Source organism: Spinacia oleracea, chromosome 1 (assembly GCF_020520425.1).
Source record: "Spinacia oleracea cultivar Varoflay chromosome 1, BTI_SOV_V1, whole genome shotgun sequence".
Taxonomy (NCBI): domain Eukaryota; kingdom Viridiplantae; phylum Streptophyta; class Magnoliopsida; order Caryophyllales; family Amaranthaceae; genus Spinacia; species Spinacia oleracea.
This window is the reverse complement of record NC_079487.1, coordinates 59,627,816-59,699,904: the sequence shown is the minus strand read 5'-3', so window position 1 is coordinate 59,699,904 and position 72,089 is coordinate 59,627,816. Positions and strand designations below refer to the sequence as shown.

Genomic DNA, 72,089 nt, shown 5'->3' with positions numbered 1-72,089 from the left:
GTGTTGCGTGCGCGTCGTTCCGTCCAGCAGCCACGCTAGCTCGTGCCCGCTCGTTGCTGTGTTGCGCGCCCAGCGCCTGCCTGCCCCTCTCGCCCTCGTCGCGTGCTCGTGCGCACTGCTGTTGCGGTGCGTGCGTGTGTTGTGTTGTTGCGTTGATTGTTCGACGCACACGCACACAACACAATTAATTGTTGTGTGCGTGTGTGTTGTTGAATTGGGACAATCAAATTATGTTTTCAAAAATATTAATTTTCAGTTTTAAATTGATTTAATTATTGTGATTAAGTTTAATTATTGGATTGTTTAGATTAATTAAAACGGTTATGAACACCGTATTGGGTTAGTATTGTGTTTTAATTAAAGAGATTGGTTTTGATGATTTAAATTATGATTTTCAGATTTAATATGTTTATAAAGTGTTGATTTTTGAAGTCAAAACATGTTTTCGGATTAAACCATTGTTAGGGTTTCGGTTTCAAATCGATTGAGCGATTGATTCACATAATTTAATGACAATTTAAATTATGGAATCAACCTAAATTTTCAGATTGGTTATACGCTTTAAAAAGTTGGGTTTTAAAGCTAAAAAAAGTCAATGTTTTTATGCTAGGACTTGAGTTGACTATTTGAGACTATTAAATTACCAATTCATAAATGAATTTTAATTAAACTAAGGGTTTTAGTTTCTTAAATAGTTGCTGGAAATTTAGTAAACATGGATAATAATTTAGTTCTCTTATTTTGTTTTATAGGAGTTGATTTCTAGTGAGTCGTGATTCGCACAGTGGCCCCCGTACTTAGGTATTCCAGGTACGTACAAGACTAGGGTGACCACCCATCCCTTGAGGATTTTGTGAAGTGTATTGAATGCGAATCATGTGAACTTATATGCTATGAATTCATGTTGATGATTGAGAATGATTATGTTGTTATGAATTCATGTTTAATGTTGAGAACGAGCATGTTATTATTATTATTGAATCTATATGAACGAGCATGTTATGAATCGAATTATGCCTTATAGATTCTATTGAACTATCATGTTATGGACTTTTATAATCGTTGAATTATGTCAAGCATGTTGTTCAAGTTGGTTTGCATGTATGAGTATTGCGCATGCAAGTTATTATTATTATGCTATAGTACAGGATGTCTAGCATAATTATTGAGCCAGTCGAATATTGCTAGTGAGCAATATATATTCTACCAGAGGGGTAGAATATGTTAGAGAGTCTATGTGAATTGAATTAAGGACAATTCGTGCTAAGGGCATACCCCGCTTGTTAATAGGCAATGTCGGGTTATCTCAAACAGTGTTTTTGAGAAGGAACAATGGGAGTAATTTCACTTGAGTCTTGTTTGATCACAATACCTAAAGAAGTAAAATATTAAAGAGTCATTGTTGAGTTGTTTAATTGTTTAATTGTTGGTATGTTGTGTTTAGAGTAGAGTCTTGAGTCGCCTTGAACATAATATACTAATTAACGTAAAGTGTAACCCAAAGAGCTTCAAAACTCTTGGAACGTATATACCTTGAGTATGAACAATGGGGGGAGTCTTGCCGGAAAACTTGTACTCCTAGAATGATACAAGACGTTGTTTCATTCTCTTTTATTCCGTTGTGCATTGGAATTCCTGTCGGTATGGCCCGACTGTCGGTAGTAGCCCGACTTATTTTGGTGTATGGTTGGCTCCCATCACCCTTTCTTTCCTTTTGAGGATACTTTACTTTACCCGTTCGAAGCTACTTTTTATTAATCTGTGAGTCAAGAGTCGTGTCTCGTGTCGAGTCTTGTCTCCATGTTTACTCGTTTATTTTATGTCTTTTGCATGTGGATTCTTTAATTGTCGAGTGAAGCATATTAGGATAGAATGTTATTCTAGCTTGTCCGTACTCAGCTTTTGCTGACTTCGTGCTTCATGTCTTCTGGTCATGGCCTTCACCTTAATGACCCTATGATGATCCATCAATAGCATTTGCGTTGTTGGGGAGTAGATTTTCAATAAAGCAGGTTTGTAGAGATAACTTGCGGGAGAAGTTATCATGGGATTCGAGTTGAGAGTTTTATGCTTCCGTAATTTATAAACTCTATTTCTATTTATAGTCATGACTAATACTACTATTTTCAGTTAATGGATTTCAAACGGTTTGTTTTAGCTTGGGCCTCAACGGTTCCAACTTGTTTTAATGACCATTAACTATTTATTTAATGTGTTTTGAAAGTTAGTTATTTCCGCTGCGTAATTCTGGTAAATAGCCTTAGCCGTTATCACGGTGGCGGTAATATCTTGGTAATTCCTGTGTTTTAAGTTGGAAAATGTTTTATAAAAAGCAAGGAATTATTAGGGTGTTACAAAGTGGTTATCAGACGCTTTAGGTTATCACGCAAAAAGTGGTATACTAAGAGCCTAGTTCAGTCCTTCTTTGTAGTAAGTAATACTACAAAGTGGTATTTGCAGAGCTCTAGTTTGAGAGCTGCTTTGCATTAATTAATAGTACAAAGTGGTAACTCCTTAAACAACGATTGCGGAACTTTAGGATTTTCGAAAACTATTTTCCTAAAGTCAAAACGTTATTTATGAGTACACAAATTTTGAAAAGCCAAATACCAATTATTTCTAGTATTTGAAAATTATTTTAAATTTCGAATTATTTTTCGAATTTCCGGAATATTTTCGGACTTTTCAAAAAAAAAAAAAAAAAAAAAAAAAAATTCGGATTTTTCCGAATTTTCAAAAAAAAATAATAATAATAAATTCTTTCGAAAATTCCGAATTAATTATTTAATTATTTATTTAATTCTTTTAAATTGTTTTTTGAAAATAATCGAATTAATTAAATTATTCGAGTAATTATTTAAAAATTTCGATTAATTTCTAATAATTTCGCGTATATTTGAAGTTATTTATTTAAATTAATTTCGAAAATTTTAATTCTTTTCTAAGTGAGGAATGGGTAGAATAAGAAGGGTTAATTAGTCTAAGTATGTGTTGTCTAAGTATGCCTTTCTAATCAAGTGTTTATGTGATTATGCCTTGATGTTGTGATCTTTTAAAGTTTGACCATGTTTTGTTTGCTTTATGTGATTAATTGCATCACGAATCATGATTAAGCATGTACTTGTGCATTGAAAATTGTACGGCTCAACGAACTTACTTTGTTTTGGAACACTTTTAGTAAGAATTTGTAGTTGTTAACTTTCAGGATTAAGATGTTGATTTCAAAGTACGCAAATCTAGGAAACTAGAGAAGCTAGACTATGAGACCCCACACATTTATGTCAAGAAGATTGAGTTTGCCTGCAATTACTTTGCTTCAGTGAAGAACCTACCTGAATTGAGAAAGAAAGATGTTATGGCAGAGATGGTTATTCATTGCTTACCCATACATAGAGCTTAAGAACCAATTTCGGGATATGCATATGGAAAATGGTATTCCTAATTACTACAAGTATGGTACTCCAGATGGTAGATGGAGATATGATTTGGAGATTATGACTACGATCATAGAGCTCGCAGAGGAATGTTTTGATGATGGTAAGACGGTAGAGAACATCAACCTTACAGGATTAGATCATGATACAGAGACTCAGATGGATGAGGACAGTGATGATGACGTTGTTGAGATTGAGAACCCTAACCCTATCATTCCTGAACCCACTATTGAGATCTCCAGTGACACAGAAATTGAGCCTGAAGTCGACAATGATGAGGTAAACAGTGTGTTACAGCAAAACAATGAGGATATGGAGTATGAGTCTGATCCAGAGGAAGACTTTGATGATTTTGAAGACCATGAGCCCTCTTCACCTGTTTGTAAGGGTGGCTGGATAGTTGAGTAGCATTTTAAGCTTTTGTAATAGCTAGTGCCTAGATTTAGTGAAGCAATAAAGTAGTACACTACTATTTATGGTTTTAGTAGTTCAGTTTTGTGGTTTTCCGAATAAAGTACGATCCAAATGATGTAATATTTTTCCATTGAAGTAATAAAATCTAGAATTCCTTCTTATATCCTTAATTCTAAGTCTATATTATCTTTGAGCGATTATCGCAAAAGGAATTTTATGCATTTCTTCAATGAAATTGTACTTGCAAGGTGGTTCAATCTTTCACCACTTGAACTTTGTGATGCGAACTAAGGGGAAAAGCGGCCCATAAACAGGCGCCTATCCGGCCTAGGGTCCGAATTTTTTTGTGTATGTGCACCAATTGAATGACTAGCTAGTGCAATGTGTTAGTAAGGCAGTGTCCAACCTCAGTTGTTAAAGTTAGTCTTTTGTTTTATTCAGGAGAAGGGAAATGACTACCCAAGGAATTGCTGACGTGGTCAGGCAACTGGCTGAAGTAGTGCAGAACTTAGCACATAATAGGAATAACCAGGGAGTTGATCCAGCTGGTGAGATGTTTAAGAAGGTGGCCCAAAGTAAGCCTCCTTTGTACCAAGGGGAGATAGACCCGACTGTACTTGAGAACTGGCTAAGGGAATTCGATAAGCTTATCGTAGCTGTCAATTGCCCAGAGAACCTTAGGGTTAATAGTGCTGTTTATTACCTTAGGGGAGACGCCGATCTATGGTGGCAAAGATGTGAGAATGCTTTGAGAGCTACACCTGGATTTGGATGGGAATCATTAAAGGTAGCCTTAAGAAACAAGTTTTACCCACCATATCTGAAGAAGCAGAAAGCTCAAGAGTTCATCGAGTTGAAAATGGATGGTATGTCTGTGACAGAGTATTATTCGAAGTTCATCGAGTTGTCTAGGTTTGCACCGGAAGAGGTGGCAACGGAGGATCTTAGAGCCCAGAGATTTGAGAGTGGATTGACTATGGACTTGCAACTAATGCTTGCTGGAGAGACCTTTACATCTCTTGACACCCTATATGGAAAAGATGCCCATCTGTATGCCCTGCAGCAAAGAAAGAATGGGATTGGTGAAAAGAGGAAGGATGTTGGCAACCAAAACCAAGGTGGTGGTCAGCAGAATCAGGGGAATTTTAAGAAAAACAAGGGAAACAACCATTTCCAGTTCAAGGGAAACCATGGTGGAAATAGGAACAACTTCCACAATAAAAACGGAGATAAGAATCAGTCTGCAGGGAATGGAACGAGAGTGTATGAGTGTAGACGTTGCCATACTAATCACCCAGGTCGAGATTGTAATGGAAACCAAGTTGTCTGTAGGTTTTGTGAGAAGCTAGGCCATAGAGAATTTGAGTGTTGGGCCAAGAATGGGAAACCCAACCAAGGTAACCAAGGCAACCGCCAGAACAACAACCGGAATAACCAAAACCGGAATGGAGGAAATAATGGTGGAAACCAAAGGGGTAACCAGAGTGGAAACAATGACAATAGTGGCCAGGGTAATGGAAAGCCCGGAGGGAACTATCAACCAAATGGGAACCGAAATGCCAATGGAAGTGGATATAACAAGGGAGTTGCCCAAGGGAAGCTGAATGTGATCACTAGGTAGGAAGCCGAAAACTCGTCTGACGTCATAGCTGGTACTTTTTCTATTAACTCCGTTTTAGTTAAAGTACTATTTGATTCTGGTGCGACTTACTCGTTTATATCAAAGGGTATCTTAGAGAAGTTAGAAATGAAGGAACCCGAAGAAATAGAAGTACTCATAGTGATACCAACAGGTGAGATCGTGAAATGCACTAAGATCCATAGGAATGTACCTTTAACCATAGCCAAGACCATATTCTTGTCTAGCCTAATTGAGTTTGAGTTAGGAGATTTAGATGTGATTTTGGGAATGGACTGGTTGGCCATGTTTAAAGCTAAGATTGAATGTGAGAAGCATAAGATTCACTTGAAGTCTAGTCTAGGAAAGGTGGTATCGTATCGCCGTTTTGGGAAGCCTAGGAGTGTAGGAATCATCACGGCAATGGAGCTCGTGAAATTAATACACAAAGGGAACCCTGTCTTCTTATGCAATGTGAGAGACCTAGACCATGTAATGAAAGAGAAACCAGGGGATATTGCAGTGGTGAGTGAATTCTTAGACGTGTTTCCGGAGGAGATCCCGGGAATGCCGCCCAGTCGACCAATCGATTTTACCATAGATTTAGCACCCGGAACTGCACCTATTTCGAAAGCCCCATACCGAATGGCTCCAGCAGAAATAAGTGAGTTGAAAGGTCAACTTGAGAAATTGCTAGAGAAAGGTTATATTAGACCAAGTGCATCGCCTTGGGGAGCGCCAGTCTTGTTTGTGAAGAAGAAGGACGGTAGCATGAGACTCTGTATAGACTACAGGGAACTCAAAGGTCACAATCAAGAATAAGTATCCTTTGCCTAGGACAGATGATCTATTTGACCAGTTGAAAGGAGCAGGAATGTTTTTGAAGATTGACTTGAGGTCAGGTTATCATCAGTTGAGAATCGCAGATCACGATATACCAAAGACTGCATTTAGGACTAGATACGGTCATTATGAGTTCACTGTTATGCCTTTTGGGTTAACCAATGCACCTGCAATCTTTATGGACTTAATGAACCGAGTATTCCATGCATTCTTGGACAAGTTTGTAGTGGTTTTCGTAGATGATATTCTGGTATACTCTAAGAATGAGGAGGATCATGCGGAACACTTAAGGTCAGTGTTGAGTACCCTTAGAGACAATCAGTTGTATGCCAAATTCTCGAAGTGTGAATTTTGGCTAGAAAGAGTTGCGTTCTTAGGACATTTTGTATCTAAGGAAGGAGTTGCTGGACCCTGCAAAGATAAAAGCTGTCAGTGAGTGGCCTACACCTAAGAGTGTCACCGATATTCGAAGTTTTCTTGGTTTAGCGGGTTATTATAGACGCTTTGTGCAAGACTTTTCTAGAATCTCCAAACCAATGACAACCTTGATGAAGAAAGAAGCGAAGTTTGAATGGAATGACCAGTGTGAGGAAGCGTTCCGAGCCTTAAAGACGCGATTGACAACCGCGCCAGTGTTAACTTTGCCAGATGAGAGCGGTACTTATGATGTGTATAGTGATGCCTCTAAGAATGGTTTAGGGTGTGTGTTGATGCAGAACGGGAAAGTGATTGCGTATGCATCGAGGCAGTTGAAGCCATATGAATCCAATTACCCTACCCATGATTTAGAGTTAGTCGCCATAGTGTTTGCATTGAAGATATGGAGACACTATCTGTATGGTGTGAAATGTAGGATATTTACGGACCATAAGAGTTTAATTGAAGTACATTATCACACAGAAGGACTTAAATATGCGCCAACGAAGGTGGTTGGAATTGATCAAGGACTATGATCTGGATATTTAGTACCATGAGGGAAAAGCCAATGTAGTTGCAGATGCCTTGAGTAGGAAATCAAGTCATGGTGTGAATACGTTAGTAGTTGCTAACGAGCTGTGTAAGAACATGCAGCGATTGAATCTAGAAATAGTGAGTGGAGAATGCCTTGAGGGTATGATGAATGCCTTAACTGAAGGAAATAATGCCCTTGGTCCAAGTATGCATTTAATGTTAAGTCTAATAAATGCGGTTCAGTATTAATTAACAAGTTAATAATTCAGTGAGATCAAGTGAGCTGAATGCCTAGCTAGAGGCCGCTTCAGTTCAAGTGGAATTAATGATATTAATCCACAGCAACCCGTAGGGTCACACAAATAGTACGTGAACGGATCAAGTATTTAATGGAATTAAATACTCCATCTATGGATATTCGGAATCGACGGATCTTGGTTTCAGTGGGAGCTGCGATCGTCAAAGGCAAGACATGAATACTCCGGAAACGATGATATTGCCGGAAACGGAAATATGGATCGTATCGGAAATATAAATATTATCCAAGTCGTAGATGTTGCCGGAAACGGAAACATGGTACGTATCGGAAAATATTATTGGAAATGGAAATATTGCCGGAATCGGAAATATTGCCGGAAACGGAAATATTGTCAGAATCGGAAATATTATCGAAATCGGAAAATAATTCCGGAAACGGAAATATTAAATATTTGTTCGAAACGGAAATTAATTCCGGAATCGGAAATATTAAATATTGTTCGTATCGGAAATGAATTCCGGAATCGAGAATTTAATCGGAAGCGCGTCGTACGAATTAGCATCGGACGAGACTTGCTAGACGAAGGCCCAGCACGAAGCCAGGCCTACGCCCAGCAAGCCGAGCGCCCAAACACACGCTGCCAAGCCACGCCAGGCCCAGCGCAAGGCCAGGCACAGCAATGGCCTTGGCGCGCGCGCGCGGGCTGATGCCCGTGGGCTGCGAGCAGCGCCAGCTCGTGTGGGCCGCAAGGCCTGCGCGGGTTTGTGCGATGCTCATGCTCGTGCAACGTTTGTGTTTCAATACAAATCCTAAAGCTAATGGAATTTGTTCTATAATTAAATCCTAATCCTAATAAAGATAGAATTTGTTTAATAGAGTTTTAATAAGATTCTAATTAAGTAAATTAGTATCCTAATAGGATTCGAAGTCCTTTTCCATAACTCTATAAATAGATGCCTAGACATATTTACATAGAGAATTGAAGTATTCAAAGGTAAGATTTTCAAGCAAAAATCAGCCACAAACACTTGCCCTATTAACTGAAATTTGTAGTACCTTAAGGGCCATTCTAGTTGGTCAATCTTAAGGCGGATCCGGACGTGCTGTGGACTATCTACGAAGGGACGACACTTGGAGTCCTAAAGACTTGTTCTTGTTCAGTTCGGGCGCAGCTAGGGAGGGCACGCTACAAAGTGTATGCATCTGAATTATGCTAAATGATTATGTGTAAATAATATGTTTCCTGGCTTTATGGTTTTTCCGCATGATTTATTTTTATTCATATGTATCATAACCTCACAGTGTTATCACGAGCCTCTTATTATTTTCATAATCTAAATTGCATGAACATGGTTAAATTATACAAATTTGCAAGGAATTAAAGGGGTGATTAGTTTTCGTAATTAATTGCAAATTGCGTTTATTTAATTATATATACGCAGTTTTTCGGCAGGATATTCATTACTCAACCAAATCGAGTGATTTTTGTGTCAATTTCGCATGTAAAAGGCATTCTAAAATTTTGACAAAAATAGCTTTTTTCGGCCGAACCCAGAATTCCCAAATTCGAAGCCTAACTATGACTTTTCGGAGGTTTAAGTTTTTCGAACGCAAAAGTTTGTAAATTTAAGATGTTAAATTAAGTATTTGCGATTCTTGTTGATAAATCTTGAGTTTTTCATTGACCTACAATATATATGTTTAACAATTATGAATGCCTAGACTTGTTAATTATACAACCTAATTTGTAATTATGATTAATTTGTTGAAATTCGAATAATTTAGAATTGATTTGTTTTTCATAATTAATTAATAATTTAATTAGGTATCCATGATTAAAATCCACCATAAAAATTGTTAATTTATGTTAAATTTTAAATTTTTATGACCTAGATTTGAATCCATGTTAATCGGAAATTAATTGATTAATAAATTTTCGATATTTCGCCCTAAAATTATGAAATTAATATGATTTATTAATTTGTCGTTAATTTTAAATTAAAAATTTTAAATTTTTATGAAAACGCTCATAAATGTTGCACGCACAAAGCAAAGAAAGCTACGTGTTACCCTTAAAGGGGTGTTGTATAGTGCGGGCACGCGACGACGAGCAAGGGAGCTCGTCGCCCGTGCGGTACGAATGCAGCGAGCAACCTAGCGCATGGCGCGCGCACGAGGCAAGGGAGCCTGTGCGTGTGTGCTGTGTGCTATGGGCGATGAGCGAAGGGCAAAGGCATGGCACATGGAGAGGCGCGCGCGCGAGGGCGAGAGCTGGGTCGCCCAGCGATCGCTGCTCAGTGCACCAACATGCGATGCCTCGAGGGCTTGCTTGCGCGCGAGCGAGCGAGCGCTCCTGCGATGCATGCGGGCAAGCATGCTGCGCCCAAGCGTGCAGGCTTGGCTTGGCTTGCTGCGTTTGCGCGTGGCTGCTGCTGCGATGTGCTATGGGCCAGCGATTGGTCGTGCGCATGATGGGGCTTGGGCGCAAGCCCAAGTGCCTCGTCGTGTTACGATTGACGCGTTTTGAATTTTAATTTCAGATTTTTAGTTCGGAAATAATTTTAATTAATTTTAAAATTAATAATATAAATTGTTTTCTCGGATTTTAATTTTGAATATTATAATTATTATAAATTTTATTTATACTAATTATTTTACTAAAATTAAACCTTGAATTAATTTAAATTCATTTAATTCAACTGAAAAATAAAATAAATAAAATGGATTCAATTATAAATTTATATGAGCTTTAAATCTTAATTAAATTTGTATGTTTCCGGTTAGACTAGAAATAGATTTTTATGTTTAAAATTAGTAAAGCATATGAATTTATTGGTTTAAGTGGGAGCAATTTTAGTCATAAACTCTTGATTAGGTCTACAAATCCTTTAAGGTTAAACAACTTGATTAGAATTAATAAGGACTGAATAATTGGTAGATTATTGGTGCCCTTGATTAATTGCTGCAAATATTTATGTGATGCATACAATGTGTTTTTACTAACAAAGTCTATGTGGGCCATTCATGATAATGAATGGGTGAATGGTATATATTGTATATGTACTGTTTTGCAGGTTATGAAGTGACTAGTATGGCCCAAATAGGATAGAAAATATGGTCTGCGTACCATTAATTTGAATGTAATTGGTCTAATGCACCAAATTTGTTTTTCAATTCAAATATGGTCTGCGTACCATCAAATAGTTGTAATTAGTTTAATTATAGCTTATCCTATTTGAAGAAAATGGCGCCTTCCACGGTGAAATTCAAGACGGAGTTTCCAATCCATTTTCAAGACGGACTTTGAAGTTGAAGCTTCAAGATGAAGTCGGGCCATACTAGATCACAATTATCTTATGCATGCTTTAAGTTATTTATTGCTTTTAAATATGTCTTAAATATGCATGAGATCGATGCTTGATTATGTTGCATGATTAAGGATTTTAGTTCACTTAAAATCTAACCAACATAGTAAGAGCCTTAAGTTCCAAACTTAAAAATTGAGGTAAAAGGTGCCATGCCAAAATAACACTTACTTAGATAACCTTTACATCAATCTAGTAATAGATTACGCTCAGCGAGATGTTACATATTGATCCTAAAGGGGTAAGGTACACAAATAATTGTGAGTACATGTTAGTTTTGGTGAAACTCAACGATATAAGTAAGGAGTCCTTTTATGTCGTGGCAAAATCGATAGGTTTACCTAATAAGTTCTTAGACGTACCTATCAACCAAGAGTAGTTTCTAGACTATTAGCAAAAGGCTTTTGCTTACCTAAAAGATTTTAGAATTGAGTCTAAATACATAATGTGCTTAATTCTTCAATGGGTTTTAGGATCTTGGAATCATTTTATTCACACCTGCCGGAACACATAACTTGAATAAAATGCTTAATGAACATTAAATTATGCATGTATGCTAGAATTTAAGTTTATTAAGAGAAAATGTGAATGATTATTTATTTGTTTATTCTATTTCAATTGTAGTTTTAATTATGGCAAACAACAATTCATTCAACATTCGATCAATTCTCGAAAAGGAGAAGTTGAACGGGAAAAACTTCCTTGACTGGCAAAGGAACTTGCAAATAGTTCTTATGCAGGAAGAAAAGGAGTATGTCCTGGAAGAGGCGATGGCCGAAGCCGCAGGCGATGGCCGAAGCCGCAGGCGAAGGGGTCACTCAGGCAGCCCTCAATCGTTGGATTGATGCCAACAAGGATGTGAAATGTCTAATGCTTGCAACCATGAGTGCAGATATACAGAAAACGTTCATCAACTCAGATGCTTTCACGATCATCAGTGAGTTAAAGAACATGTTCCAAGATCTGGCTCGGGTCGAAAGATTTGAGACTCATAGGCAAATTCTTGAGACCAAACTTAAGAAAGGCGAGCCCGTAAGTCCACATGTTCTCAAAATGATTGGACTCATTGAGAATATGAGTCGGCTGGATCAGCAGTTCTCTCAGGAAATGGCTGTAGACACCGTCCTCCACTCTCTTCATAACGGGTATGATCAGTTCAAGCTGAACTACAATATGAATAGTCTGGACAAAACGCTCACTGAGCTTTACGGTATGCTGAAGACCGCTCAAAAGACGCTCAAAAGTGATAAGCAAGATGTGCTTATGGTGCGTGGGGGCAAGTTCAAGAAATCTGGAAAGAAGAGGAATGCTAAGAAAGGTGGCAAGAAGGCCAGCCCAACTAAGCAAACTGGCGCCAAGTCTGAAAAGAGGAAGGTCAGTCAACCCACTTCTGAATCCGAATGCTTCTATTGCAAGAAGAAGGGGCATTGGAAGAGAGATTGCTTGAAGCTAAAGGAAGATCAGAAGAACGGAACAGTCATTCCATCTTCAGGTATTTTTGTTATAGACTGTATACTTGCTAATTCAACTTCTTGGGTATTAGATACAGGTTGTGGCTCACACTTATGTTCCAATCCACATGGACTAAGAAGAAGTAGAAGGCTAAGCAAGGGTGAAGTCGACCTACGAGTGGGAAATGGAGCACGGATTGCTGCATTAGCTGTAGGAACTTATTATTTGTCGTTGCCCTCTGGGCTAGTATTGGAACTGGAAGAGTGTTTCCATGTTCCAAGTCTTACTAAAAACATCATTTCTGTTTCTTGCTTAGATGCTAAGGGATTTTCCTTTGTAATAAAAGACAATAGTTGTTCATTTTATTTTAAAGAGATGTTTTATGGATCTGCTAGATTAGTCAATGGACTTTATTTATTAGATCACGACAAACAAGTTTATAACATAAATACCAAAAAGGCCAAAAATGATGATTCAGATCTCACCTATCTGTGGCATTGTCGATTAGGCCATATTAACTTGAAACGCATGGAAAGACTTCAAAAGGAAGGAATTCTAGAACCATTTAACTTAGAGGATTATGGTAAGTGCGAATCATGTTTACTTGGAAAAATGACAAAGCAACCTTTCTTTAAAGTTAGAGAAAGAGCAACTGAACTATTAGGTTTAATCCATACAGATGTATGTGGACCAATGAGTACAAATGCTAGGGGTGGTTTCAGCTACTTTATCACTTTCACTGATGACTTCAGTAGATATGGTTATGTCTACCTAATTAAGCATAAGTCTGAATCCTTTGACAAATTCAAGGAATTTCAGAGTGAAGTAGAGAATCAATTAGGCAAGAAGATTAAGGCACTGCGGTCTGATAGAGGCGGTGAATATCTGAGCTATGAATTTGATGACCATCTGAAAGAATGTGTAATTCTATCAGAATTGACTCCTCCTAGAACACCACAATGGAACGGTGTGTCGGAACGGAGGAACAGAACCTTGCTAGACACGGTTAGATCAATGATGGGTCAGGCCGAACTTCCAATAGAATTTTGGGGACATGCACTAAATACAGCTGTACTCACTATTAATAGAGCTCCGTCTAAAGCTGTTGAAAAGACTCCATATGAGTTATGGTTTGGAAAGCCTCCAAATGTGTATTTTCTTAAGATTTGGGGATGTGAAGTATACGTCAAACGATTAATTTCAGACAAACTTCATCCAAAATCTGACAAATGTATCTTTGTGGGCTATCCAAAGGAAACAAAGGGGTATTACTTCTACAATACATCTGAGAACAAGGTGTTTGTTGCTCGAGATGGTATCTTTTTTGGAAAAGAATCACATTTCCAAAATGTTAAGTGGGAGAAAAGTAGACCTTGAAGAGATTCGAGTCGAACAACAAACTCTAGAGAATGCTCAAGATGACATTCAGGATGAAACTCAGAGATCCTTAGAAGTATCTGGTGAGAATCATGGACAATCTAGAGATGTAACCCCGCGTAGATCGCAGAGATATAGATCTCAACCGGAAAGGTACTTAGGTATTTTGACGAACGAGAGCTATGATGTTCTATTACTTGAAACTGATGAACCTACGACTTACAAACAAGCTATGATGAGCCCTAGCTCCAAGCAATGGCAAGAAGCCATGCAATATGAATTAGACTCCATGTCAGAAAACCAAGTATGGGATTTGGTCGATTTGCCAGATGGCTACCAAGCCATTGGAAACAAATTAAATGGGTTTTCAAACTGAAGGATGGAAAACTTGAAGTTTTTAAAGCTAGATTGGTTGCAAAAGGTTACAGGCAAGTCCACGGTGTGGATTACGATGAAACCTTTTCACCAGTTACAATGCTAAAGTCTATTCGGATAATGTTAGCAATCGCTGCATATTACGATTACGAAATATGGCACATGGATGTCAAAATCGCTTTCTTAAAACGGCGTTTTAACAGAAACTGTGTTTATGACACAGCCTGAGGGTTTTGAGGATCCAAAGAATGCTAAAAAGGTATGCAAGCTAAAGAAATCAATCTACGGATTGAAGCAGGCATCCAGGAGCTGGAATATACGTTTTGATGAAGCAGTCAGTGACTTTGGTTTCATCAAGAACGCAGACGAATCTTGTGTATACAAGAAGGTCAGTGGGAGCAAAATTGCTTTTCTAGTATTATATGTCGACGACATATTAATTATCGGAAATGACATTCCTATGTTGAACTCTGTCAAGATTTGGCTTGGGAAATGTTTTTCGATGAAGGATCTAGGAGAAGCACAGTACATATTGGGCATCAAGATTTACAGAGATAGATCTAAAAGGATGATTGGACTTAGTCAAAGCACTTATATCAATAAGGTGCTTGAGAGGTTCAAGATGGCAGACTCCAAGTGAGGCTACCTACCCATGTCTGATGGAATGACTCTAAGCAAGACTCAGTGCCCAAAAACACTTGATGAGCGTAGACGAATGAGTGGGATTCCATATGCATCATTAATTGGTTCAATAATGTATGCTATGATATGTACACGCTCGGATGTTGCGTACGCACTCAGTGCTACGAGCAGATACCAGTCAGACCTAGGAGAGGCACATTGGACTGCTGCCAAGAATATTCTGAAGTACCTGAAAAGGCACAAAGATGACTTCCTAGTCTATGGTGGAGATGATGAATTAATTGTTAAAGGATATACGGACGCAAGTTTCCAAACCGACAAAGATGATTTCAGATCACAGTCTGGGTTTGTCTTCTGCCTCAACGGAGGTGCAGTAAGCTGGAAAAGTGCTAAGCAAAGCACCATTGCGGATTCTACAACTAAAGCGGAGTGCATTGCTGCACATGAAGCAGCAAAGGAAGCTATATGGCTAAGGAAGTTCATAGGTGAACTTGGTGTAGTCCCCTCCATTAAAGGACCAATAGCCCTATATTGTGATAATAACGGAGCTATTGCACAGGCAAAGGAGCCTAGACACCACCAAAGAGTCAAGCATGTACTTCGTAGATTTCACCTTCTACGAGAGTTCGTTGAAAGAAAAGAAGTCGAGATAAGCACGATTGGAACTGATGACAACATATCAGATCCATTGACTAAACCTCTGCCGCAGGCGAAGCACAACTTGCACACTGCAGCTATGGGAATCAAGCATATTGGAGAATGGCTTTGATGTCCTTGTTTAATGTTTTAAAGTTTTAGAGTTTAATACTTTGTAAAACATTATTGGTTAATCATTCACAATAAATTAATAGAATTCATTTTTCCATTTAGTTTGTGGTTTATTAAATGATGAGTCCCTTCAATTTGACAATATATTCAAGATAGACTGTCAGGACCAGTCCTGTGACTAAGAAATGTCTATCAAGTGAACTTGAATGTCAAAAGTTGAAAATGTTCCCTGGTCGGAGTTTTCTATAAAGATGGACGCATAGAAAACATTAGACGACTAGAATGCAAGATGACTATTAGTTCTGTTTCTTGAACTATGTGGACATGGCAATGTCGTAATCATTTTCATAGATACTTACTTTGGGAAGACTAGTATCGGACAGACCTATGAAACTTTACTGTAAGAGATGAAAATATGTCATAAGTAAATTTCATTAAAATTATTAGACACTAAATCCTCAATACCTGAGTGATTTGAGATTACTTGTTTGAGAACTGGTTACTTTGACGTTGACCAACCGTCGCACCGTAAAAGGAGGCTATAAAGGCAACGCTTAGGTAATCACCTATCAAACGAAGTCTAATCTCAAGATCACAAGATTGGGATTGTCCTCCCATAAATCGGGATGAGATGCTTAAAAGTTGTACAAGGCCACTCGGAGAGCTAGAAACTATAAAATGCATGGCCGTGCTCAGATGAATCATAGGTTATGATTATCTGTTTATTTGATCAGTTGAACTCTGAAACCGAGAAACACCTCTGGACGTAATAAGGATGACAACTCTTACCTTATGTTCAAGAGCAAGCATCGAGCGACAAAGGAATTAGGAAATGCACACTTGTCCCTAAGGACAAGTGGGAGACTGAAGGAAATAATGCCCTTGGTCCAAGTATGCATTTAATGTTAAGTCTAATAAATGCGGTTCAGTATAAATTAACAAGTTAATAATTCAGTGAGATCAAGTGAGCTGAATGCCTAGCTAGAGGCCGCTTCAGTTCAAGTGGAATTAATAATATTAATCCACAACTTACTCTTGGCTGAACCCGTAGGGTCACACAAATAGTACGTAAACGGATAAAGTATTTAATGGAATTAAATACTCCATCTATGGATATTCGGAATCGACGGATCTTGGTTTCAGTGAGAGCTGCGATCGTCAAAGGCAAGAAATGAATACTCCGGAAACGATGATATTGCCGGAAACGGAAATATGAATCGTATCGGAAATATAAATATTATCCAAGTCGTAGATGTTGCCGGAAACGGAAACATGGTACGTATCGGAAAATATTATTGGAAATGGAAATATTGCCTGAATCGGAAATATTGCCGGAAACGGAAATATTGTCAGAATCGGAAATATTATCGTAATCGAAAAATAATTCCGGAAACGGAAATATTAAATATTTGATCGAAACGGAAATTAATTTCGGAATCGGAAATATTAAATATTGTTCGTATCGGAAATGAATTCCGGAATCGGGAATTTAATCGGAAGCGCGTCGTACGAATTAGCATCGGACGAGACTTGCTAGACGAAGGCCCAACATGAAGCCAGGCCTACGCCCAGCAAGCCGAGCGCCCAAACACACGCTGCCAAGCCACGCCAGGCCCAACGCAAGGCCAGGCCCAGCAATGGCCTTGGCGCGCGCCCGCGGGCTGATGCTCGTGGGCTGCGAGCAGCGCCAGCTCGTGTGGGCCTCAAGGCCTGCGCGGGTTTGTGCGATGCTCGTGCTCGTGCAACGTTTGTGTTTCAATACAAATCCTAAAGCTAATGGAATTTGTTCTATGATTAAATCCTAATCCTAATAAAGATAGAATTTGTTTAATAGAGTTTTAATAAGATTCTAATTAAATAAATCAGTATCCTAATAGGATTCCAAGTCCTTTTCCATAACTCTATAAATAGGTGCCTAGGGTCACATATTTGCATAGAGAATTGAAGTATTCAAAGGTAAGATTTTCAAGCAAAAATCAGCCACAAACACTTGCCCTATTAACCGAAATTTGTAGTACCTTAAGGGCGATTCTAGTTGGTCAATCTTAAGGCGGATCCGGACGTGCTGTGGACTATCTACGGAGGGACGACACTTGGAGTCCTAAAGACTTGTTCTTGTTCGGTTCGGGCGCAGCTAGGGAGGGCACGCTACAAAGTGTATGCATCTGAATTATGCTAAATGATTATGTGTAAATAATATGTTTCCTGGCTTTATGGTTTTTCCGCATGATTTATGTTTATTCATATGTATCATAACCTAACATTAACCATCCAGTCGTCAGTATTTGATGAAATCAGGGGGAATCAGGCTGGTGATGTTAAGCTAGAGCGGATCAAGGAGAAGATTTCGCAAGGAAAGGAGGTTGATTTTAAGATCCACGAGGATGGAAGTTTGAGGTATAAAGGACGATGGTGTGTACCTCAAAAGTGTGATGAACTAAAGGAGAAGTTGATGAGAGAAGGTCACAATACGCCATATTTTGTTCACCCGGGAGGTGACAAGCTGTATAAGGATCTGAAAAAGGTCTATTGGTGGCCAAGGATGAAGAACGAAGTGGCTGAATTCGTGGCAAGGTGTTTGACTTTTCAGAAGGTTAAAATTGAGCATAGGAGACCTCAGGGAAAGGTCAAACCTTTAGAAATTCCGAGTTGGAAGTGGGACTGTATCTCAATGGACTTTGTCACTTGTTTACCCAAGTCGAACAGTGGAAATGACACCATTTGGGTAGTGGTCGATAGGTTGACTAAGTCAGCAGTGTTCATACCAATGAAAGAAACCTGGAAAATGGAACAACTTGCCAAAGCTTACATCAAACATGTAGTGAGATTACATGGAGTTCCTAAGGACATCGTATCAGATAGAGATTCTAGGTTCCTTTCGAATTTCTGGAAAAGTGTGCAGAAGAACTTTGGTACCACATTGAAAATGAGTACAACATTCCACCCAGCCACGGATGGACAAACCGAAAGGACTATTCAAACCCTAGAAGATATGCTAAAAGCTTGTGTGATTGATTTCCAAGGAGGATGGGAAGATAGCCTAGATTTAATTGAGTTTTCATACAACAATAGCTATCATGCCAGTATTGGAATGGCACCATTCGAAGCCCTGTATGGACGAAAATGTAGAAGTCCACTATGTTGGAATGACATTAGTGAAACCGTTGTACTAGGTCCCCAATTGATAGCGGATACTATGAATCACGTTAGGACTATTCAATCCAAAATCCAAGCCGCGCAAGATCGCCAAAAGAGCTACGCAGATTTAAAGCGTAGGGATGAAGAATTCCAAGTAGGTGACAAAGTGTTGTTAAAGGTTTCACCAATGAAAGGAGTGATGAGATTTGGGAAGAAGGGAAAGCTTAGCCCAAAATATATAGGCCCATATGAGATCTTAGAACGGATAGGGAAGGTAGCGTATAGACTAGCCTTGCCCATGGATTTGCATAGAGTGCATAATGTGTTTCATATGTCCCAATTGAGGAAGTATGTCCCGGATAAGTCTCATGTACTGCAACCGGAGACCATAGAGTTAGACCACAGTTTGACCTTCGAGGAAAGACTGTCAAGATACTTGATAGCAAAGTGCGTAGCACTCGAACTAAGGATGTTAAGATCGTAAAAGTGTTGTGGTCTAACCAAGAGTCTGAGGAAGCTACCTGGGAAGCGGAGGAGGAAATGAGAAAGAAATATCCCGAGCTTTTTCCCGAGGTTAGTTGAGTTACGGGGCCGTAACTCGTTTTCTTTAAGGGGGGTAGAGTGCGGTAGAATTTCGCGCTTTTTACCTTATTTACCCAATTTACCCTTAAGGATATGCTTGAATCGTTTATCCAGTGAAGTTTCACTGTTTATTGTCATGTTGAATTACTTAAAGAGTACAACAACTAAAACTTTTTGCAAAGAAAACGCACTAAAGTCTCAAAATAGTCTCAAGTTTAGTTTTAAAAGTGTGATTTCCGTGCCCAAGTTTCGGGACGAAACTTCTTTTAAGGAGGGTAGACTGTAATACCTCGTATTTTTCTATTATTATAAATATATTTTATTATATTTATAAAGCATTTCGTTGTATTTTTACAAATTAATTTCATTTAATGAGAATTAAATGCGCTTTTATTTTTAATTAATTTAAATATTAATTATTTCGAAAACCGTATTTTTATTAAATAAATTCAAGGAATTTATTTAGTCGGGAATTGTTGGGTCGTATTTCAAAAACGAATTTAATAAACTTAAAGCCCGGTCGTTTTGTTTTAATTAAACCCAACCAAGCCTGCAAGGAGTAAACTTAAATGAGCCCGGTAAGGAGCCCAACTCAAAATTACCCTAACCTAGCCCACAAGGAGAGAAAACCTATAAATAGACCCTCTCATTAAACCCTCACAAAATTTCAGCACTCCCTCTCTCTCCTCACTTTCTCTCTCCTTGCGGCACCCTTCCCTCTCCTCTCGTCCGACCCCTTTGCTTGCAGCGCAAGGCACGCTGCCGTGCCGTGTGTGCTCGCCCAGCCTCACGCGTCGTGCCTCGTCCCGCAGCCCGCAGCGCCCCGTGTTGCTGCTGCCTTGTCCCTCGCCCAGCACTTCGCGTGCCCCTCTCTCTCTCGTCGCCTCGCCCCGCAGCGCAACGCCCTCGCTGCTGCTGTGTGTTGCGTGCGCGTCGTCCCGCCCAGCAGCCACGCGAGCTCGTGCCCGCTCGTCGCCGTGTTGCGTGCCCAGCGCCTGCCTGCCCCTCTCGCCCTCGTTGCGTGCTTGTGCGCAATGCTGTTGCGGTGCGTGCATATGTTGTGTTGTTGCGTTCATTGTTCGACGCACACGCACACAACACAATTAATTGTTGTGTGCGTGTGTGTTGTTGAATTGGGACAATCAAATTTTGTTTTCAAAAATATTAATTTTCAGTTTTAAATTGATTTAATTATTGTGATTAAGTTTAATTATTGGATTGTTTAGATTAATTAAAACGGTTATGAACACCGTATTGGGTTAGTATTGTGTTTTAATTAAAGAGATTGGTTTTGATGATTTAACTTATGATTTTCAGATTTAATAAGTTTATAAAGTGTTGATTTTTGAAGTCAAAACATGTTTTCGAATTAAACCATTGTTAGGGTTTCGGTTTCAAATCGATTGAGCGATTGATTCACATAATTTAATGACAATTTAAATTATGGGAATCAACCTAAATTTTCAGATTGGTTATAAGCTTTAAAAAGTTGGTTTTGAAGGGTTTTAAAGCTAAAAAAAAGTCAATGTTTTTATGCTAGGACTTGAGTTGACTATTTGAGACTATTAAATTACCAATTAATGAATGAATTTTAATTAAACTAAGGGTTTTAGTTTCTTAAATAGTTGCTGGAAATTTAGTAAACATGGATAATAATTTAGTTCTCTTATTTTATTTTATAGGAGTTGATTTCTAGTGAGTCGTGATTCGCACTGTGGCCCCCGTACTTAGGTATTCCAGGTACGTATAAGACTAGGGTGACCACCCATCCATTGAGGACTTTGTGAAGTGTATTGAATGCGAATCATGTGAACTTATATGCTATGAATTCATGTTGATGATTGGGAATGATTATGTTGTTATGAATTCATGTTTAATGTTGAGAACGAGCATGTTATTATTATTATTGAATCTATATGAACGAGCATGTTATGAATCGAATTATGCCTTATAGATTCTATTGAACTATCATGTTATGGACTTTTATAATCGTTGAGTTATGTCAAGCATGTTGTTCAAGTTGGTTCGCATGTATGAGTATTGCGCATGCAAGTTGTTATTATTATTATGCTATAGTACAGGATGTCTAGCATAATTATTGAGCCAGTCGAATATTGCCAGTGAGCAATATATATTCTACCAGAGTGGTAGAATATGTTAGAGAGTCTATGTGAATTGAATTAAGGATAATTCGTGCTAAGGGCACACCCCACTTGTTAATAGGCAATGTCGGGTTATCTCAAACAGTGTTTTTGAGAAGGAACAATGGGAGTAATTTCACTTGAGTCTTGTTTGATCACAAGTCCTAAAGAAGTAAAATATTAAAGAGTCATTGTTGAGTTGTTTAATTGTTTAATTGTTGGTATGTTGTGTTTTGAGTAGAGTCTTGAGTCTCCTTGAACATAATATACTAATTAACGTAAAGTGTAACCCAAAGAGCTTCAAAACTCTTGGAACGTATATACCTTGGGTATGAACAATTGGGGGAGTCTTGCCGGAAAACTTGTACTCCTAGAATGATACAAGACGTTGTTTCATTCTCTTTTATGCCGTTGTGCATTGGAATTCCTGTCGGTATGGCCCGACTGTCGGTAGTAGCCCGACTTATTTTGGTGTATGGTTGGCTCCCATCACCCTTTCTTTCCTTTTGAGGATACTTTACTTTACCCGCTCGAAGCTACTTTTTATTAATCTGTGAGTCAAGAGTCGTGTCTCGTGTCGAGTCTTGTCTCCATGTTTACTCGTTTATTTTATGGCTTTTGCATGTGGATTATTTAATTGTCGAGTGAAGCATGTTAGGATAGAATGTTATTCTAGCTTGTCCGTACTCAGCTTTTGCTGACTTCATGCTTCATGCCTTCTGGTCATGGCCTTCGCCTTAATGACCCTATGATGATCCATCAATTGCATTTGCGTTGTTGGGGAGTAGATTTTCAATAAAGCAGGTTTGTAGAGATAACTTGCGGGAGAAGTTATCATGGGATTCGAGTTGAGAGTTTTATGCTTCCGTAATTTATAAACTCTATTTCTATTTATAGTCATGACTAATACTACTATTTTCAGTTAATGGATTTCAAACGTTTTGTTTTAGCTTGGGCCTCAACGGTTCCAACTTGCTTTAATGACCATTAACTATTTATTTAATGTGTTTTGAAAGTTAGTTATTTCCGCTGCGTAATTCTGGTAAATAGCCTTAGCCGTTATCACGGTGGCGGTAATATCTTGGTAATTCCTGTGTTTTAAGTTGGAAAATGTTTTATAAAAAGCAAGGAATTATGAGGGTGTTACAGCGCACTGTGGTTTATTAAACAAAGGTGGCTTCTCCGCAAATTGAAAGACTCGTCACAGACCAACACAACAAGGACACATTGAAAGACTCATCACAAACCAACATGGATAGATTGTGACACCATATTTAGGAAAGAGGGTCATAACACAGGGACTGTAATGCATTGACTACACCACAGATGGATCGTACAATAAAGGGACATAAGATCACTTAATATAGGGACATATGATCACAACTAGGGGATATAGGATCACCTAACACGGGGACATAAGATCACCGACCTAAAATTCCTCAGTTGAGTTGACATGTGTAGACACCTACTTTTGTCCCCATTCCCGCAAGGGAAAGGTTCGATGATGAAAGCGTAAATCTCCACTTGACAACGCATCTCCTGTAAAATAAACGAATCTCGATTCCCCATTTCATTTCACCCGAAACCTGCTATTTATGGAAACCTGCTAAAAATAGTAACTGCCGTGAAAGGTAGCTTCTAAAAGTGGCAAATCATAAAGGATAGAAACCTGTCAGAATTAGGTGTTGCACTCCAACATAAATCCTAAATGAGATAGAAAACCGCGAGAATCCTATTCCTAATAGGATTCGGAAATAAGAGTTACGTATTAATTAAATCCCTGACGAGCCTAGAGTTCGTAACGGGCCCAGACGCATTCCGTCACAAAATTGATACGCGCTAAAAGACTCAAATTAATCTCAAACTCTACGGATTTCAGGAATCCGAATCTGACTAAAGAAAACAGCCCAGACCCTATTTTCAACGCCTGGCTCTGGGCGCTGAAAATACCTGGGTACGTGTTTTTTCCTAATTCTTTGTGGATTAGAACTCTGCAATTCTATCTTTCCACGAACTCTTCCCTATAAATAGGCCCCTAGTTTCGACGTGAAACAACACACGACAACACATAATTATATTCTGAGTATTGACTCCAACCCTTAGCCTAAGCCTCTCGCTGCGAAATTGTTCACGCGTTCTGTCGCAATCGATCCATAAATCGAACAGAACGTATCCTGTCCCATAATTGAGATTCGTTAAATAAAAAGGAGAAATAGCAAAGTCAAAGTGGTTAGTTTTCTGAGAACCGTGACGCACCTCTCAAGGGTGCGTCGTAATGTGCCCCTTCTCGATGATTTAATTGCTTTCCTCGCCCTTTTTATGAACTGTTAAACTAACTAAATCTGATTGTTCTATCACGCCTAACAAATATAATATTTTGGGTAGTTGGATTATCATGCTAGGTCCCTTAATGCAATCTAAATCAGATAATCGTGATCGATCTAGTATTATATGTTGCATATTGCTAAAATCAACTCAGATTAGTTTAATAGTTAACGCATGTCCCTTCAATTATTTATGCTGAGCTAGTAAGGATATCCTGCCTCTGGAGTTATCGACGAGCGAAGTACTCCTCTCGGTAGTTACAGTCCCCCGAACCCTCAATCTCTACCTTGCGGGTGTATGTTGAGAGATCCCCACACCAGGGATCACAAGGGAACCTACGGCCGTCGTGGTCAAACATAATTGCACTCCCTTTATGTCACGATAACCGAGTTTTGTAAGTTTTTCACATTATCGTTAAAAACTGAATGGCGACTCCTATATTACTAGTCAATTGGGTGTATACTCACAGGAAATCCAATTACACTTGATTGAATAAAAAGAATCGTCACACCCACGAGGGACGAGGTCACGCATTAGCCTCGCGCTTTTTCGACCCCCTCACAGTGGCGACTCCACTGGGGATAGTGAAGGAAATACTCGTGCTTGTAGGTAATCAAAATAGCCGAAGGGTGAAACGATCCTACCCCGCGTTTATTTCCCCATCAAGTTGGGACGACCTGAAAATCAGCATATTAATGTGAACGGGCAGAACCGCATAACGAATCTCGGCTCCCTCGGGAGTTGGGACTAAGGATATCTTTTTCCGCCAATAGGGGGGTGCATACGCCGCGCATGTTGCCCACTCGGTACTTGTGCAGGTAGTACACCTATCCCGAACCCAATCGCTCGCTCATTAGGTCCCTCTCGCCTGCATGCCCCCTTGGCTTGCACTTGCGGGTTGGCCTTTTGAGCGAAATTCGTCTGTTGAAGACACTACCTCCGCCGGGGCATGTGTTGGATCTACGATAGAAGCGGTACCAAGCCAGGCGCAAATACTACCCATAGAAGCCTATCATAAACTACGTGACATATTTAATTTTCAAATCCATGTTTGTAATGTAGTTATGTGTAGCGAACTATGTGACTATGTTATGATTGTGCGTACGAATAACGCTAGACAAATAATGCTAGAAAACCAACGACCTTAAAAATTGCCCAAACATTCATGAACCAATTGTCCAAAGAGTTATACCAAAATACGTGTTCCGCAAGCCCGAACGATCGCCACTAAAATAAGCGACGCTTGGGATGGCCGTAACGAATCCCACAAACGCTGCACAACGCGTAAAGGATGTTATTAGGCAAGCACGCAAAATTGAAGCCGCATAAACAAAAGTAGACGCAAACAGAAAACGAGAACCAGCCAGGGACGCATTTTCAACGCCCCTGGCTGGGCGCTTAAATTTCTCACGCCCACTGCTGGGCGCTGAAGTTGCTGCCTGGCCTTTTGGTCAGGCACAGCAGCCTCGGTGCCCGCGCATAAGAAAAACATACGTAGCAAAAAAAAACTTTTCGGAAAAAATTGGTGCGAGGGCGTATGAAAAGGCACTCGATTCTAAAAGCGACTTGTAAAAAATAAATAACTCCTTGTGTCGTTGTTAGGCCTCCTACGACGACAATGCTCGGCACCAAAACCGAGCATGCTAATTAAACGACCTTGAGTGTCACATGGGCAAAGTATTCAAAAAATAATGTTCGAATAAAGTCTTCAAGAAAAAAGTAAATGTTCAAATGAAAAATAAGTAAATCCGAGTCTAGACTAGGCTATGACAAAGTACAATCTAAATCCTAAGTCTTAGTTGTCTTATCCATAGAATCGGTCCTAATGCTTGGTGTCGTTCTGCAAGTTAAAAGGTTAAACCATATTGAGTCTCCCTTCCTAACATTTAAATCAATGAGCACCCATATGTAATTGCCATCCCTTGCTAAGAACCCACGGCCTCAATATTCTCTCTCACCAATAAAAGAATATACTATAGTATTTGCAAAATGGAAACAGTCACATTCTGAAAATCATTCCTCCATAGTCGCACAACCCCCAAAGTGAACCTAAGGTATCAATACCATTGGCAAAAAATTAATGGCCTCAAGGCTTATAATCACATTGGGTCACGACTATCATAGTCCTCTCGAGTCACTCGCTCCTTGAAATACTACTAAGTACGGACTAAAAGATTTTCCATGAATGCAACATGACCAACCATGAAAATACCCAAATCGGCATACCATAAGGCTACCATTGGGGTAAAGCAATACACACTAAGAGAGAAGCCGCACTAATGATTCTAGCCTTGCAAAAATAAAATTCGATCTCCCCAATTAACTACCTTGCCAACATTAAGCAAAATGGCGCATGACAAATGAACACCCAAGGGTTAAAATCTAAAGTGACAACCAACGAAAGTTATGGTCCAATTAGCCTAAGTCTGAGAGTCGCTTGGTCAAGTATTATAGGCTTACGCCACGTCATTATTTTGAGTCTAGGCCACCTCCTTGTATTCATACACGGGTTATAATCAGAAAGATTAATTAAAGTTCGAGTCTAAATCACAACTTCCAATTAAATCTCAGAAACTGGGGTCTGAAAAGAAACGAAAAAAAATTATTTTCGATGTAATTCTTTCGTTAAATTTCAATAAGGTAAAAACAACATTTTGAATCTACGCTATTTGCACATTTTAAGAAACGACTAAATACGCTTGCAAAGTAAGACAAAATTAAAGGTCCACCCTAGGCCTACTAAAATTAAAGGTCCACCCTAGGCCCACTAAAGTTAAAGGTCCACCATAGGCCTACCAAACGAGGCTCACTCGGTCTCGCCTCGTGACTCAAAGACCACAACCATCCACCTTTTAGCCCAAACAAAAAAATTGATTGAAGGATTTATGTTGGGGAGAAATCCCGAGCAAAAAGAAAAAAAGAAAAAGAGAAAAGGGAGAGCGAAAAGAGCCATGAAATACTTAGCCCGTACCTCCCAAAGTGCAAAATCTACCCAAGTAAACGAAGGAAAAGAATTGAGTCAACCAATCCAAATCATAAAATTCTACGATGCCTACCCTTTCCAATCCTTATGCTCTTAGACGCCTTCGCTCTGGGGTCCCTGTTCAGCTCATTTAACCCATCCATGTTCTCATTGCCATAACCCAAGAAACCGTTACCTCAACTCTTGTTTTTGAACTTGTTATCAACCGCAAACCATGCACGACCATTGACACGTGCGTCATGCCCATCATTTCCAAAGTCCAAACCTGCTCTTACACCACCATTAGCATAATGACCATATAACTTGTTTGGATACGTCCTTTGATATACCCTTGAGCCGTCCCCATGCTACTCATTGGCCTCGGTTGATGTAAGCTCATGACCCTAGCTTGATGCTGCAAATTGTGAGCCCTAGCAGGTGTAATCCTCATGCTCGACTAATACCTATACAACTTATCCTATCTCATTCAACCCGTCTTTTAAACCGTCTTGAGTCACGAATAAAAAAAGAAGACAAATGAAAAGTACAAAAAAGTAATAAATAATAAAGAAGGAACTTTGCAAAGCGCCTCTAAAGTTAGTCTAAAAGAAAAAGGAGCATTTAGCGCACCAAAAAAGATCCTCCCATAAGTCATTTTCAGCGCCCATAGCTGGGCGCCGAAATCTTTAGCGCCCCAGCCTGGGCGCTGAATCTCTCTGCTCGCCAAATTTTGTCCAGGAGTGCTCGTCATTTTATCCGCACATGCACGGAAAAATAACGAACACTTGGAGGGGTACAGCACGTATTCAGATATACGTACCACCAAAAAATATATGTACTCAAAAAATATATAAAACAAATTTTTGGCTTACGACAAAGCAGTAGATTAAAATAATAATAAACTTCACTTATTCTACCGTTTCAAATAATATGTTTCCACCTCAGAACATACCTATCGAATTCGGCATTCTAAGAAACCATTTTCTAGGATAAGAACTACGCAAGACCTGATTCCAAATTAAATTTATTTAAGGCGGATACGTAGGCAATCCATAATTCGGTCCAACCAATTTGCAACCAATATTAAAGCCTATGGAAATAACAAGAATAAGAAATAGAGTCCCTTATTGAAATTTAATTACTTGCAACCCAAGTCGAAAGAAAGATTTAAGTCAAAAGAAGAATCCAAGTCATCAAGATGCCAAAATTAATGAGCACACATCGAAAAATAATAAGGGCACGTGCCCTTGCCAGAAGGAGCACTCACACTCCTAGGCACTTAGCCAAGACTCAAAAGACCACTTTGCCTCAATTGAATGGGGGCTAGCACAAGCGTCCATGACCTCTAAAGTACCCGACTTGACCCTCCCTAAAGCGAACTAACTCACTTAAAGACTTTCTTTCACCACTAGACATAGTCGTTCGCTTAAAGGCCTTCTTTCACCACTAAGACACAGTCATAATCGCCAACAAGTAATAAGGGCAGTAAGCTTGCAATAAAGAGGATTGTTCTACGGCGTCGCCCCATCGTTCCTTCGAGCTCAGGGCACCCGTTCATGGTAACTCAAATGCTCGCGAATCCCCTTTGAAAAAAAAATCAGACATTGTCAATAGGACTTGTGATATGTGCGTTTTATATAATATTTTCACCCCCATCCCTTAGTACTTTCATGCGTCAAATGAGCTCCTAGGAGCCATTTTAGTACTAATCTGTGTATTTTAGTGTGCCGTGAGTTTCAGGAATACTTAGTGAGAAATTGGTCTTGTTAGGCCCGTTTCTTGATGATTTAGGCCACTACAGGATCCCGAGGGAGTTCGGAACGACTTTTGTCGACTTACGGGAGCCCTGGATGTTCATGATCGAGCCACAGAAGTTAGACTAGGTGTTGTGGACGAAGGGCGGATCACTTAGCCCTCCGCCCGGTGGATTGCCCCTCGCCCATCGGGCGAGCAAGCAGAGGAACAGTTCGTCAGAGGGCGCCCGACGGGCGGAGTTTCGCCCGGTGCCCACCGGGCGCCCATCAGAAGCAGCAGCAGAAGAAATCGCTCTCCGCCCGACGGGCGAGAGCCGCCCGACCGGGCGCGCGGAGAAGGTTTCCAGAAAGTCGCCCTACGCCCGTCGGGCAGCCCTGCGCCCGTCGGGCGGTCTTCGAGCTTTTCGCCCGTCGGGCGGAGAGCCGCCCGACCGGGCAACGACAACCCAAGGCGCTGTGCGCGCGCGTCCTTCTTTATTTTTTTCCGGTTTTTCTTATGTTTTTAGGCTAAACTATAAATATAGCCTTTGTTAATTTAGTTGAGGACTTCATTATCTCAGATCCTAGTGTTAAAATACTTAGTTTTATTTCTCTAAGCTAGATTTTTCTCTCTAATTTGTTCTAAACATTTAGTTTATTTTCAATCAAAAATCGAAGCTTTCATTTGCCATTGTTCTTCAATTAGGTATTATTCCTTATTTCAATTCATTGTTTAAGCTTTAATTATATTTTCAATCATGCCAATTGCTTTGCTTATTGTTAATATGCTTGAGTAGTCTAATTTCTAGGGTTTGGGAATCCATGAACGAATGTGAAAGGATGATTAATTGTTGTTGATTGTTGGTTTAGCTATTAATTCCTATTGATTGCCCTTATCTACTTTGCAATTAGATTTGCGCAGGTTTGATTGTATTAGTTTCGCAATATCAAATTAAGATTCGAGAGATGCAATTTGATGTTTAGGCTTGTTTCAATAGGTAGAATTGGGATTAATACGTAGCGAGAGACCGTTAATTCTAAGTTTGATATGTGCGTTTTATATAATATTTTCACCCCCGTCCCTTAGTACTTTCATGCGTCAAATGAGCTCCTAGGAGCCATTTTAGTACTAATCTGTGTATTTTAGTGTGCCGTGAGTTTCAGGAATACTTAGTGAGAAATTGGTCTTGTTAGGCCCGTTTCTTGATGATTTAGGCCACTACAGGATCCCGAGGGAGTTCGGAACGACTTTTGTCGACTTACGGGAGCCTTGGATGTTCATGATCGAGCCCCGGAAGTTAGACTAGGTGTTGTGGACGAAGGGCGGATCACTTAGCCCTCCGCCCGGTGGATTGCCCCTCGCCCATCGGGCGAGCAAGCAGAGGAACAGTTCGTCAGAGGGCGCCCGACGGGCGGAGTTTCGCCCGGTGCCCACCGGGCGCCCATCAGAAGCAGCAGCAGAAGAAATCGCAAACCGCCCGACGGGCGATAGCTGCCCGACCGGGCGCGCGGAGAAAGAATCAGAAAGTCTCTGTTCGCCCGACGGGCAGACAAGCGCCCGACGGGCGGCTCACTACGGAGCTGCTGAAAGTGTCGCCATACGCCCGACGGGCGAGGAGCGCCCGACCGGGCGCGTGTGCAGAGTTTTGGAAGTGTCGTTATACGCCCGACGGGCGATAGCTGCCCGACCGGGCGCGCGGAGAAAAAAATTCAGGTATCACCCTCCGCCCGACGGGCGGACCTGTGCCCGTCGGGCGGCTTACGAGCTGTTCGCCCGTCGGGCGGGCGTTGGCCCGTCGGGCGTAGGGAGAAGTTGCGAATTAAAACGCACGAGTCTCCTCTATTCTTTCTCACTTCACATCTCAATCATCTTCTTCATTCTCTCTCAAACTCCATTAAACCCCAAACCCTAAGAACTTCAACTCTCCATATCTCCCTCATCTCTCACTCAAATTCATCAAGCTACACACCAAAATCATCCTCATCACATCCTCTTCAACCTCCACCAACCAATTTTCCTTCTTCTTCACTCTCTACAAAAAACCCAATTTCACCAAAATAAATTTTGAGAACTCAAAATCACCTTCAACAATGGGTTCAAGGCCGAAAAGAACTTGCATGGGAGCAACAAGGAGACAAGAGGAGGCTTCCACAAGCCGTCCACCACCACCACCTCAATTTGCACCGGATTCGGCTTTCCCGAACATGATTCTCGCTAGTGAGGAGCAACAAACCCGCATTGCACACCTCAAGCTACGGAAGGTAGTCCCTACTCGATTTATTTGTCAGAAAACTTTAAATGATATGGGTATTGAGAGGGATGTTAGGAGATTATTTCATGGGGTGGGCATGAAACATATGTTTTCCATGACTAGGTTGACATTTAGGGATCTTACTCTTGAATTCCTTAGCTCGTTTAATGTCCGAAAGAATGGTTACAAAGATGTCACTAGAGTTTCTTTTAGATTGTTCAATAATGATTATGATTTGTCTATCAAGGATTTTGGTGCTATTTTTGGTTTGAATGTGGAGTATAACAGGTTCCCCGGGGAGGGGCATAACAATAGTGAGGTATGGGGGAAATTGACCGGGGATTTTAATCCCGGTAGCATGCAACATTTGCACGCCTCTAGTGTGCAACACCCCGTCCCCTTTGTTTGGTTCAGATTTATGGCTTTCACAATCTTTGGGAGAGACCAAAAGGAGAATGTAAGGAGCACGGAGTTGGAGGTGCTCGGGGGGTATTTGTTAGATGGTGATGACAGTTACAGGATGAATTTGGCTCATCACTTGGCCATGCAACTGCTTACTACCGCCACCCACCGCTACTCGACCGATATTGCTTTGGGTGGTCTGATCACCCACATTGCCGTAGCAGTGGCAAACTTTGTTGAGAGGGACCATGCTGCGGTCCGGGGAAACAACCTATTGGATATTGAGTATTTTGGGAGCCTTTACAGGGTGCACTCTGAGTACGGGGGACTTCTCCCCGGTCAGATGTCATGGATGTTCCAAAGGAACGCTCTCTTTACTCTCCCGGACACCACCGGGCTCACCAGTTTTACTAGGGGTCATCCCCATTACATATATGTAGGTGAGCAGGCAGCACCCTTAGCCCAGCCCCAGCCACATCCCGAGGCCGCGCCTCGCACCCACCACAGGAGGGGAGGGCGTAGAGAGAGGGGGTCGGGACAGAGAGGTAGCCCGGCTCCACAGGAGGAGCATGGGTCTTCAGAGGAGTTAGGGGCCATTCATGAGAGGCTAGGCAGATTTGAGCTCGGTTTCCACGAGTTTGCCGCGGATCACCAGAGGACTATGTTCCCCTTCTATGATCAGTACGCCAGGCAGGGCTACATTGCCCCAGATCATCAGCACCCTTCCTGCTTCACTTACCCCACAGAGGGGTACGGAGCGCCCGGTTCCATGGGCACCTTCACGCCCACCCACTACGGGGGGTTTGGAGCAGGCAGCAGCGGCCACGGTGGCCATGGTAATGATGGTGATGATGGCCAAGATCACCAGTGATGTTGTTGATGATGATGATGGTTCGGTACCCTTGAGCCAATGAGGACACTGTCTGATTTGGTTTGGGGGGGTTCACATTACCTGTATATACTAGGTATGTTTTTCTTTTCATTTCGTATTTTCTTATTTTTGTGTGTTTCTTTGGTGTGTTTAATGCTTTCTAGATTAGTTTATCGCTTCGAAAAAAAATATATATATATATATACAAAAATACAAAAATACGTTCCGATGAATACAATATCATGCTTCCCTGTGCCCCTTGAGCGGAAATCGTTTTGATTCTTGGTATTTAATGATGGGCAATGTAGATGTGTTAGCCATGATTTGATATTCGATTGCTTTGATGCCTAAACATGAGTCAACTCCGACTAACTGCTTGTGGACTTGGTGCTTGACTAGTTGACTTGGTTAGGATGTGTGTTAGCTTACTGGTGTGTCGTCGATTATGAGTTTTGGTTTGCAACTATTAGTAATGTTTTATGACTCATATACATGCACATCGTGAAGGACGAAGGCATTTTTCTATTTAGGTAGCCTTCAGATGAGATTAGATACGTTTGTTCCCTCTTTTTCTACCCATGTTGTGCTTGTGCCATTTATTCGGTGACTAACCACATTACAAGCCCGTAAATTCCCCATTGGTTACTAGTCCCAAGCCTAGCTTGGGGGAGCTAATAGTAGTGAGGTGAGGGAGTTGTAGTGTGATACATTTTGTACATTTTGGGCATATTGAGTATCGAAAAGGGAAGTTCTTCTTATCATGATTGTTGTTGAAAAAAAAAATGAAATGAAAAATGAATGAGATGAGGAGAATATAAAAAAAAAAATGTGTGAAGGTTCCAAAAGAAGGAAAAAAAAAAAAAAAAAAAAAAAAAAAAAAAAGGGAAAGAAAAAAAAAAAATCGTTATTGAATCAAGCTTTTGTCACTCCGGTATTACAATTTCTTATCTTCATGAGTGATTGGTTACAATTGTGAAATCAAGGCAAGAAAGTATAGTGTGGTTTGTTTGTTGTTTCATCATGTGTTGAGTGGGAAGTTGTGGGTGTGGTCATCATTTGTGGTTGACCATGGTTTTGCTAGGATTTAAGCTCCCCAAAGCTAAGGCTTTAAGCTCACGTTTTACCCAAATTTACCGCACCTTCACCTAAGCCTATCATTACAAGCTTGAAAGACCTTCTGACCTTTGTGCATAGAGTTGTATTAATGTGAAAGTAGTTGTTTATCAATGCAAGTTATTACGTGACACATTTCGAGTCGACTACTAGGTTGAGTGTATGTTTTTCTAAACACACGAGTGTGTAAGTTTGGGAGGGCATTGTTCACTTATATGTTGGGAGGAGAGCGAACGGGTACATCTTTTATCCGCCACATAAATGAGTGACGAGTGTGTGAGCACTAGTCTTGAATTCCATTGTGCATTTGTGGTTCGCTTTGCGTGACGATTGTTAAGGAGTATTAGCAATTGAATGGACCGGATTGGTTGACATTGATGCATACTTGTTAGATTTTACCTTGGATCATGTGTTCATTTTGAAATATGTTGGGGGTGAAGTTGATTTTGTGTTCATCGATGATTCCTTTGCTTAGGGACAAGCAAAGATCTAGCTTGGAGGAGTTTGATATGTGCGTTTTATATAATATTTTCACCCCCGTCCCTTAGTACTTTCATGCGTCAAATGAGCTCCTAGGAGCCATTTTAGTACTAATCTGTGTATTTTAGTGTGCCGTGAGTTTCAGGAATACTTAGTGAGAAATTGGTCTTGTTAGGCCCGTTTCTTGATGATTTAGGCCACTACAGGATCCCGAGGGAGTTCGGAACGACTTTTGTCGACTTACGGGAGCCCTGGATGTTCATGATCGAGCCCCGGAAGTTAGACTAGGTGTTGTGGACGAAGGGCGGATCACTTAGCCCTCCGCCCGGTGGATTGCCCCTCGCCCATCGGGCGAGCAAGCAGAGGAACAGTTCGTCAGAGGGCGCCCGACGGGTGGAGTTTCGCCCGGTGCCCACCGGGCGCCCATCAGAAGCAGCAGCAGAAGAAATCGCTCTCCGCCCGACGGGCGAGAGCCGCCCGACCGGGCGCGCGGAGAAGGTTTCCAGAAAGTCGCCCTACGCACGTCAGGCAGCCCTGCGCCCGTCGGGCGGTCTTCGAGCTTTTCGCCCGTCGGGCGGAGAGCCGCCCGACCGGGCGATGACAACCCAAGGCGCTGTGCGCGCGCGTCCTTCTTTATTTTTTTCCGGTTTTTCTTATGTTTTTAGGCTAAACTATAAATATAGCCTTTGTTAATTTAGTTGAGGACTTCATTATCTCATATCCTAGTGTTAAAATACTTAGTTTTATTTCTCTAAGCTAGATTTTTCTCTCTAATTTGTTCTAAACATTTAGTTTATTTTCAATCAAAAATCGAAGCTTTCATTTGCCATTGTTCTTCAATTAGGTATTATTCCTTATTTCAATTCATTGTTTAAGCTTTAATTATATTTTCAATCATGCCAATTGCTTTGCTTATTGTTAATATGCTTGAGTAGTCTAATTTCTAGGGTTTGGGAATCCATGAACGAATGTGAAAGGATGATTAATTGTTGTTGATTGTTGGTTTAGCTGTTAATTCCTATTGATTGCCCTTATCTACTTTGCAATTAGATTTGCGCAGGTTTGATTGTATTAGTTTCGCAATATCAAATTAAGATTCGAGATATGCAATTTGATGTTTAGGCTTGTTTCAATAGGTAGAATTGGGATTAATACGTAGCGAGAGCCCGTTAATTCTAAGTCTATGATTAGTATCGATTCGAGAGAGCATGCTAGTCTAATAAACTGTTTTATTGATTATTATCGATTGTTGTCATCCTGGAATGTTGTTCATCGGTGAACCTATGCCCTAGACCTTTTAATATCTGATTTTTCCCTACTTTATTATCGTCCTAGTTTCATTATACAAATCAACCTATATTCTTGTTTCCCAATAGTCTAGAATTGCCGATTAATAGTAGAAAGAACATTGTTTCCCTGTGGATACGATCCTTGCTTCCCTTGCTATATTTTTAGTTGGTGAACGTTAGGTTTATCTTTGATAGGAGTGCGATTTAGCCTGTCAACTTGGCACTTAACCAAGGCTCACCCTACTTAGACATATGACACGGGCATCTAAAATCGAAATCTGAAAACATTATTAATGGGAAGACATAACAGTAACTGGGGGCTAAAAATTGAAATGAAAGAGATAGGGAAGGAACTAAGTATACCTCGACCTTTTATACAGACATACACCAAGTAAATCTAAGTCAATTTGAAAACGGTTTATATTCCCGCAATTTTGGAAAAGATGGCCCTAAAAGCCTAAAGCATATGCCAAACGGGCACAAGTATGTCTTGACGCCTGCACCCTGGCTTCCACCAAATCCTTAGACAGCATTCCGAAAATCATAACAGTATTTTGATTCACTCATGTAATCTTGTACGAACCCTTCTATAAGTCAAACTTACTTAGGACACCTCGGATTGTACATAGTAGGACTCGGATTTCAAATAATTTTCAAAGACTTCTTCGAACATAATAAAGTGTCATTGGTTTAATCTAAGTATGCATTTATCTCGATGTTGCAAGTGAGTCAAAAAGATCTAAAAATATGATTATGGGTAAAGAAAGGCACCTAGCTTTTGGTCAAGGCACACTTCAACGTATGATTACCTTGACCATGGCAATGTCGCACAATACGACATTTACAAGAAAAGTAGCAAATTACTACCCGAACGTACCTCGCACTAAACGAGTCTGGTTCAAACTATTCATGATCCATGTCACCATGAATGCATAAAGACGTATGCAAAGCATTATAGCACCAAGCAAATCCCGTAGCTACAATTGGGGGTTTGAGAAAAACACTCTAAAAATGCTCGAAATGACGATTTTATCGCAAATTCTCGACGCTAATGCTATACATACATCATAGGGGCACAATCCTAAGCTTTAATCATGTAAAACGAACCTTAGAATGGCTGCAACCCCTCCCAAATTCTAAGCATTACTTAGAGTATATAAAGCCGCCCCACTAACAAGGGTAACTGAAAATCGCGAGTCACCAAAACTCCGATCAAACCACTGCACATAACGCTCGCCCTATAAAGCGCCCGTTACACAGTCTACATCGTTCCAAAGCAAAAGCGAAAGAAAAAAAAATAAAAAAAAACTGTCAAAATTCTGCCCATGAATCATTTTCAACGCCCAGAGCTGGGCGCCGATATCTTTAACGCCCCAGCCTGGGCGCTGAATCTTTCTGCTAGCCAAGTTTTGCCCAGATACAAAAATAAGAAAGAAACACCTATGAATCATCGTATCGAACGAAGTAATAAGCCGTGCAAACCCACGCAGAAGGTGCTACACTTGTTCGAGCACCTGAACGATTCAGCACGATGAAGTACTCCAAATAATGATATCCCAACACTTGGAGGAATGTTCTAAGACACGCCGTTAGGCCACACAAGCCTGCGTTGCACCATAATCCCATAGTACAAGTCTAAAAAAAAAAGGTAAGGCACATTGCACTAATGCAAGCACGACCAAGAGTAAGAGGCAAATACTACTTATTGCCCAAATGCAAGCCACACGACTCCTACATTAAGGATTAAAGGTAGCAAAACATTACCTACCACGGAAGGGATAGCTCGCACCTACACGAGTGAAACCCCAAGGCATCTTTCTCGAAAGAACCTACAAAATCGTACGCCAAAAGGAAGCATCCCAACATGCATACTTGGGGGCTCCAAGCTACGAAACAACCATAACAAAATAAAAAATCTCGAAGCAAATGTTTGAACAATCGAAAGGGCACGATGTTTGAGCCCACTTCATGAATGGACCTGACCCTTATCAAGCTTCTAAGCAAACTATTCAAAATCAGTCATTGCTCCAAAAAAAAATGATTCGAGCAAACTGATTAATGGACCGCACACAACGGCCATTCTATGAACACTCGTTCGCACATACATGTCATCATTCACGAACGCATTCAAAAGAAAAAAAAAATATACAAGAGCGATCAAAGTCTTACGCCTCAAGGTATGTTCCTCGGGCCATATAGACTCGCCCAACTGTTGCAATAACTGTACGCCTTAAAGAGCAACAGTTCCTTAAAATAATCGCCCCAAAGCGACAAGCACCGTAGTCCACCAATCGGCTACGACTTCTCAAGAAAATCATCACGTTCTAAAAATAAAGAAAAAAAACAAAAGAGAAGAGAATACATAGAACTCCCAAGTGAAATAGACGAATGAACAAGAGGCCGACTGTGTCATCAAAAGACCAGCCCAAACAACACTTTCAACGCCCCACCTGGGCGCGAATTATTTCAACGCCCAGGCCTGGGCGCCGAAAATGTACCCAGGCTCAAAAAAGGCCCTAACTTCTAGTGGGCCCTGCCATACTCATTCGACTTGAAAATTGCCGAAAGTCGCACCTCACGACTTTGTCAAAGTAGCACACCACTACAAAGATCGCTCGCACTTACGAGCACGATCCCAAACACGATCAAAGACATTACAAAATGTGTAGGAACCTCTTTGACAAAAAATGACCGTCAAGCACGAGTGCTTGGGGGCTCGAAAGAAAACATATATTTCAAAAGAAAGTGTGCAAAGTTAAAACGGCATTCCCAGACTACACTGTACGAAGTCCCGTGTTTGGATAACCTCAAAAGATAAAACCGGATTACGACCTCAAGACAAAGGTCGCCGTTGATACTTATACATAGTCCCCTAATCAAGGACCCAGGTAATGGCAAAATTGAGCCATAAAGACTAGCTCAAAACCATGAAAGAAGATGACCACAAGATAATGGTCCGTCTAAGCACGTTGTCAACCCACATTCATGTTGCAACTAAATCCGAGAATCCCTCGAAAGAATTCGCTCCTGCAAGAATGAATGAAAAGAAATTCTCAAAAAAAATCACAAGAAAAAAAATGAAATAGGGACTTGCCCACCTCAATCAGGCAAGATCGAACCACGCGAGTTCCAAATTAAAAAACGAATTCAGGGACGTCCACCCTCAGCGGACAGGGCTCGCCCACCTTCAGCGGGTGGGGTCTGCGTCACTAGCCGCGCAGGTCCTCAGTTTTCGAAAGAAATAAAATCTTCAAATAGGCTCGCCATCTTCAGCCGGCGGGGTCTACGGCGCAAACCACGTAGGTCCTTATTTTCAAAAAAGCAAAATAAATTTCAAAACAGATTCGTCCACTTCTATCGGACGGGGCGTCCACCCTCAGCGGACAGGTTCGCCATCTTCAGCCGGCGGGGTCTACGTCACAAACCGCGTAGGTCCTTATTTTCAAAAACATCAAAACAGATTCGTCCACTTCTATCGGACGGGGAGTCCACCCTCAGCGGACAGGCTCGCCCACCTTCAGCGGGCGGTGTCTGCGTCACTAACAGCGCAGGTCCTTAGTCGCTGCAGCGATAACTTTTTTCGGTTTTCCCTTTTTCCAAAAATTAAAGGATTGGTTTTCCCTTTTTCCAAAAATTAAAGGATTGGTTTTCCCTTTTTCCAAAAATTAAAGGATTGGTTTTCCCTTTTTCCAAAATTAAAGGATTGGTTTTCCCTTTTTCCAAAAATTAAAGGATTGGTTTTCCCTTTTTTCCAAAAATTAAAGGATTGGTTTTCCGTTTTTCCAAAAAAGAACAATGTGCTGGATTTTCCTTCGTTTTACGTCCTATAAAAACAAGGGGGTTTTCTCGTTTAGCTAGCCCTGAAAATGAGAATCTTTAAAAACGTTTTACCTCGTGATTGGGCTTGGCCAGGCCCAATTACACTTTACAGCTTTGATTTCGAAAACATCTGTAGCTACTCCCAATGACAAAAGTGAGGGAGTTTCTACGCACCTTTAGATCCTTCCAATGACAAAGTAAGGAAGTTTCTGTACTATCAGTTGGCAAATCCCAATGACACGTGAGGGATATGTCGACACTTCAAGTGATGACCCTTAAGTCAAATGTTATCACTCGGGGGCTCGTGAGACCCTCGCAAAACAGGTCACATACACCATGGCTTGTGTGACGCACTCCGTCTAATACTTTGACCATCGTCTTACTCCAAGACTCAGTCAAAGTGGGGGCTAACTGTAGACACCTACTTTTGTCCCCATTCCCGCAAGGGAAAGGTTCGATGATGAAAGCGTAAATCTCCACTTGACAACGCATCTCCTGTAAAATAAACGAATCTCGATTCCCCATTTCATTTCACCCGAAACCTGCTATTTATGGAAACCTGCTAAAAATAGTAACTGCCGTGAAAGGTAGCTTCTAAAAGTGGCAAATCATAAAGGATAGAAACCTGTCAGAATTAGGTGTTGCACTCCAACATAAATCCTAAATGAGATAAAAAACCGCGAGAATCCTATTCCTAATAGGATTCGGAAATAAGAGTTACGTATTAATTAAAATCCTGACGAGCTTAGAGTTCGTAACGGGCCCAGACGCATTCCGTCACAAAATTGATACGCGCTAAAAGACTCAAATTAATCTCAAACTCTACGGATTTCAGGAATCCAAATCTGACTAAAGAAAACAGCCCAGACCCTATTTTCAACGCCTGGCTCTGGGCGCCGAAATCTTCGGCGCCTAGGCCTGGGCGCTGAAAATACCTGGGTACGTGTTTTTTCCTAATTCTTTGTGGATTAGAACTCTGCAATTCTATCTTTCCACGAACTCTTCCCTATAAATAGGCCCCTAGTTTCGACGTGAAACAACACACGACATCACATAATTATATTCTGAGTATTGACTCCAACCCTTAGCCTAAGCCTCTCGCTGCGAAATTGTTCACGCGTTCTGTCGCAATCGACCCATAAATCGAACAGAACGTATCCTGTCCCATAATTGAGATTCGTTAAATAAAAAGGAGAAATAGCAAAGTCAAAGTGGTTAGTTTTCTAAGAACCGTGACGCACCTCTCAAGGGTGCGTCGTAATGTGCCCCTTCTCGATGATTTAATTGCTTTCATCGCCCTTTTTATGAACTGTTAAACTAACTAAATCTGATTGTTCTATCACGCCTAAGAAATATAATATTTTGGGAAATTGGATTATCATGCTAGGTCCTTTAATGCAATCTAAATCAGATAATCGCGATCGATCTAGTATTATATGTTGCATATTGCTAAAATCAACTCAGATTAGTTTAATAGTTAACGCATGTCCCTTCAATTATTTATGCTGAGCTAGTGAGGATATCCTGCCTCTGGAGTTATCGACGAGCGAAGTACTCCTCTCGGTAGTTACAGTCCCCCGAACCCTCAATCTCTACCTTGCGGGTGTATGTTGAGAGATCCCCACACCAGGGATCACAAGGGAACCTACGGCCGTCGTGGTCAAACATAATTGCACTCCCTTTATGTCACGATAACCGGGTTTTGTCAGTTTTTCTCATTGTCGTTAAAAACTGAATGGCGACTCCTATATTACTAGTCAATTGGGTGTATACTCACAGGAAATCTAATTACACTTGATTGAATAAAAAGAATCGTCACACCCACGAGGGACGAGGTCACGCATTAGCCTCGCGCTTTTTCGACCCCCTCACAACATGCAAAGGTTATTTTTTTTTATACCAAACATGGAAATTTCATCAAGTAAAATCAAATGATCAACAAAACAAAACAGAGGCATATCATCATTTGCAAATGGAACATGTAAGGGACATATCATCATGAACCAAAACAGAGGCATATCATCATGAATCAAAACATGGGCATATTCTAAGTTTAAACCCTCCAAACTTCACATGCAACAACAAATCCTCCTTCAACAACAACAAATCCAACCCTTGCCAGCAAGAGATTACACTTGTTGCCCTACAATTTCAACAGCTGACCCTAATTAAATTGCTAATTAAAATGAAAAGAGGGACATACTTATCTAATCATGATCATCTGCACCAGTCGTGTCTTTATTCTTTGAATAAGGAAACGCATATGATTCTTGCCCAGAAGACACAGCAGCATCGCCATCCTCATTCTCACACTGACCAACATAAAACAGTTTGAACTAATCAGATCGAGTGGGCTCCTTGCATGCAACAGGGGACATAAGAAACAAGGTCATTAGTATCATCATAAAAGCAGGGTCATGATTTAAACCCACAAACTTGAAAAAACACGATTTAACCATAACAATTTAACAACAAGGACATGATTTAAACCCACAAACTTGAATAAACACGATTTAACCAAATACATTTAACAACACATACATTATTTAGTCCAAAAACTTTAAAAAACATGATTTAACCAAATTTTTTACCAACAGAGACATGATTTAACCCACACAATTAATAACCAAAAGTCACTTCAAAAAATCATAAACAAATAAAAAAGTTCCTCAAAAATACTAGAAATATTCATAAAATTCCAAAAATAATCGTGCAAGTTCAGATCGTCGATTGAACTACATGCAAATGAATAAAAACCCTAGGTTCTCATTTTCATCCACAAATTCAACTGAAAACCATTATAAATAAAAAAAAACCAGGAAACATAAAAACAATCCCAAATAAATCATGCAAATTTAGATCGTCGATTCAACTACATGCAAATCAATAAAAACCCTAATTTTTCATTTTATCCACATATTAAAATAACTAACTTAGGAAATACGAATTAGACAAGAAATTTTAAAAATAACCAAGAAAACTCAAAGATTTATACCTCATCATTTTCATCGTCTCCAAAAACCGCAGATTTGAGGCTGTGGGCAAGCGATCATCGTATTTTGATACGACCTCTTCACCAGGCTCTACCTCCCACTTCTCGAACCACGCCTTTAGATAATTGCGAGTACTCGTATTCTCTTTCTGGGCCATCATTCTATTATGCAAAAACTCGGCCGAATATGAGTGCTCTGTTAGGTTATGAATAATACAACAATATAATTCATGCGAAAAAACCATAAAGCACTAGTGGAAAAACAGTCATTTGCGTCGGTCATTTAAGCTCATTTGCGTCGCACATTGGTGCGACGCAACTGGCTGCGACGCAAATGAAAAAAGTCATTTGCGTCGCACATTTGGGCGACGCAAATAAGAGTCATTTGCGTCGCAGATTAGCTAATCTGCGACGCAAATGACATTTTTTTTAACATATTGAAAAGTCATTTGCGTCGCAGTTTAACTAAACTGCGACGCAAATGACTTTTCAATATGTTAAAAAAAATGTCATTTGCGTCGCAGTTTAGCTAAAGTGCGACGCAAATGATGTTTCATCATCTTAAAAAAAAGTCATTTGCGTCGCAGTTTTAGTTAATCTGCGACACAAATGACTTTTGGATATTCTAAAAAAAATGAGCTGCTGATTTTATTTAATCCATATATTAAATAAAATAAGCAGCTTTCAGTACTAGTATATTCAGAGCATAAAAATAAAAGTAAACTAGGTGAAAATTTTGACAATATTTCCTTTGTAATTTGACCCTCCCCAATACCGGGAATGTTATAATACATTAATATATACCTGTCAAAACAGTTTACAACCCAATAAAAGGCAAATTCACCATAGATCAACCAACATGTTGATAACCTAACTACACTTTAAACATAAAAGTTTAAGTAAATATTACAATAAACTAGCTAAATATCGACATTGCTCATAATGTAATCAGCCCAAAGAAAACAAACAAAAATAGCAGAACAATCACATTTCACAAATATGAAATACTAACAGTCAAGCAGTGAAAGGTTGAAAGCATCTGCAATAATGACTTTGGAGTTTAGTCACTAAGACAGAGTTGCATCTTAGCATTAGCATTATAGGAACCATTTGACTATGTCACTTTTTCCTGATCAACAACATATGCAAGTAGCTAGGTAAGTAATAAACCCAAGTTGGAATGCCAAATGTACATGGTAAAACTAGCAGAGTACCTCATACTAAGTAATAGACTAATAGGTATACAGAAATTTAGATTCAGGCCGAATAGGTTCTTAAACAAACTTTTTTAAGCATCTGAAAATATATCCTATAAAACTCACAACCTGACAACCATATATTCTTTAATCCATACTATCATAGTCACATCATTCTCATATTACAAACAAAAGAACAACACGATAAAATCCCTATTTTCAGAAAAAGTCAATAATAAATAAAACCCAGAAAAATGAGAGACTTTGCTTACATGGGTTTTCCTCTTCAACAGTCTGAAAAAACGAAGATTTTCAGAAGGAAGTGCGGAAATTTTGTGTGGAAAAATTGCTGGAGACACAAGATCCAAAGGAATTAAGAACAAAGAACTGGCATCAAAAATCAAAATCCTCAATTAAAAGTTCAAAAAATCAAAAAATATCACGAACTAACATAAACAAACTTGGTATTAGAAAGAAATATGAGCTGATTTAGAAAATAAAAGACTCACCATCATCAAGCTTCTTTACAAACTCCACACCTAACTGTTCAAATCTCTCGCATGCCTTGTAAGTGTCATCAACATACCTATGTGTCATGTGAGCAGATTCAAACCACATCAATGCTAAGAAACTTAAAAAACACAAAGTAGATAGCACCAGACATCACTACAAAAAAGGAAAAATAAATCACTTGTATTGCAGCAACAAGTGTCTCTGGAATATTGAGCACAACATCATGTTAAATTAGCAATAACAAAAACTAAAGTTTGATCAATAAGACTATAGCTGGCAAATGACTCGTCTGATACAGCTTCACTTCTTTTATAAGAGCAACATAACTTCGATCAATTAATTTCTTAAGATTTCATCATCTAAGATATTACAACTTACAGTCTCTGCAGCTAGACAAGGACACAATTTCTTCAGGCAATGGACCTGTCAAATTTATACCTGATAATAAGTTGCAATATAAAGTTAAAAGCTCTGTTAGCAAAATTAAAACTATCAAGAAATCGAATGAGATAAGTCATATATACACTTGATTAGCTTAGTATAAAATGCAAAATTTCAGCGTCAAATAAGAATGGTATGGAGAAACCAGGCTTGTATATGTTGCATCCCTTTGGAGCTTGGAAAGCTGCAGCCACTATATAGTAGGTTTCCTCTGGTTTCCTTTTAACGCAATCATAATTAGCATACTCTTTTTTCAGTTACCTCCTTTAAAGGAATCCTAGACCTAAACTAATATATCGTCATCTTCATAAAAAAATCTCTCGAAAAAGGAAAATTATGCATGAATATGAACTGTGTCAACTGAAGTTTGATCCATACGAAGGTAAGTTGCACCTATACTATCAGTTAAAGCATCATTATCGCCAAAACTGTAGGACGGTCTAAGAGGTGTTGGCCCCTAATAGTTGCATAACTGAAATCAGATCACATCTTATCAGCGTTATTAACCCATACAAAGAGAATAAGTACATGAAAACTTAGCAAAGGGATACTTAAGTTATTAAAGCATCTTCACAGATAAAATTCCAACCATCCCAACTGTCCAGTTAAATCAAATTGTCAAAAAAATCAGCATATCATCATAAAATGTACTTTTTAAGCGTCTTTTAAACTTTAAACTTATAAAATGTACTCATATCAACATATGCATAGCAATATGAGCTTGATTTTATAAGTAGATGCACTGCCTAGCTGATGACATTATTGTTTAGATGGATAGTTAATATAAGTTATAACTCAGGAGTCAGGAGTTTTAATTTCACCAACTCTTTGCATTTGAAAATATGACAAGGTATGAATTACATACACTCAATGATGCCAATTCATCAAAAACATTAACTTGGACATAAAAAGCTCTAAATTTTGTCTACACCGTAACTTAATTAACTGACCCTAAATTGAATATGAAATGGCAAGCAAAAACTACAAAAAACATAAAAAGTAAAAGCAGCTACAAGAAAATGACTTCAACTGATGTATTTAGCAAGAAAAGGGACCAATTCAGGCCTATAATCGATCTGATGAATTTGTGATACAGGGGAAATAATACTTCAATTGAAAATGATGTAAAGAAATAAAATGACAAGAGAGATTAGAGAAATACCAACGAATTTGCTTGGGAGGCTGCAAAATTTCATTGTTGCCAGATCTTAAGTGACGAAACTTTTACTTCTTCATCAATTTTTTTTTCATTGCAAGCCTTTACTGCGCTTTTGCTGCATCATCATCCTCATCAATGTTCTTAGATGCTGGTTTTTTTCTTTGATTTTTCAAAGAATCGTCGAACTTTAGCCTGGCACAGACATCAAATTTGAGTTAGCTAGATTACTTATGTAACATCCTCACGATTAGATAAACACTTAAATTAAGCATTCTATCTACATAATCTACATAATTTCTGCGACTATGGACAAAAATCAAAGCGACATTTAACAAATTTGACGGAAAAAATTAAGAAATACCTCGAGAAATTAGAAAATCGAACAAACGAAAGGAAGAGCGAGAAGAGGAGATAGAATAACCTCCCCAAATTGTGCTATTCTTCGTCACGCCGCTGGAACCTAGGGTTTTGCCTCAGAATACCAAATTCGCATAGCTTGAGTTTTCAAAGAAAATGGAGAGATTGGGATGGTATGGTGAGAGGAGACTTTGAAGGGAAACCTTAATACTGATATCTTTAAGGAGAGACAGAGGTTTTGGAGTTTCAACAATGAAGATCTGGGAGAGAAGAATATGCGGGAGAAAGGGTGGTAGAGGAGGCGGAAAAGGGTTTAGCCTTTGGGTCATGACTGCGTCGCACCAAAAGAAAAAGAAAAAGAAAAAGAAAAAGAAAAAGAAAAGAAAAAAAAGTATTACTGCGTCGCGTGTTTGTATGTATGTGACGCAAATAACAGGTCAACTGCGTCGCGTAATAAGCAATCTGTGACGCAAATGACTAAATTAACCTACACAGGGTACATTTGTGTCACATATTAGTTAAATAGCGACGCACATGATAATTTTTACCCAAATTAGTTGATTTTGCGTCACTCATTACAATGTGCGATGCAAATGTACCGACGCAAATTAGCATTTTTGTACTAGTGAAGCCAGAATCCAAATTAATTGCCACATAGTCAATTAGCATATTTAGGTGACATACAATGTGATGTGTGCCTTCCCTAGCTGCTCCCGAACCGAACAAGAACCAATCTTTAGATCCACAAACGTTGCCCCTCCGTAGAAAGTCCACAGCACGTTCGGATCCGCCTTAGGTTTAACCAACTAGGATTTTACTTAAGGTTTTATGTATTCGGTTAGGCTTGTATTATGTTCTCCCTTGAACACAATAGGAATAAAGAATATGATTTCAATTCAATTGATGTATTTAATCATGAGGGACTAGCCTCATATTTATAGTGTAGGAAATAAGGAATTTGAGTCTTACTAGGAATAGAATTACCAACCCTACTAGGATTGAAATTCTTATTCAATAAGAATTGCAACATTAATTAAACTCTTAATTATTTGAATTCCAGTAAGACTAGGAATACTTAATCCAAGTTTACTTGGGAATTAAGAAATTGGATATTTCTTGGAGTCCAAGACGAAACAACCCAACGCAGCCACAACAGGCCACGTTGGTGTGCGTGCTGGCTTGTCGCCTTGGCAGGCCTGCAGTCGTGCTTGCTGGCTGGGAGCGGCCCATGAGATGCTGCCTTGCCGCAGGCTTGGCGCGACCCATGGATGCTGCTGCCTTGCTCACAGCTTAGCGTGGCCCATGAGCTGATGCCTTGCTTGCAGCTTGGCGCGACCCATGGATGCTGCTGCCTTGCTCACAGCTTGGCGTGGCCCATGAGCTGATGCCTTGCTTGCAGCTTGGCGCAGCCCATGGCGCTGCTGCCTTGCTCGCAGCTTGGCGTGGCCCATGAGCTGCTGCCTTGCTTGCAGCTTGGCGTAGCCTATGGTGCTGCTGCCTTGCTCGCAAGGCGTGGCCCATAGTGCTGCCTTGCTTGCAGCTTGGCGTTGCCTTTGCTTGTCGAGCGATGGGCCGGCTCGCTTGCCGGCTTGTCGCTCGTCGAGCTTCCGTTTCGTTTTTCAATTCCGGAATTCATTTACGTTTCGAACAAATATTTACGTTTCCGTTATTATTTCCGATTCCAGAAATAATTTCCTTTTCCTAAATATTTCTGATTCCGGTAATATTTCCGTTTCCGGCAATATTTCTGCTTTCGATAATATTTTCCGATACGAACCATGTTTCCGTTTCCGGAAACATCTACGAATTGGATAATATTTATATTTCCGTCATGAACCATATTTTCGTTTCCGGCAATATCATCATTTTCGGAGTATTCTTTATTTTGCCTTTTGACGATTTCAGCTCCCACTGGAACCGAGATCCATCGTTTAAGAATGTTCGTAAATGGAGTACTTAATGAATTATATATTAACTTAAATACTTGATCCGTTCAAGTCCTATTTGTGTGACCCTACGGGTTCAGTCAAGAGTAAGTTGTGGATTAATATTATTAATTCCACTTGAACTGATGCAACCTCTAGCTAGGCATTCAGTTCACTTGATCTCACTGAATTATTAACTTGTTAATTAATACTGAACCACATTTATTAGACTTATCATTAAATGCATATTTGGACCAAGGGCATTATTTCCTTCAGTCTCCCACTTGTCCTTAGGGACAAGTGTGCATTTCCTAATTCCTTTGTAGCTTGATGCCTGCTCATGAACATAAGGTAAGAGTAGTCATCCTTATTATGTCCAGAGGTGTTTCTCGGTTTCAGAGTTCAATTGATCAAATATACAGATAATCATAGCCTATGATTCATCTGAGCATGGCCATGCATTTTTCAGTTTCTAGCTCTCCGAGTGACCTTGTACAACTTTCGGCATCTCATCCCGATTTATGGGAGGACAATCCCAATCTTGTGATATTGAGGTTAGACTTTGTTTGATAGGTGATTACCTGAGCGTTACCGTTATAGTCTCCTTTTACGGTGCGACGCTTGACAACGTCAAAGTAACCAGTTCTCAAACACGTAATCTCAAATCACTCAGGTATTGAGGATTAGTGTCTAATATTGTGATGAAATTTACTTATGACAGATTTTCATCTCTTACAGTAAAGTTTCATAGGTCTGTCCGATACTAATCTTCTCAAGTAAGTATCTATGCAAATGATTGCGACATTGTCATGTCCACATAGTTCAAGAAACAGAACTACTAGTCATCTTGCATTCTAGTCGTCTAGCGTTTTCTATGCGTCCACCTTTATAGAAAACTTCCGACCAGGGACCATTTTCAACTTTTGACATTCAAGCACTACTATAAAAATGGGTTGAGGAACCATTGGCAGGGCACCGCATAAGTCACTTATTAGGTTTCTTAGATAAAGGAACCAATTATCTTAGAAGTGTGGTTTCTTAGAAAAAATATAAGAAACCTCATACCTGAACTATATGGTTTCTTAGATACTCCCTCTATCCCAGAATAGTTTTTACACTCTCCTGGACACACAGTTTAATGCGATAAGTAGTAGTGTGGTTATCAATTATTATTTTATTGAAAAAGTAGATGTAATAGGAGTTAGTGGGGTATTTTTTTAATTGAATGAGAGAGGGTGTGGGGACAAAAAAGATTTAGTGGGAAGAGAGAGACAATATAATAATTGTGGGGTCATTCCTAATTTAGAAGTGTAACAACTAATCTGGGACGCACGAAAAAGGAAAGTGTAACAACTAATCTGGGACGGAGGGAGTAATATTATATTTAGAAAGAATCAAAGAAACCGGAGATCTTTCTAATCCAGTTTCTTACTCATATAATACATGTTATATAAAATTGTTAGTTTTATTTTTTTAATTTAATTATGTTGTAATTTTTTTCTTTTTGCCTTTTGGGTTGACTACTTATTTTCTTTTTTAAAAAAACAAAAAGTTTAGAAAATGTCGTGAGGGAACTGCACCCCAAAACCACGCATCTTCCCTAACATTTTCAAAGATATTTTCTCTTTCCTCTCACCATAGCTAATCGCCACTACCTCCTCTGTCCTCTCATCGCCCCCCCCCCCGGGCCCCCGTGCACCACAACGCAACCACTCTACCTCCTCTGTCCTGTAACTGTTCCGGCGCACAATCACCGACTTCTCTGTTCGTTGACCACTTATCTTCTACGCTAGTTGATTAAATTTTGGAAATTAGGGTTCGTGATTTGGGAATTAGGAGTTAGATCTAATACACACGGTAGGACACTAGCGCGGCGCACCAGCGACAACACTACTTGGTCGACTCGACCGCCGGCAATGGTGGTCAACGGAGCAAGGTTTGTTATTTTATTTTAGTAATATATTTTTCATTCAAAATTTCTAGTTAAATTGTATTTGAATAATTTTTGTACAATTATGGATTATGAATTATGTATTGTAATTTGGACTTCAAGTTGGAAAAATTGCAAATCGCAAAAAAACGGTTATTAATTTTGAATTGGAAAATCATCTCCAGAATTCAAGAAATTAGGATTAATAGAAGCAGAAATTGATAGGGATTTATAATTTGTATGATTTTTACCCCTTCGATCTCTCATCACTCACACCTCTTCGTTCTCTAAAATGCATTTTCCAGTTCCAAACAATTTCAGTTTTTCTTCCCCTGCCAATTTTCATATAACTATTGGAATTCATGAATCGAAATCATCTAGCCAACATTCAGTAGAACCAACAAAATAGAAATTTTGTAGTAAAAGTTTTAAACTTGGATCAAATTCAACAATTTTTGCAGCTGGTTTGGTAACATTAACGCTTTTACTTCTCAATTTCCATTATGTTTAAAGTTTTTCTCAATTTCATTGCAATCAATCATTTATATTATTGAATTTTGATTCTGGATTTTACTGTTGAATTTTCGAAACATCGTCAGGGAAAGTTTCTTTAATGAAACAATTATTGTTAGTTTCTCAATTGTCATTACAATTTTTATTTAATTCTTTTAGATACAGTGTTTTTCAAAGGTATGTGTAATTGCGGTTGTTTGTGATTTCTTGTGTAATTGGCATGGCTAATATTGTGTGTTTCTCAATTGTCATTACAGTTTTTGTGTAATTTTTTAGCCCAACCACGCACCTCTTTGCATCACCAGGATATCGTTGCTCCTACGTGGAAGTCGCCTGATAAATGAACAGAGTTTTAATTCGCTCACTCGCCTCTGGTAAGACTAGCAAGAGATTTGGGGATTTTCTTTCCTTTTTTATTGATTATTTTTTGGTAATTAATTTGTATGTTTGTTTGATTGTGCAGCTTCAACAAATAGATTTTTATTGGATTTTGATTTGGATTTTTGTTTGATTTTGATGTTTGGTTTATGCAGATGTTTACTCTGTCCGGTCTAGTCTGCCCCCATAATGCTCACAGTCACATAGTTCATCTACACTTGTAGAGCTCCAACCATTGAAGCCCCTTCCTCTTTTTTATATATATTTTTTTTTCATTTCTTGTGGTGGTAGTGGTGTGTAGTCTGCAATTAGGTAATGTGGTGGGTCGGGTTGGTTTATGTTCAGGTGGGGTGAAGTAAGGAGAGAGAAGATAGGGCGAGGAAGAGTAGTAAATTACTTCAAACAAAACAAAAATTATCAGTTGTTAAGTTTACAGGTAAACAAGACTGTTTTGAGAAGACTACCGCAATAGTTGGGATTATTCCAGATTAATGTTTAGTTGGGATTAAAATGGGAATATCACCCATAGTTGGGATTAGTGGTGTTAATTTTTCCTAAATTTTCACATGCAGTAAGGTTTGAATTTCCTATTCATCAGTCACACGTTTCACACAACAATGCAATTCATGGTTCTGGCCTGTTATTTTGTTAATATTATTTTCCTTTTCCGTTCTTTCCATTTTTTCATTATTATTACAGTTCACCGTCTGATGTATGTTGCTAGCCTTTTACTAAGTTTGTAGTTTTTACTTTTGTGTGGTCACTGCTTTTTAAGATTTTGTACATTAATGATATTACTTCAGGTTTTGGTTAATTCAGTAACTAATCTCTCACCTGAGCATAAATATAACATAATTAAGAAATTTCCCCCATTGCACTATTTCTCTCACCTGAGAAAACCTAATTGCACTATTTCTCTTTGAAATATGTAATGCGTCGAAAGAGTATGCTCAACCCCCCTTCACTTGCTTAGAGGTTAGCTGATAAAAATCTTTACTTAATTTTTTTCATTTATTTTAGTTTTGATAATTGGTGGCTGAACTTTATGATTTCATAATTGTGTTGGAGTATTCTTGTTCAAGTTGGTGAGCACCAACCTGAAAAATAAGCATGTAACAGCTACAGTAATATTAACATTAAAGAAGGTATCTACTTAATGCCACTAACATACTATTTCAAAGCCATCAGTTGCATACATGTTTTACTAATATGGTAACACAGAATTATGGGTCAATGAAGCAATCTCAGAGAAGTAATCATGTGGTGATAGATCCTACATTGCTGTAGCTTTCTGAAATTTTGTTACTGCCCATATGCTTCTTAATACGGAGTATGTTTTTAGAGTATTACCGTGTCTCCTCTTTTTTAAGGGAAATCTCATGTGGAGCTTACTAGATTAAGGTTCCTGATTGTAAATATTTACTGTAGTTGTTGCTAGTCCCTTGTGCAGTTTCTAACTATTTACCCTTATATGTTGCTACGTTCTTTTGATTAGAAAAAGGTCATAGCAAACAAATTTACCTTAACCTTTTGTTGTATCCGTTCCATAGGCTTTTGCCAAAAGATCTACCAATAATAAAGGAAAAAGGAAGGAACTATCACCCTATGATGCAGCAGCTTTGATCCAGTGGACCTTCAGGGCTTACCTTATTCGCAGATCTAAGGCCCTACGTGCCCTTCGAGAGCTTGCCGTTGCAAAAACCAAGTTGAAGGAACTCAGGGCATTGTTACATAACTTCTCCTACCGTAACCGTGTTTCCCGTGATGCTGAGGAGCGTCAGAAGTTCTCAGAGAAAATCATCGTTCTGCTCCTCACTGTGGATGCTATTGAGGTGAGAACTTGTTTTCACGGGCATAATATGCCTTTTAGCTTATGTGAATCCGCCTTCTATATGGCTGGTAAATTCGTCAATTCTGAATAGTTAAACTGAAACCAGTCAAAAATTTGAGCTTTGAAGGTGATTATATACCCAGAAACTGATCTTCAGGTAGAAAAACAGATTAATTTTTTAAACCAATTCGATACTAATCTGAAAATGTTAGGTTCTATAACAATTTTGTGCAGCAAATCCAAAATGTCAGTCTCCTGAATTTCCAATTTACAGGTCTACCTTGCATATATTATTATTTACTTATATTTAAGTTCCGTTCTATTAGACTACTTATTTTGTCCGAACTGATATTATCTGACCTTATTTTAACTTAATTGAACTTATCTAAACTTAAATAGACTTATTTTGTGTGAAATACACTTATTTGTGTGTGAAAATGTCTGAAAAAAACTAATTTTTTCTGAACTTATTTTTTTTTAACATATCTGAACATAACTGGACTATATCTGAACTTAACTGAATTTATCTGAACATAACTTAATTATATCTGAATTTATCTGAACTTATTTTGTCTGAAATAAGTCGAACAAAACATATAGTAAAGGGGTAAATAATCTTGGTATATTTGCAAATTATCAGGGAGTTGATCTGATGGTTCAAGCCGCAAAGAGATCAATGGTGGACGAACTGGAGGTAATGCTCGAGGTGGTGGAACGCCTGTACAACAGACTATTGCTCACTTTTTTTGGGAAATTTCATGTTTTTATTTGAGTAAACATGAATGTTATTATATTACTTATCGTGTTTTAGCTAGCGTGCCATCTTTAACTTGTGCGCATTCGTGATTTAAACTTGCAGGAGCATGGTGAGCTAAATGAAGAAGAAATGTAGATCTATGTCTTGTATATAGTAGTTTCCTCAAGTTCCTGCCACTTATTCTCAAGCGATGATTGACGAGAGACGGGATACTTACATGTTTTTTCAAGCAAAAACAAGTTATCAATGATCAGATTGATGAAGACGAAGGAAATGGTCTTATGTCTTGTTGATCATGAATAATCTTTGTAGCTAGTGCATATTATAACTTTCTAACAAATGTTTTGGGAATCTCGCACCAAGTTAATACATTTTAAGTAGTTTGGATTTGAACTTATGATTGAAGTTTGGAGAATATTATGTTACAATAGTTTTATTTAATTTATTTCTTTGGAAAACAAGAAGTTGGTACATTGGTCGGTTTAGAGAATTTTTATGCATATATATATAAAGAGTTGATGGATTATTATTATACCATTGAGCCAATTTGAATATTGGATGGAATCTAGTAGGTACCATTTAATTTGAAAATTTATTACATGCTAATAATTTATTGGTTGTAAGCCATTTAAAAGTTTATAAAAGATTTTTAAAAAATGAAAGAAACCAGATATTTAATAAATCTGGTTTTTGGACTGCAGACATACTACATGAGTATCAAAGAAACCGTAGATGTTTAAAATACAGTCTCTATAAAAAAACCAAAGGAAACGCACTTTGTAACAAAGTGGTTTCCTAGTTCAGTCAAAGAAACCGTGTATTTGATCATTTAGGTCTCTTATTCTTTGTATTTAAATTTACAGGAAATAATCTAAGAAACCAGTTTTCTATCAAAATTGGTTTCTTATATATATCAAAGAAACCAGGCGAAAACTTCGGTCTCTTATGCTAAGAGACCTACTACCTAGGCACCGTATAAAGTGAGGTTTCTTTGCCTTGTTTTACCCGATTTCTTAGGCCATTTTTGTAGTAGTGAAGTTCACTTGATAGACATTTCTTAGTCACAGGTCTGGTCCTGACAGTCTATCTTGAATATATTGTCAAATTGAAAGGACTCATCATTTAATACTAAACCAAGATTAAATGGAATATGAAAATACATTTCATATATGATAAATGTTCAACCCTAATGTTTTACAACCATGGGCCTCAAACCCATCTTTAAAACAATTAATGGAATTCAAAACTATGTTTGACTTCCAGTGCCACAATGTGAGTGTTGTATTTCACTTGTTGCATAGGTTTAGTTATCATGCTTTGCCAATCTTAATATCCTTTTCATCGAATTCCTTTCGAGATAGGATGATCTTTATCTTTTGAGTATGCAATCTTATTTTGTGATCTATTCTTTTTTGCTTCAAGAGTGGTTCTACGCATTTTGCAATGAAGAACCATCAAGCCAACAGACATGTGATCTACCCAAGTTCAGTGAAGAACTATTTAACATAAACAACTCTGTTTCATTGCTTCTTAGGCAATAATTACTTTTACTTCAACTGTATAGGTTGCTAGTGATGATTTGTTTGAATTTATTTATCCAAGCAGTTCACAGATATGTGAAAGAATCTCCATCTGTATCTCTAAACATATAAATTATGTTTAATTTCCCACGCAACAACTCATGGTCTTCAATCCATGTTGCCATTTCAAAACACGATGCTCTGTAGCTCGTCCTTGCCAATGGTTAACTCCAAAGGGATCTTTCTTGATCATTTGCCAGTGTTTATGCGCGTAGCATCAATATTTAGCATATCTTCATTTCCTTGAATCAAGAACTATTTCTAATGTACCTTTTCAAGTACCATAAGTTTTCTTGATCTCAATCTAGTTGATATTTACTTAGACCAATAGAGATTGGTATATGTTCGTCATGCCTAAAGCCATACGATACATTTTGGGCGATCCTCATATTATATCAAACATGATAAATTCTTTTGCAGAATTATTCTCAATTGAATTCTATGTAACTTTAGCTATCCAATTTCAGTAGATATTGAATCCAGCTAAACTCTTTGACATATAATATAGGTGAAGAATCTCATTAGATTTTTTGATGTTTAACTTAGTAAATGCTTATACATAGTTCAAACATTCATTACTTAGATTTATTCACATGGGTCGAATATCTCCAATGGAGTCTTTCATGTTTGATTTAGTAAATGCCATTACTTAATCCAAAACAATATTCTAAGATCTTTTGAGTATAGATCTTAATACCCAGTATGTACTAAGTTTCGCCTTGGTCCATCATTGATGAATAATTTCAAATCTAAGTCATTAGCATTTGAATGTTATTTCACAACAGAGAGATATGTGTGTGATACACATAGGACCAATTAAGTTTTACGTACTCCCACTAAACTTCTTATATATCTATAAGAATCATGTACATTTTATGAAACTAAAATACTTATTAGCTTCACTAAACTACAGTTCCAATTCCCAATTGCTTGCTTAAATCCATACCCGAATTTCATAAGCTAGCATTCATTGTAAGCATTATTTGGATCCACAAATCCTATGACACACCATGTACATAGTTTCTTCCAACATTTGATTGAGGAATTCGTTTTGTCATCCAATTTCCATATGTACCACTATGCAATCATTTCTTGATTTATAGACTTGAGCATTACGATTATGCATGAGGTTTCAACACAATCCACGCCATGAATTTTCTTGTAACCTTTAGCAACTAATCTAGCTTTGTGTGTGAACACAATTCCATGTTTGATGGTTTTTATCCTTAAAACCAATTTGCAACCAATAGATGTATACCATTCTTGCAAATCAACAAAATTTCATTTTTGTCATCAAAACATTGAGTATGTTTTATGGCCTCTAACCATTTAAAACATTTGAGTATATATATAGCCTCTAACCATTTTAGGGAATCTGGGTTTCGTCATAGCTTTCTTACAAGTCACAAACTCATTAATCTACATGATAATAGTTTGACTACAAGTTGTAGGTTTCTTCACTATCTAATAGAAGAATCTCATAGTTTTAGTGACCTGAACTCTATGCCTACTTGGGTATAGAATATCAAGCAATAGAATATCATCAGACACTTGAAAGTCCTTTGAATATTCTGTCCTCCTTGAAGCACTTGTAAAGTCTTCTAAGAGATGTATATTCTTTAAAGCCACTTCTAAAGTCCTTAAAAGAATAAGTGTTCGGATTTTCTGAAGAACTTCTAAAGCCTCTGGAATGTCCGTTTATGTTTGTTGTTCGCCTCGAATACTTTCGAGGTCTATTTTCTCCCACTTGTCATTTTGGAACCGAATCTCCGAAAGGACACCATTTCGAGCAAACAAACATTATGTTCTCAAAAACTCGTGGTAGAAAGAATACCCTTGTGTCTCATTTGAATAAATCACAATGAAACATATATCTATGCTTAGGCCTTAGTTTGTTGAATAACAAACACTAAGCTCTCACTGAGTTTAGCAACTCTTTAGATATATATAATTTTTCTTTTTTTGTGAAAAGATATTCTGAAATTACTTTTCAATAGCTTTGACGAATTTGGTTTAGCTTGGTGGTAGTTGAGCATTTTCTTTAGAAATTATGGGAAAAAACTTTATGATTCATCATTGATCGAATCAAGTAATAATTGACTTCGATCATTCCAATTTAGATAAACCATATCTTATGGAGCTAGATTGTGAAATTACAACACACAATCATTGATGATCATTCTTGGTATAAGTAATCATCAACATGATCTAACCTAGATCTTTATGATTTCTTGCCAAGTGGACATTTTTATACTTTTCTATGAATCTTTGAACTAGCCAAACAGATTCAAACATTCACTTTGAGTAAATAAATCCATATTCACTCAAAACCATGTGAAATAATAAAGTCATAAAATCTTTCTTTAGCTTTCAACTATATTGTCTAGGCGTTCTAACAATAGTTCATATCTTTTGTTACTTTCAACAAGTAAGACTAGATTGTCTTGAATTGATCTAGAAATCAATCTTCTTTCAAAAGTCCATCAAAAATAGAGCTTTTGAATGTTAACTTGTTGATATGGTCTAAGAAACCATTTCAAAGGTTAGTGGAACTCAGATCAAGAGATTGATTTGAACCTAGTAAAGTTCTTATTTTTAAAGAGTTGTTTGTTTTAATTAAGCATATTGACTCAACCCGTAAATGACCATTTCATCCAAATAAACAAACAAACATTGTTTTTGTTTTTCTTGATTTGAGTCTTTCTGTGTTTGAAAACAGAAATTTAGGTATGTTGATTATGGAACACAATAGACATTAAGTTCCAGCCTTGAAAGGACTTAAAACAAACTAGATGACCCTACAACTAATGTAGCAATGCCATGCTTCATTTCCCATTTGTAGGTCATTAGTGTAGTCTAGCTTCCATTGTTTGACTTATTACCGAAGTAAGAACCTCAAGTTGTATATGATACCAAGGAAGTTTGATTGCTAGGTCACTTCTCTTTAAACATAAACTTATAGGTAGAAACGGAATCGTAAATTCCTTTCATTTGTTCCTTGTTTTCCTATTTCCTGTACCTTTTTTATAGTCTTAATAATTGGCTTCTATAGTGTTGACTTTTATACTTTGTTAGATATGTCCAATGTCCCTCCAACAAAGTTCTTACCATTTTATTTATGTTGAATATTCTGTTTCAACTAGATGATCTTACTAGAATCTTCTAAAGTTCTCTAAGTATCGATCTATTCAAATGTCTAGGGACTAGATTCATTCGAGAATTAAATGGATAAAAGATATTAGGTTGTTAACCATTGGTAAAGCTGAGTGTTAAACTCAATTCTTTATGATCTCAAAACTACATTGTATTTTGAATTCACAAGCACCAATTGGTTTGCCATTGGACTTTGATATTAGAAAACAACCATAAAATTCGCTAAAATAAATGTACGTTTTAAATTGCTCATTTTCTCTCATTTCCGTGAATTGTTCTTGGATTCACTACCAATCGAGGAAATTTACTATTAATTACCTTTCTAAAAGGATTTACTGCAGTGAAAGATATTTAATTATAAACAATAATTAAAACATACATTGAAGCATGCAAAGTCTAAACATTTATCATGAGTAATAACTTGAAAATTAAAGCAATCATGCAATTTAAACAAGTCATTGGCATTTTATTCGAAATATTTAGTTCCGGCAGGTGTGAATAAAATGAATTCAAGATCCTTAAATCATTGAAGAATTAAGCACATTATGTATTTTAACTCAATTCTAAAATATTTTAGGTAAGCAAATCCTTTGCTAATAGTCTAGAAACTACTCTTGGTTGATAGGTATGTCTAGGGGTGTTAATGAGCCCAGCCGAGACCGAACTTAGGCATGCTCGGCTCAAGCTCGATACTTCCAACCGTAGGCTCGGCTCGAGCTCGAAGCTCGACGAGCCTTGGAAATTGAGCTCGAGCTCGGACTCGAAACTAAGCTCGGTTCGGCTCGAGCTCGAAGTTTCAAGCATGGAAAAAAAGCTCGTAACTTTAAAACTAGCTTAGTTAGAAGCTGGCTCTACATCAAATCAAACATTTGATTACTAGACCCAAATATACTCCGGCTACACTCCGGCCCAATTCAAAAACATAGGTTCAAAGCCAAAATAGATCCAAAGTATTAAACTTTGTAGGGCCCAAACATAATATTCGATGCACATATGACATATCTAGCCTCTTTACTAGGCATTTATTTTTATAACTGATTCTAGTAGGCTCTTATTTATTTTTGTCGATTTGGGAGAATGGAGCTTCCACAAAAAAATGTGGTATATGGCAAACTCATCAAGCAGGAACTCTCTCCCTTGCCTTTCTTTCGTTTACCTTTTCCCTTCTGAATAAGAATCAGTTATAACCCATTACCCATTGTTTTTAATCATCTCAACCAATGTAAACGCCCCTCCATACCCCACTGTGTTTATCTCAAGAATCTCAACCAACACAACTCTTACTTGAATTATTTGACGAGCTTCGAGTTGCCGAAAAACGAATTATGAGTGCACAACGATTAATTGGCGAGAGTTATAGGAAATTATATGTGGGATATGAGTGGATGATGGATTGAAATTTTGTGTGGGATATGAGTGGATGATGATGATAAGAAAGAAAAATGCAATGACGAAGAGTTGAACTCTGATGAGGAAATGGTTTGATGTACTTTTAGTTTTTTTGGTTTTATTATCATTAAAAGTTGGTAAATCAAAAAGCCCATTTCAAAGGAAAATCCAAATGCACCAAATAAATAATGATTGTTGTAATATGAGTTTAATTTATATGCATCTCAATCTTTCATTTTGTTGTAATCAACCAATGTGGGACTCAAAACTAGTCTCAACTAGTAAAAATTATTACTCTTAAAAACTCAACTCGAGCTTGTTCACGAGCTTTCGAGCCAAGCCTAGGATAGCTTAAGCTTAACTCGTTAAGATCTCGAGCCGAATCCGAGCTCGAGCCGAGCTTTGACCGAGATTTAGCGAGCCGGGCATCGAATAGTTCACGAGCAGGCTCAGCTCATTAACACCCCTAGGTACGTCTAAGAACTTATTAGGTAAACCTATCCCGTTTCCACGACATAAAAGGACTCCTTACTTATATAGTTGAGTTTTACCAAAACTAACATGTACTCTCAATTATTTGTGTACCTTACCCCTTTAGAATCAACAAGTAACACCTTTCTTTGGCGAAAAACTATTACTTAGATTGATGTAAAGGTTATCCAAGTAAGCGTTATTTTGGAATACAACAAAATAAGCTTTTAATAGCGTTTTTTTCAATGAAAGACAGCGCTTTTAAAGCGCTGTTAATTAGCAGCGCTGTTAAAAGAATGACAGCGCTTTTAAAAAGCGCTGTCATTATTACCTCATTTAGCAGCATTCAATATATAAGCGCTATTAAAGGTTCAGTATGGCGGGAAATTTTATGATTAATTAATAGCGTGTAACTAAAAAGCGCTGTTGTTTAAGTGCATTTTTAATTTTTTGTCGGGCTCTTTTTAATTTTAATTTTTAATTATTAAATACCTGTAATAAAATATAAAAATATTTTAGAGCCTACACAAAGTAATCAAATTGAATATATATAAGATCCAACTTCATGTCTATCATATCAAATAAACATCTCGTTGTCTCGTGCATAACTTAAAATCATAAATGCCTAAATACACAGTAGAATAAAAACACACTAGAAAACAGAAAGATGTATCCTTGTCATATAGTACTTCTTTTAATTTCAAACCAATAAAATAAAATTAAAACGTTCTAGAGAAATTCTAGTCGAAAAACATAATTAATACATCACAATATTCACACGAGAAGAACATGACGCGTCCATTAAGCTCTGACTTCATCAATTTGTCCTTGATCGTAATTCGGAATATTGCAATCAAGAAAGTACTACAAAATGAGAAAATTAACATAATTAGTGACAATGCATATAATAATGTCTAGGCTTAATCGAACAAAGAAAAATACATACATCTTCAAATATTCGAGTTTGCTTATGGTCGATGACCTCTTTCATGTATCTCATGACATAATATCCAGAATCCATGACATTCTTTTGCCGAGGACATTACACAGGCAAAATATCAATTACTTTTGAATACTTTAAAAAACAAATAAAAATTGCAATAAACATAAATCATAGGACATACTTGTATCTGTATCCACTTGGTGCTCATTTTAATTTTCTTCAAAAATCCTTTTTCAGTTCGAAAACCAAAAAGTGCTCTGCAAACAAACTCAATATATATTATACATCTATACAGAGACTTAGTTCCAGTGCCAGAAATGGGAGTTTAGCTCAACTAGAAGTTGCGTCGTCTGCACACTGTAAGATAACATATATTATACATCTATACTTCAGTGTTGAATCAGAGTATATAATCTGAGCTCAGCTAGAAGTTTTGTCTGCAGAATTGGATAAAGAATTCAATCATTGTAATCAGTAAAGAACGCCATCATCTACAGGGGGTAAACCACCTAATGCATTGCCTACTAATGAACAACACAGAATTCCTGGTGCACAGGTTGTACCTCCTGCATTGCCTACTAATGAACAACAGAGAATTCATATGAGAAAAGAAATGAACTGAAGGAGTGTGTATTTCTCTCTGAAGTTTTCTCTTAAATTAAAAACAAGTCACTTAAAGTCATACTTCATTCGGAAGAACTTAAACCCTATTGTATTTTCTATTGTGGTATGAAAAAGAAAAGATTGGCTAATGTTGAAGTTAATTTTATCTGCAATTCGTTATATATAGTGAATGATTTGTATAAGCCGGTCTAATCAGATTTAAGTTCAGTTCAGTAATGTGTTGTTTAGGGTTTAGGGGGAGGTTATGATATATCAACTTTGTTTAGTCCCGCATGCTGATATTTCTTAGTAGTAGCATGCTGATTCTTCTAGTAATTCACAAGGTCCCATTTCTATCAATGACAAACTTTGACAAAACATTTTATTATCAATGACAAGGGTACAAAGTTACCAGTTCTATCAATGTGTAATCCGAAAAGAACGCCATTTTAGTTTAGTAAAGTTTGTTGTAAGTTCAGTTCAGTAAAGTTTGTTGTTTGACAAAACATTTTACTATCAATGACATAGAACTAGTATAGCTCTTCATATATCCCTTCCGCTCGATCCCTTTCCATCCATCCTTATACACACGCTAGCTTCTTTTAGCTTTTTGTTTATTATTAACTCCATAATTAGCTACCTCTAGCCTCTTCTAGTTTCTCTTTTTATCTTTTTCTTTTATTTTTTTGTTCTCACTTAGATTACACTTTGTTTTATTTTTAATTTTTATATTTGGGGCCTGGTGGTACTTTATGATAATCATATTCATATATATACCAAGTACGTCCAAATAAGAATAAGTTGATCAGCAAGATTGATCAGAAACAGAAAGAATAAGTGCAATCAATTATGAGAGGACCTAGCATCAGGGACCATATGAATATAATGGTTAAGGATCCGAAAGAGAAAAGTAGCAAGTGCAATACCAATAATACTAGTATGATTAAGAACATTCCTCTGAAAATGAGGAAAGGGTTATGATCACCTGAAGAAGACGACAAACTTATGAATTACACGTTGAGGAATGGGCAAGGTTGTTGGAGTGACATTGCTAGGAATGCTGGCCTCCAAAGATGCGGTAAGAGCTGCCACCTTCGCTGGATTAATTATCTCCGCCCTGACCTTAAGCGAGGCGCCTTTTCCATTCAAGAGGAACACCTTATTCTCCACCTTCATTCCCTCCTTGGAAACAGGTACCCCCATCTTCTATCTTCTATGTTATATCTTATACAGTACGTAGTATTAATCACCCGAACGACAATAGGAGACTGATAACCCTTGTGAGGAATTTAGTTTACCAAAGAAGCTCAAGATTTTATGTGAACAGGTAAGTAGCACATGAATACTGAAACAAAGACTCAGTTCTTACTTCCAACTATATTTAGAAGTGACAAAAATCCTATAAATCCCAAGTTTAAGAGTTCTGTCATTAGTAAATCATCCTCTCTGAAACATGAAATAGTTGGAAACTAAGTTGGTAACTTCCAAAACTTTTATGAATTACAGGACGTGAATTTGACATTTGCAGGATGTTATGGTTTTAAGGAGACACTCTACGTAGAGTCTCCGATCTTAGAGTCATGCACTTGAGCTTATTAGGTTGTACTACTCTTAAGGAGCTTATTAGGTTGTACTGCTCTTAAGGAGCTTATTAGGTTGTAAAATAGATCTTCCCCCCTGGTCCCCTCAAAAATGGCGTATAGTAGAGATTTTATAAGACCTAAATATTAAAAAAGTTACTATAGAACAATGTAAGTGATATTTCATTCAACCGTATTCTAATAGAAGCCTGTACCATAGAAACTAAAGAGGATCATTAGCAAGTTTTCCCAGAGACCTAGACACTGGTTAAGATTCTTTAGGAACACTTGAGATCATACATAGCCCACATAAACACATTGGACCAGGGATTCAATGCCCTGTTTTTCAGAAAATGAGTGAATATTGAACTTTCAGAAAGTATACAAATTTGTAAACTTAACCAATGCCGATTACGGATGACTTCTGAAACATGGTTTTGGAAAACTGAATTTCCTGAACAGTAAGACTAGCACTAATGAATCCACTACTACGCAGTCATTTTACCTCATCAAACCGAACTAGAGTTACAAATAAACGTATATTTGCTTCAGTCAGTGTATCTTTGCATTTGTCCAGTGCTTCATACAGTTTGTCAACAACCTAGGAAATTGAATCATAAACAGGCATCATTAGAAGTCTGCAGGACACCTGGTTGCAACACCGGAACAACAAAACATAATGGACCACAAATTCAAATTCAAAAAAGTATTGACTTGATCATATGGTTCTTGCTTTGTGGCAAACTCACATCTGTAAACACCTTTGTTTATTCTATCATATATCTATTCGTTAACTTCATCAGTTTGAGTTTGTAAGTAATGAGGATAAAGGTCTAAACCCCCATTCTCTGCTATATCATTGAACTCAGAGTTTAACATGCGAACTCATTGCTCACAATTGTCTGAAGTTTCTTGTCCCACATAACCCGTAGAAAACTAATTTGTAGATCAAACCACATAGTAAAGAAACCCACTGATACATACAAGACGAGGGACCTAATTAGTACAAGGAACCACTAGAGACCACAAATTTGGGAATTATATCCCAAAATTATCAGCAATGCAGGCAATTAGGAAGTATAAAATAATTTTTTTAATCAAATATAGGATTTAATTAAAATCATAATCAAATTCACAGCTCCCATAAAAACGCTATTTTACAAGATTATTAATGTATTATACCATCATTCTTGTATACAATATAGGTGCTGTTATAATACATTTACAATATACCATTCATCCATTCATTTATCAATGAATGGCCCACATAGCAAGTTAGTAGAAAAATTATGCATCACATAAACATTTGCATCAACTAATCAAGGTTCCAACAATCTACAAATTATTCAACCTTATTAGTTCTAATCTAGTTGTCTTAACCTTAAAGGAATAAAGACCTAATCAAGAGTTTGATGACTAAAAGCTCCCACTAAAACCAAGAATTTACATGCTTTACAAATTTTAAACATAAAATTGTATTTCCTAGTCCAACCGGAAACTTACAAATTTAATTAAAATTTAAAGCTCACATAAAACAATTTTAAATCCCTTTATATTATTTTCAGTTGATTAAAATTAATTAATTATAATTTTACCAAGGTTTTAATTTTATTAAAATAATTAGTATAAAATAATTTATAATATTTAAATTAATCAAAATTAAATTCCGAGAAAAATTAAAATTACAAAATTTAATTAAAATTGACGCTCAATCGAAAATTAAACGAACGACCCAACGTGTCAAGGCAAGGCCGTAGGCCGAAGCCCACGCCTCGCCCAAGCAAGCCACACCGCAACACCCATGGGCCGCGTGCACAAGTGCAGCACCCATGGCCTGCTTGTCGCTGGTCGAGTGATGCATCACAACGAGCAACGCAACAGCCAGCGTTGTGCATGCTGCTGTGCGCTGGGCAGGGGGCTTGGTGCAGCGACACGCGAGCTCCCTTGCTCGTTGTGCTGCTGGCCTGCCTCTTGCCTTGCGCTTGACGCTCGTCGCCATGCTCGATCACTCGCACATCACACACCACACAGGCCCATGCCCGCGCGCGCATGCTCGTTGCCTAGTACCGCATGGGCGACGAGCTCCCTTGCTCGTCGTCGCATGCCCGCACTATGCAACACCCCGTAAGGGTAACACTTAACTTCTATTGTTTCGTGCGTGCAAGTTTGTGAACGATTTATAACAATAAAAAACTTTTATATTTAAATTTAACGACAAATTAATAATCCATATTAATTTCACTAAATTTAGGCGAAAAATCGAAAATTTATTATTGAAATTAATTTCCGATTACATATTTTCTTAGGGTTTAAAATCTAGGTCATAATTAAAATTTTAAAATTTTCAATTTTAACAAATTTTATGGTGGTTTTTAATCATAGGATCCTAATTAAATTATCAATTAATTATGAAATTCAAAACAAAATCTAAATTATTTGGAATTCAACGAATTAATTATAATTACATTAGGTTGTATTAATTAACAAAATTAGACCTTAAAATTGTTAAACATATACAGTAGGTCAATCATAGATTCAAGATTTACATACAAGATTCGCAAATATTTAATTTAACATCATAAAAATTACTAAGTTTGCATTCGACAAACTAAAACCTCCGAAAAGTCATAGTTAGGCTTCGAATTTGGGAATTCTGGGTTCGACGTCAAATCTTTGATTTTTGTCAAAATTTTAAAACGTCATTTACATGCGAAATTCACTATAAAAACATAAGATTTCGACCATTATTGACAAAACTGCTGAAAAATCCTGTGAACATATAATCAAATAATCGCACGAATTTGCAATCAATTACATCCACGAAATTAATCACCCATTTAATTCATTGCAAATTTATAAAATTTAATCCATGTTAACTATAATTGATTATGAAATTAATTAGAGGTTTGTGACACTACTACAAAAATACCTTTGCGAGTCGCCTCTAAATTGCCTTTAGTGTCGCCCATGGGGAGACTCTGAAGCTAGGGACTCTAAAAGTATTTAGTGTTTTGGTGTCCCCGAAGTTTTTAAATTTGATTAATCATGCTTAATTATTTTTATTTAGCTTAAAATCGTTTTAAATATTAGTTTCGAACTTTATTTTAATTAACGAAGTTTTATTTCGCTTGAATTTTTAATATTATTACACGATTTATTAATTTTCAGATTCTATGATTAAATTTCAAATTTACGAGCTTAAATTATTCCGTGATTTATTTCGGATTTTTAATAATTTCGAAACGTTCTTATTTTATCCGGAAACTAAATTTATTTTTCGTTAAACGATATTTTTATAAAGAATTATTTCAAAACTTGATTTTAATTTAACATTTCTATTTTTTATTTCTGAAAATTTCAACAATTTCTGAATTTTTGCCTAATATTGTGAAATTACGAAAATACCCCTCAAGAACAAAAATTCCATTTTTGCTCTCTTCCCTTGCTCTCCACGTACAAAACAGGAAGTCAATACTTCCTTCCTTCCCTCAAATTCAGTCCAAATACAGATCCTTGGACCCCAAGCTATGCATCTTCTCCTTCACACTTCTTGGTTTTAAAATCAGACATCCAATTTCCATTTTGTTTCCCAACCCAAAATCAATTCACAAACTGAAACTCTCATTCCCTTGTGTTCTCTGATTCGAGCCACCGTGACCACCACCAACAACAACTGACCACCATCATTACCCGCCACTCCCTACCACCCTATCATCACCACTACTGTCGCCTAACACCACCTCAAACTCCTCTCTTTTCCTTCGACCAAAATCGGCCCGCAGTGCCGCGTTTCCCCACCCCCTTTTCGTTTCTCTTCCGCGCCACCCAGTGCTGCACCACCACTCCGCAACCACCTCCGATGCCTCCCCAACCCATCCCCATCCACAATGACCGTGAACCACCCCTTCCCCGCCCAAAATTGACCGGAAAACACCCCATCCCCTGTAATTCCCCTGTTTTGCACGACCTCATTCTCCCCTCCCTTGTTGTTTCTCCGCCGCGGAACAACCACCACCACCGTCTCCTCTGGCGCGGGTTCGCGGTGCTGCGCCTCCCAGCCCAGCCACCTTATTCCTCCCCCATCTCTCTCTTCCCCTTCGTCCCTCCCCTGTTTCGCACCCCTCTCTCTTTTGGTCGAATCCCAGGAAACCAAAAACCCAATTACGTGACCTTCTTTTATTGCTTTAGTAAACCCAAATCACAAGCTGGCCCAACTCTAGATCTTTGGGCTTTGGGTAAGACATATGAATTTTCAGATTTTCAATTAATCCATATTTATGAATTTTGTTTTCGATATAATTATTCACTAATAAATCGTTATTATTTTTCAGGTTTAATTACTGATTTTACTAAAATAAATTACTAGCTGGAATTTACAAAAAAATGGAACTTAAGTTTTATTTTCATGAAAATCGGCTTATGAAATATAAAATATATTTCGATTTAAATTTTCGTTTAATAATAATATTTTCATTAAAATTCAAAATTACACTTTTTGTTAAAATTCGTTAATTATAAATTCATTACTTATAAAATTTATTATTTATAAAATATTAATTTTAGATTATTAACCGTTGTATTAGTAATTCAATAATTTAATATTTTGAAAGAAATTGGACTCGGGGCTCAGGAAGAACGATCCATCAGACGTGAAGTATAAAAACTACGGTTGAGGTAACGGTTATTGCTAGTACCCGCAATCCCTTCGAAATGTATCTATGAATGATGTTATGAATGATTGATGTTTTATAATGATGTTTTATGATTTGCGGGATTACAAGTATGATTTGATTGAATTGTTTTACGATAATGCAGCTTTATGCAAAGTACTGATTTAATGAATTATTATTCCTGAAAGAAATGATTTTATGAAATAACGAGATTTAATGATTTTATTGAACTATCCTGAATGAATGAGTTTTTCCTGATTAATGTCCCATTAAAAGAAATGTAAACATGATAAATGAAAGTGTAAGAACTGGTCAAGTTCCCCTGTTATGGAGCCCAGGCTCCCCCTGATAAGAAGCACTGGCTTCCCCTGATATGAAACCAAGGTTCCCCCTGATAAGAAGCACTGGCTTCCCCTGATATGGAACCAAGGTTCCCCCTGATAAGAAGCATTTGCTTCCCCTGTTATGGAGCACTGGCTCCCCCTGTTATGAAGCACTGGTTCCCCTGTTCGTAGGAGACGTCCTACCATGTTTTCCTGTAAAGTCCTGACGACCTTAAAAAGGAAAAAGGTTAAAGAATGATTTTCCTGAAATGATGTTCATGAAATGATGTTCCTGAAATGATATTCCTGAAATAATGTTCCTGAAATGAGATTAATGAAATGATGTTCCTGAAATGATATTTCTGAAATGATGCTTCTGAAATGATGATTTATTAAATGTTTTACTATATTCTATTCTCCCTGTTTATTAAATAAAATGAATTGAAATGATGTTACGATGCTAGGGTAACTCGTAACTGAGTCTTCGGCTCACCGTTTTGTTTTCTGTTTTAGGTATCGCTGGGAACGATGGAAACGAGTAGTGGCGAGGATTTCACTATAGCTATGTTCACCTAAGTTATTGTTAAGTTGTAACAAGTTTAAGTAAAGATTTTTGATTAAGTTACATACTTTTCGTAAGGAATTAAAAAGGATTGTTATGTTAATTTTGGAGTTTAATAGCTTATGATTGATAGTTGCCTGGTAATTCCCAAAAGGGAGTTACGGCAGGTAATGTCCCGACCGAATTAAGATGTTTCCGCTACTAAGTATGCTTAATTAAGTGAATTAGAGGTCGGGGTGTTACAGTTTGGTATTCAGAGCCAAGGTTCTGGACCATAAGTGCTAAACCTTACGGGTTTTGCACGTTATAGAATTCAATAGGCTTTAAGCAAAGAATTTTTAAGGAATAAGTTAAAAAGAATATGTTAAAATCATGTTAAGTTAAAATGAAATGAGTGTGAGTGTAGGAACGGGCTAAAAAGGGATTATTTTCCTGTTGTTTATGTTTCCTAATCGAGTATATTATGCAGAATGTCGACTATCGAGCCTGCTAACGATATTAACGATGGAGCTCACAACGAGCACAACGTCCATGTCAACGATGACACTATCTACGAGGATGTTGCCCACGATGATCCCTATGACGATCAACCTATCGAAGATCACAAAGAAAGGATGGAACGATTAGAAACCGTTAGCACGATGTTAGCTGAATTAATCAAAGATTCTCAGAAAAAGAAATCGACGAATGCGAACGAAAATGCGTCAATGTTCAAGAAGTTTTCATCCCTGAACCGACCATCTTATGATGGCAAGCCCGACCCTGTTGAATTCGAGGATTGGATTAACCGCATAGATCAGTTGTTTGAAACCTTGCAATGTCCTAAGGAATGGAGAGTCGATTTCGCCGTGTTTTACTTAACGGGTCAAGCAAGTTTATGGTGGAAAGTTAATAAGGAAAGGAAGAATGAGCCTAGATTTGGTTGGACCGAACTGCAAAAGTTATTAAAAGACAAGTTTTATCCACCATCCCTGAGGAAACAAAAGGAAGACGAGTTTTTGCACTTGCAACAAGGAACAATGAGCGTTATGGAATATGCAAACAAGTTCATGGAATTGTCAAGATTTGCACCGGAGCTGGTATCGACAGAACAATCTAGGATGAACCATTTTGAGCGAGGTCTTCATTTGAAGTACCAAGATAGGTTGGCTACTCAAAGGTTTACTTCCTATCAAGATATGGTTGATATTGCAGTTAATGTTGAACGAGTTGTATTACTTCGAGAAGCGCAAAACGTTGGTGATAAAAGGAAGAATGATAATCAAAACCATGGAGGAGCTAAAAGGCCAAACCAAGGAAACCATAATTATAGAAGAGACCAAGGTTATAATGATAGAGCAGCTCGTAGTGTATGGTGTGCTAAGTGTGGAAAGAGAAACCATAATGAAAGTGAATGTCGTGCATGAACGAAGACGTGTTATCGATGTGGAGGAAAAGATCATTTTGTCAGGGACTGCCCTAAACCACCTCCCACAGATACTGGAAGAGCAACCTCGACCAATCATGAACGAAACAACAACAATTCTAGGGTTAATCATGATCCACCACGACCACCAATATCTGGAAAAGCTTACATGATGAGAGCTGATAAGGAAGAAGAAGATGACGCCAACGCTGATACTATTTCAATTTAGTTCTTATGTACGTTTGAACCTAAGTTTCCTGTTTTAGATTTGAATCATGTCATAGATATTTTGTCAAGGACGTGTTATGAAATGTTTAAGAATCATTGGTGTCCTCAAGGAAGTAAAGTTTATGAAAGAATTAATAAAAGCATGATTTTGTGGATATGAACTGTTTTAAGGAACTTTTATGTTTATGAATTATTTAAGGTTGATTGTTAGAGTATCGAAAGAGCATGAGTTTGTATTTAAGAGTACAAAAGAGTATGAGTTTATATTTCATAAATGGAAAATCATCACTTAACTCAAGGTTATTAAAGGCTTAAAGCGTTTAAGCTATAATTTATGGGTTATTTTTCCGCACCCTTCATAATGATTGTTTGTGGTTGTAAGTACCTAAGTGTATTTTCATATATGTTAAGGAAGCTAAGCTAGAATCTTAAAAAGTGATGCAAAAAATATTATGTGATCGAGACCAAACATGATTTATGGTGAAAATATGAAATTAAGGTTACATATGGAGTTCTGAGGATTATACCAAAGGAAGTAATCAGGAATTAGTCAGTTAGTAAGGTTGATGGTGTTTTCAGTATACCTTTCCGCATCATTTATAGAGATTGTTTTTTAAAGAATGCTTGATTATCTCCATAAAGAAAGCTAAGCGAGAGAATTAAGGTTTTGCAAAATGTTAGGTGGAAAACATGATTTATGGTGATCGAAAAGATGAAACTAAGTTTGCATAAAGTTTTGGGGATCTTACAATGTAAGTTATCGAGAATTAGTCTGTCTATGAGGTTGACGATATCAATGAATGTTATGAAGTTCGAAAAGAAATATGATTGAGGAATGAAATGGAGTTAAGAAAAGAAATCGACGAAATGACATGTCTGTAAAACCAGGTAGTCTGAACTAAGTTTCTGGAAGCTAGATTGTTTATGATAAAGGCATGCTTGATGGCTTAGCATTATCCGCCAAATCCGAGGTTTTGTAGACTTAAAATACTAAGGATATAGCGAAGTCGTATATTTACGATGTATTTCCTGTCACGTGAATGGACTCGAATCCCTGCAACGAACGTAGTCAACAAAGTCGTTTGACGCAGAAGAAAAGATCGAAGATCGAAATCAAAACGAATCAAATAACGAAAGTCAACGACAAGATTCCTGCAACAAAGAGGCCAATAGAAAATGAAAGCAAAATTTCTCTAATTACTCGCCCATGAACGATATGGTGTATGAAGGACTATGTTTTATATGAATGATTATATTATGGTCAACCATGCTCGTGTGTTAGATCAAATGATTATGAATGTTATGCTTGTGTTGAATATGGAATTTTCAATTTATGAACTATGTCTATATGATATGGATTATGTTTATGCTGACATGATTATATTGGTAATCTAATTGTTATACATGGAAGTCGTCTCCGATGGAAGTTCTCCTGAGCTCAGAGTATGAGATTGATATAATAAACGACTTTTACAAAAAAAATTTGAGTATTGCAATTGGTAGTTAAATATTTATTTTCATTATATATACATATATTTTCAGAATTATAATTTCGCATTAAAAGTTACTATTTTTGGTAGAAAATATTTTCAAACAAGATATCACAAAGTAAAATGGGAGCCTAGTCTAAGCTAACAATTTGCCCCTTTTATGTTCTTTGCTCCTCGATCCTATTTTATGAAGTAAAGTGGAGATACGAAAGACGATGGCGGAATGTAATTGACCTTAATGACGATTAAGGATCAATATAATTTTGCCCCTTTTGTATTCTTTACTCTTCGATTCTAGGTTTCGAGTTGAAGCGGAGTTCTAAAAGATGATGGCGGAATGAAGGCTAGACATTGTCATAATTGAAATTGTGAGATCTTGGTTTTAAATAAAACATTATATTTTTATTCGAGCGTTTTCAATTTTCAACAATCATTTTATAAATCTAATTTTCAAGTTTCGAGGACAAAACATTTTCTAAGGGGGTAAGAGTGTAATACCCCGAAGTTTTTAAATTTGATTAATCATGCTTAATTATTTTTATTTAGCTTAAAATTGTTTTAAATATTAATTTCGAACTTTATTTTAATTAACGAAGTTTTATTTCGCTTGAACTTTTAATATTATTACACGATTTATTAATTTTCAGATTCTATGATTAAATTTCAAATTTACGAGCTTAAGCTACTTTTTAAAAATCTAAATTATTCAGTGATTTATTTCGGATTTTTAATAATTTCGAAACGTTCTTATTTTATTCGGAAACTAAATTTGTTTTCGCTAAACAATATTTTTATAAAGAATTATTTCAAAACTTGATTTTAATTTAACATTTCTATTTTTTATTTCTGAAAATTTTAACAATTTCTGAATTTTTGCCTAATATTGTGAAATTATGAAAATACCCCTCAAGAGCAAAAAATGGATATTCCCTTGCTCTCCACGTACAAAATAGGAAGTCAACACTTCCTTCCTTCCCTCAAATTCAGTCCAAATACAGATCCTTGGACCCCAAGCTATGCATCTTCTCCTTCACACTTCTTGGTTTTAAAATCAGACATCCAATTTCCGTTTTGTTTCCCATCCCAAAATCAATT

At 37.9% G+C, this 72,089-nt stretch overlaps 1 protein-coding gene and 2 long non-coding RNA genes across 4 annotated transcripts; 2 read left to right on the top strand and 1 right to left on the bottom strand.

Moving 5' to 3' along the window:
• Positions 1–42,342: 42,342 nt before the first annotated feature.
• On the bottom strand, positions 42,343–45,628 carry LOC110804708 (uncharacterized). 2 transcript variants are annotated; one of them, XR_008932095.1, is made up of 4 exons: positions 45,268–45,628; positions 44,910–45,098; positions 43,685–43,729; positions 42,343–43,379 (listed from the first exon to the last, which is right to left on the bottom strand). It is a non-coding gene; the product is annotated as an uncharacterized lncRNA (long non-coding RNA). The 2 variants fall into 2 exon arrangements; XR_008932096.1 differs by lacking the exon at positions 43,685–43,729 and having other exon boundaries at positions 45,268–45,626.
• Positions 45,629–48,751: 3,123 nt separating this feature from the next.
• Positions 48,752–53,129, top strand: LOC110804705 (uncharacterized). The gene is made up of 5 exons (XR_002537802.2): positions 48,752–49,124; positions 49,889–50,005; positions 51,560–51,841; positions 52,481–52,534; positions 52,700–53,129. It is a non-coding gene; the product is annotated as an uncharacterized lncRNA (long non-coding RNA).
• Positions 53,130–68,890: 15,761 nt separating this feature from the next.
• LOC110804712 (uncharacterized) lies at positions 68,891–69,277 on the top strand. Its single transcript, XM_022010320.1, has one exon. It carries the CDS (start codon positions 68,891–68,893, stop codon positions 69,275–69,277), a length of 387 nt encoding a protein of 128 aa, XP_021866012.1.
• Positions 69,278–72,089: the final 2,812 nt, after the last annotated feature.

What these genes read in the sequence shown, in the direction of transcription:
- LOC110804712 (XM_022010320.1), top strand. Translation starts at nt 68,891, where the DNA reads ATGAGCGTTATGGAATATGCAAACAAGTTCATGGAATTGTCAAGATTT.